This window comes from Oncorhynchus masou, chromosome 31 (genome assembly GCF_036934945.1).
Source record: "Oncorhynchus masou masou isolate Uvic2021 chromosome 31, UVic_Omas_1.1, whole genome shotgun sequence".
NCBI classification, from domain to species: Eukaryota; Metazoa; Chordata; class Actinopteri; order Salmoniformes; family Salmonidae; genus Oncorhynchus; species Oncorhynchus masou.
Genome location: NC_088242.1, coordinates 51,419,502 through 51,491,590, shown reverse-complemented (window position 1 = coordinate 51,491,590; position 72,089 = coordinate 51,419,502). Strand labels below are relative to the sequence as shown.

The 72,089-nt window shown below is 43.6% G+C and overlaps 2 protein-coding genes and 1 long non-coding RNA gene across 3 annotated transcripts in view; 2 read left to right on the top strand and 1 right to left on the bottom strand.

Annotated features, from left to right (window-relative positions):
- Positions 1-301, top strand: part of LOC135525228 (fibroblast growth factor 4B-like) — a 3,578-nt gene extending 3,277 nt beyond the window's left edge. The window contains exon 3 of the mRNA XM_064952953.1: positions 1-301. This exon is cut by the window's left edge and continues 1,263 nt beyond it. The gene's annotated coding sequence lies outside the window, so the exon portion shown is untranslated.
- A 12,834-nt stretch (positions 302-13,135) lies between these two features.
- Positions 13,136-33,040, top strand: LOC135524095 (uncharacterized). The gene is made up of 3 exons (XR_010452905.1): positions 13,136-13,332; positions 20,138-20,280; positions 32,908-33,040. It is a non-coding gene; the product is annotated as an uncharacterized LOC135524095 (long non-coding RNA).
- Positions 26,881-38,974, bottom strand: LOC135524094 (G1/S-specific cyclin-D1-like). The gene is made up of 5 exons (XM_064951297.1): positions 38,478-38,974; positions 37,210-37,425; positions 36,667-36,826; positions 34,012-34,160; positions 26,881-29,796 (listed from the first exon to the last, which is right to left on the bottom strand). The coding sequence occupies exons 1-5, from the start codon at positions 38,673-38,675 to the stop codon at positions 29,641-29,643; spliced, it is 879 nt and encodes a 292-aa protein (XP_064807369.1). The 5' UTR covers positions 38,676-38,974; the 3' UTR covers positions 26,881-29,640.
- Between the last annotated feature and the right edge of the window lie 33,115 nt (positions 38,975-72,089).

Genomic DNA, 72,089 nt, shown 5'->3' with positions numbered 1-72,089 from the left:
AATCCTTGTGAATGGACTTCCCTTGCAGTTGTCAATAGTAAGAACCCATATTAGCCTTGGGAGTATGTTGCTATTTCAGTTTTTTTTATTCATGCAAACTAAACCAAGAAGAATGTCCTTTCTTGCTGGCACAGAGGATGCAGAAAATGAACAAAAACTGAAACTAGATGTGTTTCTTACTGTGTTCATTCATACGATCCCTTGTGATCTCCTGCAATCAGTTCAACATTATATTATGTTCTCTGTTATGCATTTCATGTGTATAAAAACTATGTCTGTAGTTTTATACAGGTCCTGTTCAACTTTGTGGTGTATGTGCTGTGCACATTATCAAAAAACTTAAAGAAAGTCAATAAATTATGTTCTGCAGCATAGACTATGTAGTGTGGATTGCTTTCTTCCGGAAAGGAGTTCATTGATAAGTGGAAACGTCTTGATCAACATCAATCTACAACAGCTGTGTCTGTGAATAATGCCCCAATTTCTTATTAGCGCCTTTATAAAATATAAACATATAACAGATCATTTGTCCACACTCATGACCCACAGCACTTGTAGGAATGTAGAAAGCCTTTTCAAGTACTGATTGGTGCAATACATAGCCTGGGGGACATAGGCCTATCACACGGTCCCATAACAAGGAAGTGTTACGCAGTGTGCTCTTCTGAATGGTGACTCACACGTATACAGTTCAGATTTCAAACTATGACGCTTCAGTCAGTTTCACTAAATAATGGGCTTCCCCAACTGTGACCATCATGCAATGCATTTTCAAAGCAGACCAAAACAATTGAGACGTGAAAGATGAATAATGATGCTTTTAAACTATCCTACCTCGCATGTGATTTCCATACATTTTCAGACTTGCAAAATAACATTCATTTAACCTAGAACTTCAGATTGAATTCAGCTCTGTTTCACGCTTGTTTCACTCATTGAAACCACGGTGAAACATAGCAGGATTGATTTCCAAGCTAACTTTCAGTGACACTTGAACTCAAAATCAACGGCAAATCCACACTGGAGGTCACCATGCAGGGTGCGGAGGTCGTCATGCAGATCACTGAGACAATGGGGTAATTTGTATGCTTGGATTTAACATGTTAAAAGCCTGTTGCATTCACACCTCTCTAAAGTGGTAATGCTGCTGAAATCTCATCGGTAAATTGGCTATGCTAATAGGGATAAACACGACTAGATTGTTTTCCTTGTGGCAGGCTGAGACAGTGTGAATGGAAGACAAAGCATTCGTCAATATGAGAGTGTGATTTCAATGAATGAATGCATGTACAGTAGGACAGTAGAGCACCAGTCCCACCTCCCTCTTTGGGCCCACTCAGCTCCTATACATACTCTACTTGATTAATCCGCCACTCACTATGTAGTCATAGCTACATTCATAAGGTTACATAGTGACCAGCTCATGTAAATTAGCCTTCTGACAGTTTACCATGCAACATCTACAATGGCCCTAAGCCTTTAGTACATTCAGAAGATCACAGAGAGAAGTGTCCAATCCCGACATAAGCATTTTGGGCCTCTTCTCTTTTCCACCATAAAGATGACAGTACACTGGTACCTTCCCAGCCCAGATGAGAGACCACTAAAAATGGTGTCATTTCTGCACCAATCGTACTGCCATCATCAACACCAACATTTGCACATCACTAGGGTGCTACTTCTACATTGAACAATTTACTTCGAGGGTCTGTTTTATTCCCTATAATCCTTTCATGTCCTTTAGATGCACAGAGGTCTCAGCAAACTCCAGACAATCCAGGAAACTAGCAACAATGTGTGTGTTAACAGAAAGTGTATTGATTGTAATTGAATGGTGGTTAAATTGATGGCCTTGGTAAACAAGATGCAGCATGGCTTGGGCAACGGCTGGTAGTTGCTAGTAGCTATTTTCACATGATTTTTTTCCCTCTCTCTTTTTCAGTGCTAATGCACACACACTGGCCGGGAGGCTAGCAGCAGGGAACAGACAGCCAGGCCTACACATTGACAGCAGGCAGTTGTGAAAGGGCATGTATAATGCAACCGTCCTTTCGCCTCTGTGTCTGAGAGCTCAGGTGTAAAAGGGGGAGGTCCTAAATGCTTACTCCTTTGACTCGAGTCTAATGTGCTGCCGTCGAAGGGAACACGGAATGGTAATTCCTGAATGCAGTAGTGAACTAATTGCTACAAACTAATATCATCACTGTAATCCCTAAATAAAGGGCCAACAATAACACTCCCAGGCCAGGAAACAAGTTAACGATAGTGGATGAAAAATGAAGGATATATTAAACAAAGCATTTGTCTTAAACTCTTAGACCCACTTAATCTTCCTCTACCTCTACTGCTGTGAGTGACTGGAAGGGGAACCTTTGACTATTCATTGTCCCATTAGAGTCTCAAAATCCACAATTGTTGAAATCATTAAATTACCATTTTTATTAAATCCCCCTATTTATCCTCCTTTAACAGACAAACAGACACACAGACTCTGCTTTTGGAATAGGGTTATAGGCTCAGCGCTTGGGAAGAACTCTCCAGGACAGGGCTTATGTCTAATTCTCTGTTATGGCCTGTAGGCCTGAGCAAATAGAAGAAGAGCTGTGGGAGGAGGACTGCAAGTACACCACAGAGAGGGAGGTTGTGGGTTTGGTAGTTTGGTGAGAGGTCAGGTTTACTGCTGAAGACTCAGAGCATCTCATAGTTCCTCTCTGGACGTGACCCCACTCTCTAAAAGGGTCCCAGGGGGAGTTGGGACATGCAAAAAAACAAAACATTTTCAAATTCACATATGCATATAATACTCACTTGTACATGTGTGAAACAGAACAAATATAAGCATTATTATTATAGTGCAGTGATGATAATATGGACACTGGAGTGTAAAACCATGCAGCAATTTGGTGAATCCAGTCAGACTTCAGTTGCTGGTTATACCGGCCACGTTGCCCGATAATTTACCTTTCAACAGGTGTTTTGGGGACAGGAAGATACAAATGCAATTTATGCTTCAACACAAATTCACTTGCCTTAAGATTATATCAAATGGAAGATTCACATATACATTTTAAATGTGTGATAGCCCGGCCTCAGTTTATTGTTTGGCTTTGCTACTGTTTTGTCTGTCTCTGTCCCTTTATCTAGTCACTTCCCCTTGAGTTAAAACAAAACACTGAGCAGATGGAAGTCTTTCTTTCCCTAAGGTCAGACCACATTGCACACAACAAGCTATAATATTGTAGCAAACGGCGACAGAGCAGCACTTGTTGGTCTCTCACCCGAGTCTCCAAGCCCGTAGCCAAACACTCTAACCACTGCTACAATATTTTTTCTTGTCATGTAAAAATGAACGTTACAAATATTTTTTTAAATATTATTGTTTGCGTGATTTCTTCTTGTATGCACTGAATCTTAAGCGAGTTTGCTGTCCATGTTTGAAATAGGCAATTCTCAATGCAAACAGCACATTAAACATCAAAGGGGAATTACTCATGGCCAGACATGAAAGAAGCGCTCATTTAAGAGTGAAATCGCATGATATACAGTCAGGGCTGCTGTGAGATGCCACATGCTCTGGTCTGTTTGTCTGTAATCATTTCTAAGCACGTAATGGCCAGCCTTTTCTTTGGTTGGAATTCACGATCTGGGAAGTCATAGCCTTGCTGTTTACCTGCCTCTCTTTCTTCTCCTCCCAAACTAAATGGCCACTCATGTGAAAGTGTGCATTTCCTGTCTGAGCGTGCTCTCTATATGTGTGCGTATGTCTGCTCCTGTCCCGTGCAGCAACGCCGGCCCAGGTTTGGCCTGGATCCATGGTGCGGCAGGCCCGAACCTGCAGCTGGGAGAACGAGGCCTGGCCTAGCGGATGGAGGGAGGGATGTATTTAGCTGGCGCGTTTGTGCCCCTGGTCTCCTTTGTAGAGCCAGCTGTGAAGTATGTGTTTGGGACAGTGGTGCAGTGCGGGCCTGCAGATGTTTGGCCATAAAGAGCAGCACTTCAAAAGAGAAGAGACACCCCCCCCCCTTTCCTCCAGCCCCTCTCTTCTAGGACACAGCTCCACTCTGGAGGACTTTCAGCGAGGGGAAACAATGCAGACTTGGGCCCTGTAATCAGCGGCAACTGACAGGTGTTGTGAAGAATAAAGGGCTAGTTCTGAACTGGAGAAACAAGTTTAGACCCAAGTCACTTTCTATGCTGTTGTCTCACATTATGGAGCAGCAGACTGGTCTGTCCTGGCCAGTCAAGGCTTTATGTCTGTAAACTTGGGACATCTTGAACTTGACTGCTGCTTGCACTCCGTCTGTCCAGGAACACAAGCTGGTAAAGCAGTCTTCAATGTGAATCAAACCAGGAAATGACAACTGAGTTACTGTGTGTGAAATGGGAAAGCTTATGCTAGTATTAACAATGTGTGTTGTTACAACAGCTGGGAACTGGAGCACTCCAGATTAACCTAAAGTGTTTGGGTTATCTCATTAAGGATCCTTTTCATGCTCTGACAATTATGTGTACATGTGTTTTTTTTTAACCAACGTTTTAGTCCTTTTTATCCCCATCTGTTTGAAGCTCTTTAGAGCTGGATCACACACGACTGCAGGGACCACAGAGGGAAATGTGAAGTAGTAGTACTGGAGGTAGCAGCAGTGTTGTATTTACTGTGTTATCTACTGTTTCTTCTCTAGAATCTAGCCAAGTTCATAATCTAAAAGAATATCATGTGTTAGATTCAATCAGAATGTCCCATCGTCTAACAACTGTACAATAGGGGTTCCTCAGGGAACTAGCTTAAGGCCTATACCCTTTGGCATACAACGTGTCTAATTAATCCTAGTATCCTATTAGTGTCATAGCTACTGGTATAATATAACTGCTCAGCCCTCCAGTTATCTCCATTGAAGCCGCAACTAGTTGACGAGCCCCAGGTGACGAGCAGAATAGGAGGGACACAGGAGGAACTTGTCACACCTCCAGTGTTTATGTGATTAGAATTCTCTCTAAGGGGGAATAGAACTTCTGTTCTTAAAGGTCAGTCTGATTTCCACTGCATTCCTGCTATATGTTTTCACATTTGCATCTGCAGTCAAACATTCCCATGATTCTCATCTGGCACTCCCTCACAGCTGAGATGGTGCAGCCAGGGCATGACAAAACAAAAAAGGCATGACATGTTTTTTTTTAGGCAGGCTGTGAAATGAACAAACAAATAAAAAGACACAACAAAAGCTTGCAATTTCTATCAAAAGTTGAACGGCTGTTCTCCATTTCAAGTAGTCAAACACGTAGATTATAATGGAACATAAAACAATGGTTTATTTTTCTTTCATCAAACTTTCTTTTAATCTCCCTTAAGGTCATACACAATGTGACACTCCTCTAATGACCCATGTATGTTTTTTCTCTGCACCTTCTCTGAGGTCGTTAAGACCACACACCTTCATTTGACTGGCTCCTCCCTCTCAGCAGGGCTCTCCTTGATATCTAGCGCTGTGTTGACATGGACCACGCCTCAGCGAGGATAATACTCCTGTCCTGCCGCTAGACTCCTATCATAGAGAGAGAAGAAGTGATGGCTTGGGGGGGGGGATGTCTCATCTCATTCATCAAAGCTGCTGAGTTCAAGCCCTGCCCTAACTCACCATGGGAAAGACGTATTATATCTGATCTGTCTGTTGAGCATAAGAAGCCGTCTCCTTTCATTTAGCAGCCTTTTGATCAAACGCTTCACTCGCAGGTATCAGATCCAGCAAAGGTTTGGTTGTGACAGGGAACAAGGTACTGTATCAGCACGAGGGATCACTATAAACTGGGATCTTATCGTTTTATACATAATGTGGGACACTTGATTGATCTGCTGCACCACAACCAACATGTTCCTCTGGATTAACGTTGGTAGTTAAAGTTCTTTGAGATTTTAGGTACTCGGTGAACTGTGACTACACCAGACACACCACTTCACTGTGATTATCGTTATTTATAATGCATTGTGCATTAGGTATATGCATGGTATTCCTTTCACATAATATGACAAATATGTGACGCAGTCAACAATTACTCCCATTTTCCAGCTGACTCGTCCTTTGCCACTGCACTGCCTGTGGGGGTTGATGTCAAATCAATCAGAGACTATCAGTCAAAAATGCTGCCGAAGCCCCCCCCCGTGTGAGCTAAAGATCAAACGACCTATTAGGGGAAGACATTAAGCAGTGAGGAGGGTAGGTACACACTTTGTATCTAAATTAAACTTCACTCAATGATTTAAGTCAACAGAAGGGGGCAATCAGTGAAACTTCGGAAGGGTACAAACATGTGCCCTTGGGACACAAGCTTCCGAAATCGTAACATCGCCCTTCTTTTGTTATGACATAACGTTTGATATCGCTCAATCCCTTTGTGTTTGATGGAATAATGAGACAGATACTTTCCCAGTGCAGTAATAACAATAATAAATCAGTAATAACACTAATAACAGTAGTAACACTTGTACAACAACTGTAGAACTTCCATATAGCTGGATGACCCTGGTTATCTGACAGCATTACAAACTCTCAAAGACAATCTGAGGGGGGTGAGCTGCATAATAAACACTTTAAAAGCATTATTAGTGGAAATAAACATCAGCATGTTGAGAGTTGCACTCGGGGGTTTCTAATCATCAAACAAATGAGTCATCAGTGAGTTTCCCAGCAGGTGAGCAGTGAGTTCTCTGGGTGTCTGTCCCGTATGAGTGCGTGTCTGTCTGTGCATACCCGCGTATTTGTGTGTATCTCCCACCCACCGTGGAGTGACACTACATCTATACGGGAATGGCTGAGTGTCACGCCCTGGTCTTAGTATGTAGTGTTTTCTTTATTATTTTGGTCAGGCCAGGGTGTGACATGGGTTATTTATGTGGTGTGTTTTGTCTTGGGGTTTTTGTAGGTAATGGGATTGTGGTGTAGTATAGTTGTCTAGGTAAGTCTATGGTTGCCTAGAGTGGTTCTCAATCAGAGGCAGGTGTTTATCGTTGTCTCTGATTGGGAAACATATTTAGGCAGCCATATTCTTTGAGTGTTTCCTGGGTGATTGTTCCTGTCTCTGTGTTTGTTTGCACCAGATAGGGCTGTTTCGGATTTTCACGTTACGTTTAGTGTTTTTGTATTGTTCGTTATTATCTTTATTAAAGATGTATCAAGATGACCACGCTGCATTTTGGTCCTCCTCTCTTACGATGGAAGAAAACCGTAACAGAATCACCCACCACCACAACAGGACCAAGCGGCGTGGTGACAGGCAGCGGCAGCAGGAGCAGCGAAATCCAGATTTCTGAACATGGGAGGAAATCTTGGATGGTAAAGGACCCTGGGCACAGTCAGGATAATATCGCCGCTCCAAAGAAGAGCTGGAGGCGACGAAGGTGGAGAGGCGCTGGTATGAGGAGGCAGCACGGCGACGCGGATGGAAGCCGAGAGTCAGCCCCAAAAATTTATTGGGGGGGCACACAGGGAGTATGGCGAAGCCAGGTAGGACAACTTTCTGTGTTTACCGGGGGGCTAGAGAGACTGGGCAGGCACCGTGTTATGCTGTGGAGCGCACAGTGTCTCCAGTGTGGGTACATAGCCCTGTGCGGTACATACCAGCTCCTTGTATCGGCCGGGCTAGAGTGGGCATCGAGCCAAGTGTCATGAAGCCGGCTCTACACATCTGGTCTCCAGTGCGTCTCCTTGGGCCGGCTTACATGGCACCAGCCTTGCGCACGGTGTCCCCGGTTCTCCTGCATAGCCTAGTGCGGGCTATTCCACCTCGCCGCACTGGCAGGGCGACCAGGAGCATTCAACAAGTTTTAGGTTGGGCAGGCTCGGTGCTCAAGAGCTCCAGTGTGCCTGCACGTTCCGGTCTATCCAGTACCACCTCCACGCACCAGCCCTCCGGTGGCAGCTCCCCGCACCAGGCTTCTTGTGCGTGTCCTCTGCCCAGTACCACCAGTGCCAGCACCACGCATCAGGCCTACAGTGCACCTCGCCTGTCCAGCGCTGCCAGAGCTGCCAGTCTGCAAGGAGCCGCCAGAGCTGCCAGTCTGCAAGGAACAGCCAGAGCTGCCAGTCTGCAAGGAGCCGTCAGAGCTGCCAGTCTGCGTAGAGCCGCCAGAGCTGCCAGTCTGCATAGAGCCGCCAGAGCTGCCAGTCTGCATGGAGCAGCCAGAGCTGCCAGTCAGCATAGAGCCGCCAGAGCTGCCAGTCTGCATAGAGCCGCCAGTGCTGTCCGTCTGCATAGAGCCGCCAGAGCTGCCAGTCTGCGTAGAGCCGCCAGAGCTGCCAGTCTGCATAGAGCCGCCAGAGCTGCCAGTCAGCATAGAGCCGCCAGAGCTGCCAGTCTGCATAGAGCCGCCAGAGCTGCCAGTCTGCATGGAGCAGCCAGATCCGCCAGTCAACATAGAGCAGCCAGAGCCGCCAGTCAGCATGGAGCAGCCAGAGCCGCCAGTCAGAATGGAGCAGCCAGAGCCGCCAGTCAGCATGGAGCAGCCAGTGCCGCCAGTCAGCATGGAGCAGCCAGAGCCGCCAGTCAGCCAGGATCGTCTGCCAGGATCTGCCAGTCTGCCAGGATCTGCCAGAGCCGTCAGTCAGCCAGGATCTGCCAGAGCCATCAACCTGCCTGAGCTTCCTCTCAGTCCTGAGCTTTCTCTCAGTCTTGAGCTACCCCTCAGTCCCGAGCTACCCCTCAGTCCCGAGCTACCCCTCAGTCCAGTGGAGTCCATGGTTAGGGTTACTAGGCCAGGGTGGCGGCGAGGGTCGCCAATCTAAGGACGCAAATTAAGCGGACAAAGACTTTGTTGGAGTGGGGTCCACGTCCCCGCGCCGGAGCCACCACCGTGGACAGACGCCCACCCGGACCCTCCCTTATGGGTTTAGGTGTGCGGCCGGGAGTCCGCACCTTGTTTTCTTTATTATTTTGGTCAGGCCAGGGTGTGACATGGGTTATTTATGTGGTGTGTTTTGTCTTGGGGTTTTTGTAGGTAATGGGATTGTGGTGTAGTATAGTTGTCTAGGTAAGTCTATGGTTGCCTAGAGTGGTTCTCAATCAGAGGCAGGTGTTTATCGTTGTCTCTGATTGGGAACCATGTTTAGGCAGCCATATTCTTTGAGTGTTTCGTGGGTGATTGTTCCTGTCTCTGTGTTTGTTTGCACCAGATAGGGCTGTTTCGGTTTCTTCACGTTACGTTTAGTGTTTTTGTATTGTTCGTTATTATCTTTATTAAAGATATATCAAGATGACCACGCTGCATTTTGGTCCTCCTCTCTTACGACGGAAGAAAACCGTAACACTGAGTTATTACTAGGAAGTGTTTCCTAACCCTAATCCTCTGGGATGATGGGCAAGATCTGAAATAAGATACCTTCTACACACTAGAAAACAAACCAATTTAAGTGGGTTGTGTCAGTGGGTTGAGAGACACAAGGAGTTAGTCTGAGCGAGGGCTTTTCCTGATGACCACAACACGCCCTTAGACCATTTTTGAAGATCCTGTGGCTCTAGTGTTCACAGATCCAAAAATAGTGAAGGACTGGATAGGTGAAAGTAGCACTGTGATGGCCCCAAGCTACAATGGCCCTATGAAATGCTAAATGGTACCAAATTGCATTTACCTATCTACCAGTCAGCATATTCAAAAATGGTATGAACTAGAGGTCGACCGATTAATCGTAATGGCCAATTAATTAGGGCCAATTTCAACTTTTCATAATCAGAAATCGGTATTTTTGGACACAGATTTGGACGATTTTATTTTTTATTTTAATTTTATTTTTTACACCTTTATTTAACTAGGCAAGTCAGTTAAGAACACCTTCTTATTTTCAATGACGGCCTACCAGGGAACAGTGGGTTAACTGCCTTGTTCAGGGGCAGAACTACAGATTATTACCTTGTCAGCTGGGGATTCAATCTTGCAACCTTACGGTCAACTAGTCCAATGCTCTAACCACCTGCCTCTCATTGCACTCCACGAGGAGCCTGCCTGTTACGCGACTGCAGTAAGAAGCCAAGGTAAATTGCAAGCTAGCATTAAACTTATCTTATAAAAAACAATCAATCAATCATAATCACAAGTTAACTACACATGGTTGATGATATTACTAGTTTATCTAGCATGTCCTACGTTGCACATAATCGATGCGTTGCAAATTCGCGAAAAAGAGCTGTCGTTGCTCCAAAGTGTACCTAACCATAAACATCAATGCCTTTCTTAAAATCAATACACAGAAGTATATATTTTTAAACCTGCATATTTCGGTTAGCAGGCAATATTAACCAGGTGAAATTGTGTCACTTATCTTGCGTTCATTGCATGCAGAGTCAGGGTATATGCAACAGTTTGGGCCGCCTGGCTCATTGCGAACTAATTTGCCAGAATTTCACGTAATTATGACATAACATTGAAGATTGTGCAATGTAACAGGAATATTTAGACTTACGGATGCCACCCGGTTCCGTATTTCACTGAAAGAATAAATGTTTTGTTTTTGAGATGATAGTTTCCGGATTCGACCAGATTAATGACCTAAGGCTTGTATTTCTGTGTGTTATTATGCTATAATTAAGTCTTTGATTTGATAGAGCAGACTGAGCGATTGTAGGCACCAGCAGGCTCGTAAGCATTCATTCAAACAGCAATTTCGTGCGTCTCGCCAGCAGCTCTTCGCAATGCTTCAAGCATTGCGCTGTTTATGACTTCAAGCCTATCACCTCCCGAGTTTAGGCTGGTGTAATCGATGTGAAATGGCTAATAGCGTTTCAAACGTCACTCGTTCTGAGACTTGGCGTAGTTGTTCCCCTTGCTCTGCATGGGTAACGTTGCTTCGAGGGTGGCTTTTGTTGATGTGTTCCTGGTTCGAGCCCAGGTAGGAGCGAGGAGAGGGACGGAAGCTATACTGTTACACTGGCAATACTAAAGTGCCTATAAGAACATCCAATAGTTGTATATGAAGGTATATGAAATAGAAATCGCATAGAGAGACCTATAATTCCTATAATAACTACAACCTAAAACTTCTTACCTGGGAATATTGAAGACTCATGTTAAAAGGAACCACCAGCTTTCACATGTTCTCATGTTCTGAGCCAGGAACATAAACGTTAGCTTTCTTACATGGCACATATTGCACTTTTACTTTCTTCACCAACACTTTGTATTTGCATTATTTAAACCAAATTGAACATGTTTCATTATTTATTTGGGGCTAAATTGATTTTATTTATGTATTATATTAAGTTAAAATAAATGTTCATTCAGTATTGTTGTAATTGACATTATGAAAAATAAATAATTAATAAATTGACCGATTAATCGGCATCGGATTTTTTTTGGCCCTCGGTATCGGCGTTGAAAAATCATAATCGGTCAACCTCTAGTGTGAACCAAATAGTTGGAGCTATCAAAGGAGTTAGGGGAAAATGGGAAGTGGAGGCCTACACAACTGAGACTCCTCAATGTTTGATCCTCCGTTGGTGAGCATTGCGGTGCAGGAGCGGTAGCTCCCACAAGAGGACGACGTTCTGTGAGAACAGGCTGAATAGGAATTTCAAAGGCTGCGTTTGTAATGCTCATGTTCACCTGTTGCAGTGAACTAGATATAGAGTTAGGTACACTGGCATTCATGCTTATGCCCTGACACGCATGGAGTTGGATTTTTTTTCTGCATATGCCAATAATGTAAAATACATACTAAAGGTGTCGTGTGAAACTCCCATTTACAAGCTCGGCACCCTTACACAAAAAGTCCAGATGCCAATAAGGGTCATTTTTGTGTGACGATAATCACAAACCGACATGGAACACATAGGACAGTACAAATGTATTAACATAAACAAAGGCATTAAACATGTATTTGACACGTATTAGAAAACGGAAGGATCTAACATATTGAGACTAGCGTGTCAATTTGTCACCAGCCTTGATAAAACAGTCTTCGTAAGGAGCTTTCAAGCCACCTTATTTACCAGCTTCTCCTCTGATACAGAGCCCTTCAAAGGCAGAGCTGCTGCAGATAAGACACCAGGACACAACATGTATTCTTGGAGGAGCGCTACACTACAGAGACCAGAGACCAGGGGACACAGATTACCCCGATGCTGGCTGCAGGAATGCCCATATAGAGTAGGGTGTTTTGTAACAGCACGGGCAGAAACACACTGCACTCCAGAAACCCCTATGTACCAAGCTGAACCTCAGAACAATTATTTGTTCTTTTCTGTTTGAGGATTTGAGAGCTTTAAACAGCATGGACCTCAGTATATTTTTCCAACGCTGTCCCAACCCCAGCAATGGTCATTCTGCTAGGTGTGAATAGACTAGATTGGACTGAAATGAAAACATCATGAATGATTCAATAACATCATGATCCCGTAGTAGCTGATAAGAAGGCAAGCTTATAGTTCTATCAATCAAAGCCCTTTTCAAATCAGCAGATGGAGCCTCAACCCGGCCCTAAACCCCAAACAGAAGTCAATGCAGACGTAGAATCACGGTGGCTGGGAACAAACTCCCGAGAAAGGCCAGAGCATTCTAGATCATGCTAGATGTTCAAACGTTCATAGATGACCAGCGGGGTCAAATGATCCTTTTACCTAATGCTCCAAGGATCATTGGGGTTTAAAAAATATCAGACACTTAGGTGTTAAACGCTGGTAAACCACTTGTTATAGTAAAAGCGACACTTAATCTAATACTTTACTTAAGATCATGATTTGACCCAAGTCACAATATGAACTTACTTTTTGTGAGTACCAAATGTTAGCAAGAAGACCGTATTGGGAAAGTGTGGGTGCCATACCTAGTAAGCATAATCCAGTAAAGTGCTGCCATCCTCTGGGTAAAATAGAGAACCACAAGGTAGCAACATAGCATTGTTATTTTCCACTCCGTATCCATTTTGAATGATTTCAGGAAGCATCTATATAGGCCTTATAGAGGGTTTATGACAACGGCATTAAGCATTTTAAAAGTGTTGTTTATTTAGTGGGACACAAAATCCCATCAAGAGGAAGACGTATGACAGCACAATTTATTGCCTTAGTATCAGACATGCGCTCTGTCTGTTCTGGACCCTCCAGTAGAGGGTGATATGACCCTTCCTACTGGACCCCGTAACACTACAGGACTGCAGTTGGTTCAGAATGAATGCGAGCCACAGAGGCTGTCTGCATAATGCTGCTGCCTGCCAAGCTGGTTTTGTCCTAGGCAGCTGCCTTTCTCTGATTTTCCTTTTCCTAGAAGAGGCCTGGATCAGAATTCAGCGGGACAAAGCAGGCAGGGGCCAGCTGCCGGACAGACAGCTGGCCTATAGCACTCTGCAGCAGGTGAGCATTAGACTGGCGGCATGAACTGAGGCCCACTGATAACATTGCCCTGCTCTCTCTCTCTCTTTCTGCTCTTTCTCTCTCTGCTCTCTTTCTCTCTACTACAAGACTCCACTCTGCAAGCAAACAGCACTTCACTTCAAATGCTGCCAGCTGTACCGCCTGGAAACCCTTGTGCCAACAGCCATGACCCTCCTCTACTGTTTCATAAATCTGTGTCCATGGAAAATGCAAGGGCATAGAAGCACTATCTGGAAGAAAGATACTGTGAAAAGAAAGAGAAGGAAAGAGAAAGCAATATTCCCTGGATGGGAGAATGTGATGGAATTTCGGAAGCGACAGGTGGTATCGACGGTAAAAAAAACAATTAGAAGTCACGATGCTGTAACTGACATCCCATTATAATAGCGTACATTACTTTACGTTACTTTGCAGGCTAAGCTACAGGCTACGAGAACAGCAACAAAAGCAGATTTACAAGTTACAATCGTACAAGCTGATGGCGAGGAAACTTCTCCCTCTACTTTTTGATAAAACACAGTCTGCAGTAAGAGGCCGCTTCGGCAGCTGTTCTGTTATGTGACATAGCAGTGGTGGTGCAGTGTGTCCTGAGGCCATGGGCTTAGGCTGACTGTTAGGTTGGGCCGCTGTGTCCTAAATGACACTCTATTCCCTATATAGTGCACTACTTTTGACCATGGCCCAAAGCATTGCATGCATATCATTGTATTTGCAGATCTGAGAAACAATTGCTTTTCCTAAAATAATTTAAATGAAATCTTTGTCATTTTACATGACTGGAGACATTACAATAATGACCAAAATGACACGCTACTCTGACACTGACATAGGGAGATCAATAAAACGAATGACTTTGCCTTAAATGCAACCAATAGTATAAGCCAATGAAAGGAGTGGAGACACAGATTGTACACCATGATTTGTCACATCATGAGCACACACAGTATAGGCCTACATGGGGAGGAAGTTACAGTCCACCTTTCTAGTGGCACTCACTCATCCAAACTTTTTTTTAATGCAATTGTATTTTTTATTTGGATTTCATGTAATGGACATACACAAAATAGTCCAAGTAAAATGAAAAAAATATTTATTTCAGAAAATTTGAGTACAGTATATACATATGAGATGAGTAATGTAGGGTATGTAAACTAAGTGGCATAGTTTAAAGTGGCTAGTGATCCATGTATTACATAAAGATGCAGTAGATGATATAGAGGACAGTATTTACAGTGGGGCAAAAAAAGTATTTAGTCAGCCACCAATTGTGCAAGTTCTCCCACTTAAAAATGAGAGAGGCCTGTAATTTTCATCATAGGTAAACTTCAACTATGACAGACAAAATGAGAAAAAAATCAAGAAAATCACATTGTATGATTTTTAATGAATTTATTTGCAAATTATCTTTTATAATGATAACAAGTTCAAACATGTGCCATTAATACAGGTAACAAGTGGAGGACAGAGGAGCCTCTTAAAGAAGAAGTTACAGGTCTGTGAGAGCCAGAAATCTTGCTTGTTTTTAGGTGACCAAATACTTATTTTCCACCATAATATGCAAATAAATTACAAATGAAAATTACAGGCCTCTCTCATCTTTTTAAGTGGGAGGACTTGCACAATTGGTGGCTGACTAAATACTTTTTTGCCCCACTGTACATATACATATGAGATGAGTAATGTAGGGTATGTAAACATTATATTAAATAGCATTGTTTAAAGTGGCTAGTGATATATTTTACATCAATTTCCATCAATTCCCATTATTAAAGTGGCTGGAGTTGAGTCAGTGTGTTGGCAGCAGCCACTCGATGTTAGTGGTGGCTGTTTAACAGTCTGATGGCCTTGAGATAGAAGCTGTTTTTCAGTCACTCGGTCCCTGCTTTGATGCACCTGTACTGACCTCGCATTCTGAATGATAGCGGGGTGAACAGGCAGTGGCTCGGGTGGTTGTTGTCCTTGATGATCTTTATGTCCTTCCTGTGACATTGGGTGGTGTAGGTGTCCTGGAGGGAAGGTAGTTTGCCCCCAGTGATGCGTTGCGCAGACCTCACCACCCTCTGGAGAGCCTTACGGTTGTGGGTGGAGCAGTTGCCGTACCAGGCCGTGATACAGCCCGACAGGATGCTCTCGATTGTGCATCTGTAGAAGTTTGTGAGTGCTTTTGGTGACAAGCCGAATTTCTTCAGCCTCCTGAGGTTGAAGAGACGCTGCTGCGCCTTCTTCACGACGCTGTCTGTGTGGGTGGACCAATTCAGTTTGTCCGTGATGTGTACGCCGAGGAACTTAAAACTTACTCCCCTCTCCACTACTGTCCCATCGATGTGGATAGGGGGGTGCTCTCTCTGCTGTTTCCTGAAGTCCACAATCGTCTCCTTTGTTTTGTTGACGTTGAGTGTGAGGTTATTTTCCTGACACCACACTCCGAGGGCCCTGACCTCCTCACTGTAGGCCGTCTCGCTGTTGTTGGTAATCAATCCTACCACTGTAGTGTCATCCGCAAACTTGATGATTGAGTTGGAGGCGTGCATGGCCATGCAGTCGTGGGTGAACAGAGAGTACAGGAGTGGGCTCAGAACGCACCCTTGTGGGGCCCCAGTGTTGAGGATCAGCGGGGTGGAGATGTTGTTACCTACCCTCACCACCTGGGGGCGAGACCAGGAAGTGGGACATCTGAGGTTTGTAGTTTTTCAAAGCTTGGCCTACCGAATACACATTGAGATATGGATGAGGTTGCACTTCCTACGGCTTCCACAAGATGTCAACCGTCTTTTAAAACTTGAATAAGGATTCTACTATAAAGGAGGGGCTCATGAGACCTCTTTGAGTCAGTGGTCTGGCAGAGAGCCTTGGTCTCATAACGTGCGCTCCCAACAGAGTTACCAGTCATTCCAGTGCTTTTTCTGAAGATAAAGGAATTCTCCTGTTGGAACATTATTGATGTTTTATGTTAACAACATCCTAACGATTGATCCCATACATCGTTTGACATGTTTTTAAAGGACTGTAACAGAACTTTTCGAGTTTTTGTCTGGATGATGTGCCTGTGCCTCATGAAGATGTATTACTGGGCTGAACACGCTAACAACAAGTTGCTATTTTGACATAAATGATGTAACTTTATGGAACAAATCAGTCATTTATTGTCGAACTGAGATTCCTGGGAGTGCCTTCTGATGAAGATCATCAAAAATTTATGGTGTTGTTTCGAACTTTGTTGATTCCAAAATGGCGGACATTCCTCTGGCTGTTTTGGGATCTGAGCGCCACTCTCAGATTATGCTTTTTCAGTAAAGTTTTTTTGAAATCAGACACAGCGGTTGCATTAACGAGAAGGATCTTTAACTCTGTGAATAACACTAGTATATTTTATCAATGTTTATTATGAGTATTTCTGCAAAACCACCGGATGTTATGGAATCAAAACATTGCTGCACGTAACGCGCCAATGTAAACTGAGATTTTTGGATATAAATATGCACAAAACATACATGTATTGTGTAACATGATATCCTACGAGTGTCATCTGATGAACATCATCATAGGTTAGTGATTAATTGGCCTGCACCCTATTTCATTGTGGAGCTAGAGGAGTTAGAGCCCTTTCTATGTTGGTAGATAAGATGAGAGCACCCCTCCAGCTAGGATGGAGTCCGTCACTCCTCAGCCGGCCAGGCTTGGTCCTGTTGGTGGGTGAGTCCTAGAAAGAGGGCCAATTATCTACAAATTCTATCTTTTGGGAGGGGCAGAAAACAGTTTTAAACTAGCGATTGAGTTGTGAGACTCTGCTGTAGAGCTCATCACTCCCCCTAACTGGGAGGGGGCCAGGGACAATTTCTCGTTGCCGACACATCTTTCTAGCTGATTTACACGCTGAAGCTATGTTGCGCTTGCTGACCTCTGACTGTTTCATCTTAACATCGTTTGTCATGATCGCTTAAATGGAAGGACCAAGGCGCAGCATGATTTGAGTTCCACATCTTTTATTCACAGTGAAACTTACACAAAAAACAATGAACATACACAACCGTGAACAACGTGGTGCAACAGGCACAAACACAAAACAATATCCCACAAAGCAGGTGGGAACAGGGACACCATAAGTATGATCCCCAATTAGAGACAACGAACATCAGCTGCCTCTATTTGGGAACCATACTAAGAGCCCCTGTGGGCTCTCTATGGTCAGGGAGTGACAGTATGCCCTCCCCCCCCCCCAGACTGGACACCGTGCCTGAACTGGGCACCGGTGTCGAGGAAGGCTCCTGCCCTGGAGCGGGACTGGACACTGTGCCTGGACTGGGCATCGGCGCAGGTTTCACCGGACTGATGACACGCTCCTCAGGTCGAGTGCGTGGAGCCGGCACAGGACGCTCCTGGCTGGGGAGGCGCACTGGAGGCCTAGTGTGTGGAGCTGGCACAGGTTTCACCGGACTGATGACACACACTTCAGGGCGAGTGCGGGGAGCCGGCACAGGACGTACCGGGCTGGGGAGGCGCACTGGAGGCCTGGTGGGGAGGCGTACTGGAGGCCTGGTGCGTGGAGCCGGCACAGGTGGCACCGGACTGTTGACACGCATTTCAGGGCAAGTGCGGGGAGCCGACACAGGTTTCACTAGACTGCTGACACGCGCTTCAGGTCGAATGTTGTGCAGAACACACCTGACCAACATCTCTCTCCTCTCTCTCTCTCTCTCCCAACTTCTCCATCGCCTCCCAGATGGTCTCCTGGACTTCAGGGTGAGTGCGGGGAACCGGTACAGGATGTACCGGGCTGAGAAGGCACACTGGAGGCCTGTGGCGTGGAGCCGGCGCAGATGGCACTGGACTGGTGACACGCTCTTCAGCATGCCTGCGCTGTAGCATACTCCTCGCTACCACCTCTCTCCTGTGTCTTTCATTGATTTCCTCCAACGACTCCCACACAGGCTCTGGCACTCCCCGCTGCTCAGCCGACCACTCCTTGTGCCCCCTCCCCCAAAAAACATATTGGGGTTTCTGTGGCTGCGGCCCCCGGTGTCTTTGCTGTCCTTCCTGAGTCCTCTGCAACTTCCGCCAAGGAAGGGTCTCGCATCCACTCATGATCTCTTCCCATGTCCAACTCACTTGACCCTCCACAGCACGCTGCTTGGCCATTGTGTGGTGGGATATTCTGTCACGATCGTTAAAATGGAAGGACCAAGGCACAGCATGATTTGAGTTCCACATCTTTTATTCACCGTGAAACTTACACAAAAAACAATAAACATACACGACCGTGAACTACGTGGTGCAACATGCACAAACACAAAACAATATCCCACAAAGCAGGTGGGACTTAAGTATGATCCCCATCATTGGTGCCGACATGGATAACAATATCCCTATACTCTCTACACCCACCAGTTTCAGCCTTAGCCAGCACCTTTTTCAGATTAGCCTTAACGTCGGTAGCCCTGCCCGCTGGTAAACAGCGTATGATAGCTGGATGATTTGTTTTAAGTCTAATACCAGGGGTAATGGAGTCGCCGATGACTAGGGTTTTCAAATAGTCAGTGCTAATGGTGGGAGGCTTCGGTATCTCAGATCCCGTAACGGGAGGAGGAGAGACCAGAGAAGGCTTGGCCTCTGACTCCGACCCGTTGCTTAATGGGGAGAACCGGTTGAAAGTTTCTGTTTGCTGAATGAGCAAAACCGTTTGAGCATTCCTACCAGAAGCCATGATAAAATTGTCTGGCTGCGGGGACTGTGCGAGGGGATTTATACTACCACTTCTCATCACCCAGAGAATACCATCCCCACATTGAAGCATGGTGGTGGCAGCATCATGCTGTGGGATGTTTTTCATCGGCAGGGACTGGGAAACTGGTCAGAATTGAAAGAATGATGGATGGCGCTAAATACAGGGAAATTCTTGAGGGAAACCTGTTTCAGTCTTCCAGAGATTTGAGACTGGGACAGAGGTTCACCTTCCAGCAGGACAATGACCCTAAGCATACTGCAAAATAAATACTTGATTGGTTTAAGGGGAAACATTTAAATGGTTTGGAATGGCCTAGTCAAAGCCCAAACCTCAATCCAATTCAATTGAGAATCTGTGGTATGACTTAAAGATGGCTGTACACCAGCGGAACCCATCCAACATAAAGGAGCTGGAGCAGTTTTACCTTGAAGAATGGCCAAAAGTCCCGGTGGCTAGATGTGCCAAGCTTATAGAGACATACCCCAAGAGACTTGCAGCTGTAATTGCTGCATAAGGTGGCTCCACAAAGTATTGACTTTGGGGTGGTGGGGCTGAATAGTTATTTGTCTGTTCTGTTTTATTTGTCTTATTTGTTGTTTGTGTCACAATAAAAAATATTTTGCATCTTCAAATTGGTATGCATGTTGTGTAAATTAAATGATACGACCTCCCCCAAAATACATTTGAATTCCAGGTTTTAAGGCAACAAAATAGGAAAAATGCCTAGGGGGGTGAATACTTTCACAAGCCACTGTATGAGGTTATTGCGTAGGAAGGATCAGTGGTGATATTTCAGCTAAAACATGGGTAAAGCAAAGTGCAAGGTATTTTCATAAAGTTCATGCTCATTTTGGCCTACTGCATTTCTACACCATTTAAAAAATACAATTTCATTTGGAGAACAGCAAGAACAAGCCAAATTTACTCTAGACATTATCACCTTGGCTGTTGAAGTATAAATCATTTCAAATGGTTATATTCTAATATTTTTTTTGTTCTTTCACACCTTTTTCGTGATATCCAATTGGTAGTTCTTGTCCCATCACTGCATCTCCCCTACAGACTCGGGAGAGGTGAAGGAGGAGAGCCATGCGTCTGAAACACGACCCTGCTAAGTCGCACTGCTTCTTGACTGATGGGAGTGCAGATGCTGTTGTCATGGACTCGCCAAGCACTGAAAGACCTGCAAAGGAGATATTTCAAAGGTATGTAGTCTTTCATTCTCTGTTCACCGCAAATAATATGGTTGGCTGTAAAATGACACACTGCTCGCTTAACCCGGACACCGTCCTGCTGGCGACCAAGGTCAGCTTGTAGGTACTCGGCCTGCCACAAGGAGCCGCTAGGACAAGGAGATCCCGGTCGGCCAAAGCCTCTCCAATTGTGCACCACCTCATGGGTCTCCTGGTCACAGCCAGCTGTGACACACCCTGGGATCAAACCCGGGTCTGCAGTGATGCCTCAAGCACTATTATGCAGTGCCTTAGACCGCTGCACCACTCGGGAGGCCCCAAATGGCTGATATTAACCTCTTGAAACTCCCCATCCCGGATCCGGGATTGTGACTAAGCCTCAGGCTCATTAGCATAACGCAACGTTAACGATTTCTGAAAATCGCAAATAAAATTAAAATAATGCGTTTGCTCTCAAGCTTAGCCTTTTCTTAACAACACTGTTATCTCAGATTTTCAAAATATGCTTTTGAACTATAGAAATTGACTAATTTGTGTAAGAGTATGCAAAGCTAGCATAGCATTTTGTGTAGCATGTAGCACGCAACATTTTCACAAAAGCCAGATAACCAAATAAATAAAATCATTTACCTTTGAAGAGCTTCTGATGTTTTCAATGAGGAGACTCCCAGCCACATACCAAATGCGCAGTGTTTCCTGAAAGCGTCTGTGTGTAGGAGAAATCGTTCCGTTTTCTACATTGCGCCTGGCTACCGAAACGAACCGAAAATGCAGTCACCTACAACGTGAAACTTTTTCCGGATTAACTACATAATATCGACCGAAACATGGCAAACGTTGTTTGGAATCAATCCTCAAGGTGTTTTTTCACATATCTCTTCATTGACATGCAGTTCGTGGAAGCTTGCTTCTCTCTCTGTGCCCCATGGAAAAATACTGGCAGGTGACTTTTGCGCACCAATTTCGGCGCAGGACACCGGGCGGACACGTGGTAAATGTGGTCTCTTATGGTCAATCTTCCAACGATCTGCCTACAAATACGTCACAATGCTGCAGACACCTTGGGGAAACGACAGAAAGGGCAGACTCATTCCTCTTGCGTTCACAGCCATATAAGGAGATCATGAAAGACAGAGCCTCAAAAATCCTTGTCATTTCCTGGATGCCAAGTCATCTTGGTTTTGCCTGAAGCTCACGTTAAAGGGCACGCACAGAGAAGATATTTGTATTTCTGGACACGTCAGAGTGTTTTCTTTCGAACAGTAGCAATTATATGCATAGTCGAGCATCTTTTTGTGACAAAATATCTTGTTTAAAACGGGAACGTTTTTCTTCCAAAAATGAAATAGCGCCACCATAAGTGTAAGAGGTTAAGCAAACCAAAGATCAGAGGCAGTAGGCCAGAGATGTTCTCTTGTGCGTGATTGGACAATTTTTCTGTCCTGCTAAGCATTCAAAATGGAATTAGTACTTTTGGGTGTCTGGATAAATATATGGAGTAAAAAGTACATTATTTATTTAGGAATGTAAGTGAAGTAAAAATAAAAGTTTTCACAAATATAAATATAAAGTACAGATACCCCGAAAAACTTTTACCACCATGGAAAAGTGTAAAAACATGTATATCCATCAGTAGGCTAAATGACTCAAATGCATCGGAAAAGTATTGGAAAGTTCAGCAAAATACCAGGGAAGCTCATCAGGTAAGCTGCAGGCATGTGTTAGAAGATCTGTATTGATTTCAATTGCTAGACTAATTATTATGAGCACGCATCTCAATTTAGCTAACATTTCCCAGGCTAATTGTAAACAAATATCCAAATATACACTACTGTTCAAATGTTTGGGATCACTTAGAAATGTTCTTGTTTTTGAAAGAAAAGCACATTTTTTGTCGATTTAAAAACATCAAATTGATCAGAAATACAGGGTAGACATTGTTAATGTTGTAAATTACTATTGTGTGTACTACTCCCTTCACAGAACAGCGCAAACTGGCTTTGACCAAAATATAAAGAGGAGTGGGAGGCCCCGGTGCACAACTGAGCAAGAGGACAAGTACATTAGTGTCTAGTTTGAGAAACAGACGCATCACAAGTCCTCAACTGGCAGCTTCATTAAATAGTACCCGCAAAACACCAGTCTCAACATCAACAGTGACGAGGCAACTCCGGGATGCTGGCCTTCTAGGCAGAGTTCCTCTTACCAGCATCTGTGTTCTTTTGCCCATGTTAATCTTTTCTTTTTATTGGCCAGTCATTTTTCTTTGAAACTCTGCCTAGAAGGCCAGCATCTTCACTGTTGATGTTGAGACTGGTGTTTTGCGGGTACTATTTAATGAAGATGCCAGTTGAGGACTTGTGAGGTGTCTGTTTCTTTCTATTGTGGCTAGAGCCAGTTTGCGCTGTTCTGTTCTGTGAGTAGTAAACAGCGTTATACAAGATCTCCATTTTCTTGGCATTGAATAGCTTTCATTTCTCAGAACAAGAATAGACTGACGAGTTTTAGAAGAAAGGTCTTTGTTTCTGTCCATTTCGAGCATGTAATCGAACCCACAAATGCTGATGCTCCAGATACTCAACTAGCCTAAAGAAGGACAGTTTTATTGCTTCTTTAATCAGGACACAGTTTTCAGCTGTGCTAACATAATTTCAGAAGGGTTTTCTAATGATCAATTAGCCTTTTAAAATTATAAACTGGGATTAGCTAACACAACGTGCCATTGGAACACAGGAGTGATGGTTGCTGATAATGGTCCTCTGTGTGCCTATGTAGATATTCAATTAAAATCAGCCGTATCCAGCTACAATAGTCATTTACATCGTAAAAAAAGGTCTTCACTGTATTTCTGATCAATTTGATGTTATTTTAATGGACAAAAAAATGTGCTTTTCTTTTTTTTTCAAAGAAAATTTCCAAGTGACCCCAAACTTTTGAACGGTAGTGTATATATACACTGCTCAAAAAAATAAAGGGAACACTTATACAACACAATGTAACTCCAAGTCAATCACACTTCTGTGAAATCAAACTGTCCACTTAGGAAGCAACACTGATTGACAATACATTTCACATGCTGTTGTGCAAATGGAATAGACAACAGGTGGAATTATAGGCAATTACAAGACACCTCCAATAAAGGAGTGGTTCTGCAGGTGGTGACAACAGACCACTTCTCAGTTCCTATGCTTCCTGGCTGATGTTTTTATCACTTTTGAATGCTGGCAGTGCTTTCACTCTAGTGGTAGCATGAGACGGAGTCTACAACCCACACAAGTGGCTCAGGTCGTGCAGCTCATCCAGGATGGCACATCAATGCGAGCTGTGGCAAGAAGGTTTGCTGTGTCTGTCAGCGTAGTGTCCAGAGCATGGAGGCGCTACCAGGAGACAGGCCAGTACATCAGGAGACGTGGAGGAGGCCGTAGGAGGGCAACAACCCAGCAGCAGGACCGCTACCGCCGCCTTTGTGCAAGAAGGAGCAGGAGGAGCACTGCCAGAGCCCTGCAAAATGACCTCCAGCAGGCTACAAATGTGCATGTGTCTGCTCAAACGGTCAGAAACAGACTCCATGAGGGTGGTATGAGGGCCCGACGTCCACAGGTGGGGGTTGTGCATACAGCCCAACACCGTGCAGGACGTTTGTCATTTGCCAGAGAACACCAAGATTGGCAAATTCGCTACTGGCGCCCTGTGCTCTTCACAGATGAAAGCAGGTTCACACTGAGCACATGTGACAGACGTGACAGAGTCTAGAGACGCCGTGGAGAACGTTCTGCTGCCTGCAACATCCTCCAGCATGACCGGTTTGGCGGTGGGTCAGTCATGGTGTGGGATGGCATTTCTTTGTGGGGCCGCACAGCCCTCCATGTGCTCGCCAGAGGTAGCCTGACTGCCATTAGGTACCGAGATGAGATCCTCAGACCCCTTGTGAGACCATATGCTGGTGCGGTTGGCCCTGGGTTCCTCCAAATGCAAGACAATGCTAGACCTCATGTGGCTGGAGTGTGTCAGCAGTTCCTGCAAGAGGAAGGCATTGATGCTATGGACTGGCCTGCCCGTTCCCCAGACCTGAATCCAATTGAGCACATCTGGGACATCATGTCTCGCTCCATCCACCAACGCCACGCTGCACCAAAGACTGCACCACAGATTGTCCAGGAGCGGATGCTTTAGTCCAGGTCTGGGAGGAGATCCCTCAGGAGACCATCCGCCACCTCATCAGGAGCATGCTCAGGCATTGTAGGGAGGTCATGCAGGCACGTGGAGGCCACACACTACTGAGCCTCATTTTGACTTGTTTTAAGGACATTACATCAAAGTTGGATAAGCCTGTAGTGTGGTTTTCCACTTTAATTTTGATTGTGACTACAAATCCAGACCTCCATGGGTTGATAAATTTGATTTCCATTGATAATTTTTGTGTGATTTTGTTGTCAGCACATTCAACTATGTAAAGAAAAGAGTATTAAATAAGAATATTTAATTCATTCAGATCTAGGCTGTGTTATTTTAGTGTTCCCTTTATTTTTTTGAGCAGTGTATATATTTTTTTTAAATCGGACAATTTGATTGATTATACAAAGAAATGTCAACATTTTTATTTATTTAATGTTTTTGCGTATTGCCTTAACATTTTGCCTGGGGTACGCTGTGCAAATGTAGGCATGTTTACATAATTTTGCGCTCACATCTTATGCTCACATCCATTGAACTGTACAAAGCTAGCTAGCTAGCAAAAACAACGTGAGTGACAAATGGACTCTATTGCACCTCCAACAATTTTCCAAGTCGACTGACAGAATTGATACTTGCTCTATCACTGATGGGAGTGCAGATGCTGTTGCCATGGACTCGCCAAGCACTGAAAGACCTGCACAGGAGATATTTCATTCTTGATACTTAAAAAATATATATATATTTAACACTTTTTTTACCAGGTAAGTTGACTGAGAACACAGCATCAACCTGGGGAATAGTTACAGGGGAGATGATTGAGCCCGTTGGAAGCTGGGGATGATCAGGTGGCCATGGTGGTATGAAGGCCAGATTGGGAATTTAGCCAGGACACCGGCCTTAACACCCCATATAATAAGTCAAGACAACCATTTAATGTCCCATCTGAAAGAGGACATCCTACACAGGGAAATGTCCCCTATCACTGCCCTAGTTGCCTCCTATTGGTCCTCTAACACCTCTTCCAGCATCATCTTGTCTCCCATCAAGGGGCCAACCAGGACCAACTCTGCTTTTAGCTTCAGAGGCAAGCCAGTAGTGGAGGGTGGTTTGCAGCTGAGTGTGAAAACCCCAGCAGAGTTGCAGTTCTTGAAAAAAAAACGGCACACCTAGCTCCTAATATCATAACCCTTACTACCATACCCCATTAAAAGGCTCTTACATTTTCTGTCTTGCCCATGCACCCTCTAAATGGCACACTTACACAATCCATCTCTCAATTGTCTCAAGGCTTAAAAATCCTCCTTTAACCTGTATCCTCCCCTTCATCTACACTGATTCTAGTGGATTTAACAATTGACATCAATAAGGGATCATAGCTTTCACCTGGATTCACCTGGTCAGTCTATGTCATGGAAATTTTTGTATACTTAGTGTATATCAATCTGTCTAACAATGAATATCAATGTCCTGTGTATTTGCATGTCATTGTGGATGCTACATCAGTCAACATGTCTGAGCTGAGCAGTGTGTAATTTTGTCAGATGATATTAAATATGCAAACATTAAAGGTTTGTGTATCTTGGCTACAATGATATTTTCATTTGGTAAAAAGATTTGGTAAAAAGAAGAAGTCAATTTCGGTTATTAATAGCCTATTTCACTCTGGTTGTTGGCGCTATCTGTTGTATGGTGAACATGGGCCTCATCAAGCTTTATTTGTCAGTAAATCTGGCTTTAAGAATAACCAGTGCTTACCCAGCCACCAACCTCACTTCATGTCACTGGCGCAATGGCGCTGTCCCAATGAAAACGGTGCTGAAATGATAATGTAGTTGAGAACACACAGCAATTGCTTTGCATGTATTATAACGGTTGGATGACTTTGTGAGTTTCACGTAACCACGCCTCTATGAACTAAGCGGTGCATTCAGCTGACTAAATTATTTTTACACCATCGCAGCAGCGCAAAAGATTCAGGGCTGACCACAAATCATTCGGGGCTAAAGCCCCAAAATCCAGATCCTGGTGAGGTCTTTGCCTGTGGGAAAGGATTAGGGTTTCAGCCTTTCTATTCCTCTATACAGATTTCTCCCTTCAAAAGCATTCCATGCATAACAAAACAGAATGTACTATGTCCCTCTCCTCTCGCGCTCCTTTCTCTCAATTCTCCCTCTGTCTCTTACCCCCCACCCCCTTTACATACACACACACACGCATACGCAACCTGATGTCTCTTCAACAGATTTCCCCCACTAGGTAGGAATCAAAGTGATTAGGACCTGGATAGCAGCTTCATATCCAAGCAGATGTATTTACTTTACTTTGGTCACAAAGACCAGAAAAGTATTTTCTTATGTTGAGGCAAAACCAACAATATTGCCTGCATATGGAACACTCTAACATACCAGGAAGAGAAAAGAGGCAGTAGTCTTTAGGGTTATTTATTTTTTATTGTGCTGCAGCAAAAACACATGATTGATAACATCATGTCTCTGGTCGTTTCGAGCTGATGACATGAGGTACATTTTTTTTTTATCAAAACGGTGTTAAATCGCTATCAGAAAACAACCTATGGCTTAATAGGTAAACATGCCATTTACAAAAATCTGTTTTCAATTTGTACAAAAGCTTTATAAATATATATATATATATAAGGGCCATCAATGGCCTAATGGGGGATAGTCTCTTTTAATGAAACAGCTTAAAAAGGAGTTATAAAGGTGTTTTAAACTAGTTATAACTACTTTCTAACATCAGGTTGGTTGTTATGTCACCAGGTTCAATCAATGCTTTCTACTAGCTCCCTGAAGGACCCATTTGGATAATAGTATTCAAATTTTCAAAATGGACAGACAAAAAAAAGAATTAAAGTAAAACTCAAACGAAATAATCAGATATTTTTGTCTGTAGCATGAGGTATAGTGAAGGAAACAGGAGCTCTATTTTTTACGTTTTCTTTTTTTCTTTTTTGGAATAGAGCAGAAATCATAAAACATAGTAAGAAAAATCTGATCACATACCAATACACTACAAATGACAATGTCAATAATATCATCATTTTCTATGAGAAATTCTATTACATGGCAGTATATTGACATTTAACTAATACAAATATCCACAAAATAGCAGCAAACACTTTGAGAAAAAAAAGGATTGTTTTTCTTTTCATTTTCATTTCATTTAAAGTCATGCAACTTTGCTGGGAATATTCCTCCATAGCAGCTTGTTGTTAGGAGTGTTAACATTTTTTTTTCAGTCACTGTACAATCAAACCGTTTGCCCACATACCTTATGCCCCCCATCACTCCCCTCGCAACCCCATAGCAACTTCAGTTATTTCTTCCAGCTTCAACAATACACAAAAGACATCTTTGAATATGTGCAAAATGATTTCAAAGCTTTTTCAATTTTCATTTGATGACAAGGGAACATTTGAGACATTCCTCTTTTGAATTCTAGTTTTTCCTTAATAACATTCAGTACACTAAGCCAATGCAATGATTTCAAAGCAATAATTTGAGTGTACTTTTACTTCATATGCCTTTCAAAGTAGGGCCAAAATGTTGTATTTTGATTGGATGAAATTACACATATTTGTAAAAAATGTAATTGCAACTCTGAATTTAATGTTTTGAAATATTTACATATATGAAATAGCTTCTGTCATCATGATCCACACTGGCCTTGAAAAGAGAATACTCTGCAATAAATAGTTCTTAGTGTAACTACAAATTACAAGCCTCAGCCTTAGAAAAGTCTGTTATCAACTGTCATGAGGGGAATAGGTAGATAGGTGCCTTCTTGCGTGGATGGGACCACCATTTTTCACTGTCTTTACTACTAAGATGTCGGAAAGATGGGGTCCAGGTATTTTAGCTAGACAAATAGATTAGATTTGCCCAAAACATTCTAATATGTCCTGCCATTCCCACATAACACCATGTTTAGAAACGCTCTTCATCCCAGAAGCTGACGTTGTTCCCAAACCATTCCATTATGTTACGTCATGTCCCACATGGTTCTTCTCAAAATAGGCAGTAAGGAGTTATTGACCCAAAGTGCTTTTTTTGATGGAATGGTTTTTAGATAGTAAGACAGAATTACAATTCGACAAAGACTGTGGACTACGTTAGCTTACATAGAGAGAACATACAGGACAGCTAGCTAATTATTCTGTCGCAGAATGCAATGTTGCCAGCATTCAGTATAATATGATCTAGACGTCCTGCAGATATTTTGAAGTAGCTGTACTTCACTGGTTAGCTTGCTGTCTCCGGAAAGCAGTGTGTTAGCAGTTAGGACAGAGGCCTAGGTAATCCACAGACCTCTGATGACAATTGAATAAAGGCTCTATTCAATTAGTATCGCTGAAGCATTACAGATTGCGCGATCGAAGATGTAAAGGTCATTTCCGATTAAGCCGACATACGCAGAGTTTACAGTTAATGTAGTCTCTTGCTAACGCGGGAACATTGCCTTTCAATTTCAATCCTGTCGTAACGCTGAACTTCCGCGATATGGATTGAATAGAGCCCTTAAGTACGCTAAACAAATTAACATTGTACGGTTACATTCTCCATTAAAAAAAAGAGGAGATTAGAAGACTGATTTTCAAAACAAAATCTCAAAGTTGGTTAAATGTTGAGGCAAGCATGGCCACACCAAACTAACCAGGGACAACAAAAACGCCCCTCCATTAGAAACGGGGTTTACCATACCATAAAACGCCTATGTCATCAAACAACTCAGGACTAGCTTTTTTTACGTGAGAAATTGCAGGTGTATCATGCTCAATCTGTCCAAACAACAATAAAAATACCTAGTTCATTATTCTCTAGTTGTCTATTCTGTTGTACATACAGCACTACATTTCTTTTTTTTCTTATTCAAGTTTGTTTCGTCTAAAATACATAATGGGAACCATGCCCAATTGATGCTGCCTCAAACCAGTGAGGGGACAGAGAGCAAGTGTACGCATGAAGCCCGGGCTGATCCCTTACAACACCTGTTAGGAGCCAGACAGGATGTTCAGGCCAGACGCTATGCTACGAGCACAGGTGTGTGAGTAGGTGAGAGCGCAGTCAGTGGGAGCGGTGCTGCTGAGACAGTGTCAATCAGCGCGTTCTCTTCTATCCCCGAAGCCCTATCCTCCATCCATGGCTTCTGCTTAGTGGGCACTAGAAAAGGCTGTCCAACTCAGATGTTCACATCTCTAACGTCTGTTGGCGTGCACGACAGGTCGACCTCCTCATCCATGCTCTTGGTGTCAATGGAAACAGTGTGTTGTTGTGCCTGACGGAGACTGGTCTCCAGTAAGGACTCGATCTGTTCTTGACATGCCCGTAGACAATCCTGCAGAGGGGGGGGGGGGGGAAGAGAGGCATTGTTAGAGATGACATAAGGACTCGTGTTGGTTCGTCTCTCAGCAACAAGCACCACTTACAGTCATGGACATTTGTCTAACAGGTGGCTTTTTTGCCTGCCTTCTAAAATAAATCTTCAAACAATCGGAACAATCTGAAAACATATGCAGTATTAGAATGGTATGACCATGGTACCAATGGTATACTGTGTAGGCTTTAAGGAGTGGTGACAACACACAGAGCCAAAGAGGCAGAGTTGCACTCTAGTGGGAAGGGCTGTGACTGTGTGAGGATTAGGAGGAAGAGAATACATCCAGAAAGACTGGAAACCCAATCTGCTAGCACCAATTCCTGGACACAAAACAATAGGAGCAAAAGCAATTCATTGGCCGAAGGATAAGAGGGGCAGACCCTCAGTCAGGTGGTGGAAGGAGAGCCCCAGGGACCTCATTCTATTGATTACGGTTCTTATTACCTGGATCAAAGAGACCTGTAGAAACGAGAGCCAGACCAGTGGGTGAGGAAGGTTTCAGAAGTTATTCTATTACTATACAACACTTAGATATTACCCTTTGATTAAAATAATAACAATACACTGAACACAAATATAAACGCAAGATGTAAAGTGTTGGTCCCATCTTTCTTGAGCTGAAATCAAAGACCCCTGAAATTTTCCCGTACGCACAAAAAGCTTATTTCTCTCAAATGTTGTGCACAAATTTGTTTACGTCCCTGTTAGTGAGTATTTTTCCTTTGCCAAGAAAATCCATCCACCTGACAGGTGTGGCATATCAAGAAGCTGATTAAACAGCATAATCATTACACAGGTGCACCTTGTGCTGGGGACAATAAAAGGTCACTCTAAACTGTGAAACTTGGTCACAAAACACAATGCCACAGATGTCAAAAGTTTTGAGGGAGTGTGCAATTGGCATGCTGACTGTAGGAATATCCACCAGAGCTGTTGCCAGAGAATTGAATGTTAATTTTTCTACCATAAGCCGCCTCCAATGTTGTTTTAGAGAATTTGGCAGTACATCCACCCAGCCTCACAACCGCAGACCATGTGTATGGTGTTGTGTGGGTGAGCGGCTTACTGATGTCAACGTTGTGAACAAAGTGCCCCATGGTGGTGGGTGGGGTTATGGTATGGGCAGATATGAGCTATGGACAATGAACACAATTGCATTTTATCGATGGCAATTTGAATGCACAGAAGTACTTTGACAAGATCCTGAGGCCCATTTTGTTAAGGTATCTGTAACTAACAGATGCATATCTGTATTCCCATTAATGTGAAATCCATAGATTAGGGCCAAATGAATTTATTTAAATTGACTGATTTCCTCATATGAACTGTAACTCAATAAAACCTTTGAAATTGCTGCATGTTGCATTTATATTTTAGTTCAGTATAATAATAACAATAATAATTTGTGACATTCCTTTGAAATAATGAGAGATTACAGTGCCTTGCAAAATAATTCATCCCCCTTTGCTATGAAGCCCCTAAATAAGATCTGGTGCAACCAATTACCCTCAGAAGTCACATTATTAGTTATATTGCACACAGGTGGACTTTATTTAAGTGTCACTTGATCTGTCACATGATCTCAGCTATGCACCTATTCTGAAAGGTCCGAGAGTCTGCAACAACACTAAGCAAGGGGTACCACCAAGAAAGCAGCACCATGAATGAGCTCTCCAAACAGGTCAGGGAAAAAATTGTGGAGAAGTACAGATCAGGGTAGGGTTATAAAAAAATATCAGAAACTTTGAACATCCCATGGAACACCATTAAATCCATTATTAATAAATGTAAAGAATATGGCACCACAACAAACCTGCCAAGAGAGGGCCGCCCACCAAAACTCACAGACCGAGCAAGGAGGGCATTAATCAGAGAGGCAACAAAGAGACCAAAGATAACCCTGAATGAGCTGCAAGCTCCACAGCAGAGATTGGAGTATATGTCCATAGGACCACTTTAAGCCATACACTCCACAGAGCTGGGCTTTATGGAATAGTGGCCAGAAAAAAGCCATTGCTGAAAGAAAAAAATTAGCAAACACGTTTGGTGTTCGCCAAAAGGCATGTGGGAGACTCCCAAAACATATGGAAGAAGGTTCTCTGGTTAGATGAGACTAAAATTGAGCTTTTTGGCCATCAAGGAAAACGCTATGTCTGGCGCAAACGCAGCACCTCTCATCACCCCGAGAACACCATCCCCACGGTGGGGAACACGGTGGTGGCAGCATCATGCTGTGGGGATGTTTTTCATTGTCAGGGACAGGGAAACTGGTCAGAATTGAAGGAATGATGGATGGCACTAAATACAGCGAAATTCTTGAGGTAAACCTGCTTCAGTCTTCAAGAGAGTTGAGACTGGGACGGAGGTTCATCTTCCAGCAGGACAATGACCCTAAGCATGACGGAGGTTCATCTTCCAGCAGGACAATGACCCTAAGCATACTACTAAAGCAAGACTTAAGTGGTTTAAGGGGAAACATTTAAATGGTTTGGAATGGCCTAGTCAAAGCCCAGACCTCAATCCAATTGAGAATCTGTAGTATGACTTAAAGATTGCTGTACACCAGTGGAACCCATCCAACATAAAGGAGCTGGAGCAGTTTTACCTTGAAGAATGGTCAAAAATCCCGGTGGCTAGATGTGCCAAGCTTATAGAGACATACCCCAAGAGACTTGCAGCTGTAATTGCTGCATAAGGTGGCTCCACAAAGTATTGACTTTGGGGTGGTGGGGGTGAATAGTTATGCACGCTCAAGTGTTCTGTTTTATTTGTGTCTTATTTGTTGTTTGTTTTACAATAAAAAATATTTTGCATCTTCAAAGTGGTAGGCATGCTGTGTAAATCAAATGACACAATTCTAGGTTGTAAGGCAACAAAATAGGAAAAATGCCAAGGGGTGTGAATACTTTCGCAAGCCACTGTATGTACTAAAATATGACATTAGGACTGAGTTGTGTCCTGTGTTTGCGATGCAAATATACACAACTGACTTTGTAGTTGCAAGGAAAGTGCATTTATTCATGGTGCCTCTTTCTTTTTTCTTCTCCCTTTCCTTTTGGACTCCACAAGAGCCTGGCCTCCTGCATCAATGACAAAGGGGACAACGAGCGAGAACTTTTGCACGTTGTCGTCGACTGCACTGGAGTAAGGGACTGTTCGCTCGCCTCTCATTTCCTGACCTCATTCAGAGACAGGGTTTATGGCCTGGCTACCTGCTGCTCTACATCCCCTGTCTCTCAGATCTCTCTCTTTCCTCTAGTGCCGAGTGATTAGTACTTTTTGAGGTCGGTTCGGGTTTGTTTTGATTAAATATATATTTTTAAATGACTCCGGTTTCGCGTATTTATGTTTTTTAAACATTAAATGCAACATGCATTATGGGAGTTGAATGCTGTAACAACACAGAATATTTTTTTTAATTAAAAAATCCCATGATGGTAGTGATTGCCCATTACATCACTTATTAACCATCATTTATTCACATTACTTTAACTAAATATTTCAGTTGTTGTGTATATTACACTTGTTTTATTTGATGACTTTACTACTTCATTCCAAGTCATCATCTCATCTCTATAGAGCTGCTGCCCCATGCTGTCTAACAAACTCACTATAATAGTCCTTCTTCAAAGTAAATAAGGCACACTTTTATGACTGCTGAATACCATCTAACAATCACTGAGATCATGTACTTTCAGGTAGAGATACCATGCGAAGTAACTGCTCTCTATCCTTCTCAATAACGCATTCTTCGGTCTCTTTTACATATAGCAGGTATCGCAGACATGAGTCAGTCATGGTCACATGATGAGGTAACCCTGCCTACGAACTTCAAAACCAGTGTCTGCCCTCGGCCCAAGAGGGAGTTTCCTCTTGCTCTAATGGTCTAAGATGTTGGTTGCTCCCGTGGGAGACCCGGGCAACTGATACTTTGGGTTAATGCTCAGGACTACTCCTCTCTTGTTCTACTGTCACCCTCTCTCCCCCACGAGTTACCACACAGTGGAAGCAATCCGATCAATCAAAGATTGGAAGATAAAAGACGGCCATTCATTCCATTGCAAAGCTATGCAGAATGGTTGCACGTTTACTATATTAGGCTCTCTTGTCACATTTCTAAGCTATATGTTCACTTTCAACATTTTTGCATGAGACTTGGTTGTCCTTGCATACCGGGTCACTTCTGATGACTTGAGACAGGAAGTCAGTGAGTTGCTGGGATGACAGTGCATCGTCCATGCTCTTCAGATTCAGCCCCTGGACAGCAGCCGCCACACTGCCCGCTGCGATCATTGACGGAGGGTTGGCAATGAATTTGACATCTGGTGGAGAGAAAAGGAAAAGAGAGAGAGAGAGAGAGAGAGCGGGTCAGAGGCAACAGGTCAAATTCCCGAAGCAAGGCATTTGATCCGCAAATAATTCACACAACAACCTTGCTAATGGGGCAGCTCACTGGCTGAGAGGAAGGAGGTGGGACGAGGGGGACGGGGCAGCGTAATGTGGCACAACCAGATAATGGCAAGGCAGAGAGGAGAGAGACACTGTGCATCCAACAGAATCAGAACAGAGCCACCATGCTGACATGTGGCAGTGTGCCCTGACTGCAACTGAGGAGCTATGCTGTAGGTCCCAGTCACACTGCCCCCTCCCCCATTACACTCCTATAGCGTCACCCCCTCCTACTCTCTCTATCCTCGTCTCTGTACCCTCAAATTTGCATACATACAACACTCTGTTAAGAGCAAGGAGGAGCAGATACCACAAATGACAATCAAATAAGAGGTAAGACATATTGCTGGAATCTGATGTTGGTGATAAATGATCTATTCAGCCCAAGAACTGCATGACAATCACACAGAGAGAAAGAGACAAGCTCATGAAATGCAGATGTATTCTCCCCAGACCCTCTTCTCCCCCTCAAGCCCAAACCCCCTTTCCCCTTCTCGACAGCCTCAGTATGCAATAAATCACTCTTCAACTCGCTTGGCTTGGACCCCTCTCTGGAAAGATCATGTCTCACTTCCTCTTTTCAAGTGCTTAGAGAGACAATAAATCTACTCCAGGCAGGGGCGGCTCACACACGCACCACATGTGCGCACAACGCGCGCACACACACACACTCACTCACACACTCACTCACTCACTCACACACACACACACACACACACACACACACACACACACACACACACACACACACACACACACACACACACACACACACACACACACACACACACACACACACACACACACACACACACACACACAGAGGGGCTCCTCAGACGATGCACATTGTGTGAAACAACAGGTCTAATCACCAGGCTCAGACCATTAATTTTACCATATTAATTAGGGGGCCTCTCAGTCTAGGAGACGAGCCCCCTTTACACCCCCCCCCCCCCAGCCCAATGGGTGTGGGGCTGGGGCATCATTGTGAGTGAGCTCCCATTGCAAGGGCTTGCACCACAGAGAGCTTAGAGAGGAGGGTTGAGGAAGAGCGCTGCGAGATTAATTGAACTCGCATAAAGGCAAGCCAGAGAGCCATTATCCAGGCCCATATCCCCACTAGATCTGCCCAATCCTAGCCTCCCTATAAAAGAGAAAGGAAATAAATGCTTGCAACCCTCAAGATGAATGCAAGGAATACCAGCCAGCAGCTGCTCTTAAGGACAAATATCAGGCAAGAGACTCCACACACAGTTTCTGAAGAAAAGGAAGATATAAAAAGGGGATACATTTCTTCTATTGCCGGCAAGATGAAGGAAGTAAATGAATGTCACAGAGGTGCATCAAAGAATATTGAAACACACCCCTGATACCGACACTGTTGTAGCAGGTCCGAACTCGTGAAGTGCCTTCCTTTACGCAACGCAAATAGCACATACCGGATCTTCAACATGCTTTCACACACTCCCCCTGTCATTCCCTCCCTCCCTTATTCTGTTTGTCTAGATTCTTTCATACAATTGGAGTAAACTGTTGTAAGTGATTCTTTGCGGGAAAAGTGTTTCTTATTGCGTCACTCTTAATTCCCTTCCCTTCCACTACCAAAAGAGAGGCCAGGACCTTTTTTTAAATGTTTTAAAATCTCCATGCCACCATGGGTGCACAACAGAACAGGGCAGGGCCTAGACCAATAGGCCCATTCAATCTATTACATTAAGCACTAACTTCAAACAGTGCGTTGAGTTAAGTCCTCCCCCTGACCTACCACAAGGCAGAGGGGCTTACTCTAACACAAATCAAATGCTGTTGAGGGAAAGCAATGCAGGTTGGAAACCTATAAAGCAGGACTTCTCTTCAATATAACCTGAAATAAAACCGCCTGCTGTTGGGGTCCAGGCCTTCTATTGTGCAGGCTTATGCTAGAGCTTAGTCCAAAGGGTCGACATTGGACAGGGTAACAGCAGCTACGTCGAAGTATATTGCTGCAATAAGACAGCTTTGCGGGGCCTGCTCACGAACTAACGTTTCTGGAATGTGTCCAGCGTCTGCTGTATTTACCAGAACCGTCTTACGCCAAACCAAACCGCTTCCCTTTACCAAAACGCCAAGTCAAGTGGTTCGAATCAAGTTTAGCAAAAGATAACGGCACAACTGTTACACGAGTATGGGAGTTGTCATGCCATTGACAAACATCAACTCAACCGCTTGCCTTTTGGAACCCCCCCCCCCCCCTCGTCTTCACAGTAGTAACCTCATCAGTACATCTAAAACCCACGGGGACATGTAGGATTACAACCTCCTCCTAAGTTAACAGCACTAAACAGCAGAGCAGTCAGCAGTATAACAACAGGCAGGTGGTGGTGGGACTCCTATGCATACCTGTAGCACAGAGAGCCACAAAGGTCTGGGCATGCTTGCACAGGATTTGCTTGGTGTCCTGATGGATGGGTAGCTTGGAGAGGAAGTGTTCTATGAAATCGTGCGGAGTAACCGAGGCTAGATCCCATTTCAGCTTGTTCAATACCAGTAGTTCCATTTGCTGTAGAGGAGATAGGAAGAGAGAGAGAATATATGTAGTAGGACACCTGCAAGGGTTCAAGAAACCAACACACCACTAGAGGGAGGACATGCTCCACAACAGGCCTATGCTCTGCCATGGTGCCAGTGCCATGACAATCATTGATGATACGGGAAGTAGGTTTAATACATTTGTTGTTACAGAATTTCTGTTATTTTCTCGTTTAAAATTATGTATCTCCCAAAGTTAACTTTGGCTAAACTGAAAAGAATCCACTTATAATAAATTATAGTCATAGTTCAAATATGTCAAAAACACTATACTACATTTGTACAATACCTCCTAAACATAATCTACATGTGTTGGTTATATCTAATGCGAACATGATGCGGAAGTCAAATTACCAGCAACTCGCCCGTCCGGATGGAATTGTCTGTGTATATGCACAACTTCACAGCTGTTAGAGGAATGGTCTCCTTCATTTTAGACGCCAGAAACATGCATGTAGCGCCCAATAACTGTAGTCGAGTCTTCTTTGTGGGTTCAACAGACAAATATCTGTCTAAAAAATTCATAGCTAGGGGAAAAACCTCCTCTTCGCATTTCTGTTCCTCACAGACCTGGAATCAAAAGCAAAACGAGTTAGGCTGAGGTTTAACACATCCAGTCTAAGGTTGATCTCTCTGCAAGGCAAGCGCATGGCTTGCAGAGCCATATTGTCGTTCGCCATATTTTCAAAAAATATTTTTTAAATATTTCTAAATTGTTTTAGAATGTAACATGGGCGTGTAAACGTTATTATGCTTTTGTTTTATCGGACAGAAGTGTCATATTCCGAATATCTAAAATAATAATGTTCAAAATGAACTATATTTGTAAACCACTAGAAATTGGGACAAGCAGCATGCGCACACATCTCATAACAGCATGCAACTTTTAAAAAAATAATTTGAAATATAATCTTCCACATCACGAAAACATTTTTACCCGGTTAATGTTAATCAATGTGCCGTCTTACATAATATGTCACCTTTACTACAGTCTCTCGAAAGAGATCGAAGCTATTAACCAATTTTAGAGGCGACCCTTTCAAGCTCCCAAATCGACTTGTTCAGTTGCTTCAACTCTTAAGAAAAATTATGTAGGCTACGTTTGCTCTATCAAGTGGCAACTTAACAATAGAAACAACGTTTCAAATGCATCCGAGGTCGGTGACGATATGGAAAACAGCTGTGACATGGTTATTACACTTTTTAAACCACAAAGTAGTGCTATAAACCACAAGCAAAACAAAGAGGGCGAATACTGGCACTAAGTGACGGCATACAGTACGTGTACATTGACATTAATTAAGAAGATAATAATACTAAGGTGTAACATTTTGTTCACTTGAATATAATCCAAGGGGAAATGTTGGCGTCCTTTGCAGCATGCGTCAAGTAAAAAATAAGGCTCAATGAGTCACACAGACAACCTCTAATTAAGTCCAAAATTTAAGCTATCGCTGGGTGAATAATGTAATAAACACATGACATGAACAACACAGGACAAGCAATCGTTATAGTTGCATGGTAGTCATGTATTTTGCCAATATTCCAAAGGGCATAGGCCAGTGAATTGATTCAGATAATTGAATGATATGGATCTGTTAGAAACGGTTTCTTGCACAAACCTCCAGCATCCACGTAGCAACAATTCTCCTCATGCAGGGTACAATCTCTTTCTGTACACATTTGAAGTAGTTCGTTGCGGGGAGATAATTGTCTTCCGCTTTTAGCATGGTCTGCAGAACTCTGTCGTTGAGCAGGTTCGAGTCTTGGTAAGCTCTCCGGATGGTCTCCACTTCACAACACAGCAACAGGTGTTCCATTCCGGCAGTCGCTCGAGCAATGAGAGAGACTGAAAGAGAGTCTGAACTATTGCTTCCCCCAAAAAAGTTCCGTGGACGTTGCTTTGCCTCTGTCTGCTGCGACTGCTGTGTCGAAGCTCTCAGGAGGCCACCAAACTTTGATCAGCTTCCCTCAATAAACTCCCCTCCCCTCCGCGCACTGGGAAATGACGTGACTGTTGTTATGTAGGTTGGTTATGGAGCAGATCAAAGGCGAGAGAGAGAGAGAGAGAGGGAGAGAGAGGCCCAAAAAGAGAGGTCCGCCTCAAAGAAGAGGGCACGTTTTAGAACGCTATTCCACATAAGTTTATAGTCCCTTCCCATCGCCGCCAACGTATGGCCTATTGGAAGTGGGAGGTCTCAGGTCCGTTTCTGGAGGCAGTAGACTAGGCGAGGGTCTGATTGTAGCTACTGCGAGGTACCAGTGGGGGAAGCAGAGATGCTCGGTGGCTGGATTGGAGAACTCATGTAACCTTTATTGTTCGTGTGGCCTCTTTTTTGTGTGTTTTGTTTACCCCTGCACAACAAGTACGTTGCCTAATATTAACTAGGCCTACAAGTACAAGCATAGTAGCGCCCCCCCCCCACATCCCAAAAAAAGTAGAGGAAGGAGGAACATAATAATAGCGTTATTAGTTGTACAATTGGGTTATTCTATTTTTATTTGTTATGTGGGTGTATTGTTTTGTATCGTCAGGTATTACTGAACAGTTGGGAGCACCCACGATAACATCAACTAAATATGTGTATGAGACCAATACTGTTTGTTTTGAGTAGGATGATGAGGACGATGATGAATATGATGATGATGATTATTATTATCTCTGCACACGTGTTCATTGTCATGACAGCAAGGCAAATATTTGTTTTCATTTGTGAATCTGAAAAAAAGAAGAAATTTAACAAATATTATTGGTATATATAAGCCAGCCGTAAAACTCCAATGAAAAGCGCCAACATAATATCTTGTAACTAGACTATTTGGCTAAATGGCAATAATCAGGACTAGTCAAACTATTAAACTAAATGAAAACCATAGTCAATGAAAACTAAAGTAAGAAATAGTGTGGAAATCAAAATCAACATAATATCTTGTAACTAGACTATTTGGCTAAATGGCAATAATGAGGACTAGTCAAACTATTAAACTAAATGAAAACCATAGTCAATGAAAACTAAAGTAAGAAATAGTGTGGAAATCAAAATCAACATAATATCTTGTAACTAGACTATTTGGCTAAATGGCAATAATCAGGACTAGACAAACTATTAAACTAAACGAAAACCATAGTCAATGAAAACTAAGTAAGAAATAGTGTGGAAATCAAAATTGAAAACTTCACACAGCCAAATAGTGTTTTACCTTTTACACTGAGAATTACAGTGAAAATAGTCCACATCATGTTTACATGTTGGTCATTCAACAGCAGGTAGTGAGGGCATTCATTTTTATACATGTTCCTCATGTGAATCGAAGCCACGACCCTGGTTGTTGTAAGCTTCATGCTCTACCAACTAAGTCACACAAGACACCTGTTGATACTATTGTGAATACATAACTACCTTTTGATTATTCATATTAATACACTGAACAAAAATGTAAATGCAACATGCAGCAATTAAAACTATTTGACTGAGTTACAGTTCATGTAAGTGAATCAGTCATTGGGCCCTCATCTATGGATTTCACATCACTGGCAATACAAACATACATCTGTTGGTCATAGATACCTTAAAAAAGGGTCTTGGATCAGAAAACCAGTCAGTAACTGGTGTGACGACCATTTATCTCATGCGTGACACATCTCCTTCACATAGAGTTGATCAGGCTGTTAATTGTGGCCTGTGGAATGTTGTCCCACTCCTCTTCAATGGCTACGCGAAGTTGTTGGATAGTGGCGGGAACTGAAACATGCTGTCGTACATGTTGATGGGGCCGGATGAATGGCACGACAATGGGCCTCAGGATCTCGTCACGGTAGCTCTATGCATTTAAATAGCCTTTGATAAAATGCAATTGTGTCTGTTGTCCGTACCTTATGCCCACCGCCACAATGGGGCACTCGGTTCACAACGCTGACGTCAGCCCTCACCAATGCCATACACGCTGTCTACCATCTGCCCGGATACAGTTTAAACCGGGATTCATCCATGAAGAGCACACCTCTCCAGCGTGCTAGTGGCGATCAAAGGTGAGCTTTTGCTCACTGAAGTCGGTTAAGATGAGTCAGGCCAAGATCCTGGCGAGGACAACAAGCATGCAGATGAGCTTCCATGAGATGGTTTCTGATAGTTTGTGCAGAGATTATTTGGTTGTGCAAACTCCAAGTTTCATCAGCTGACCAACGGGCTGGTCTCAGACTATCCCACATGTGAAGAAAATGGATGTGGAGGTCCTGGGCTGGCGTGGTTACACATGGTCTGCGGTTGTGAGGCCGGTTGGAAGTACTGTCAAATTCTCTAAAACGATGTTGGAAGTGGCTTATGGTAGAGAAAATCATCTGGCAACGTTCAATTCTCTGGCAACAGCTCTGGTGGACATTCCTGAAGTCAGCATGCCAATTGCACGCTCCCTCAAAACATGACACGTGTTGTGTGACAAAACTGCACATTTTAGAGTGGCCTTTTATTGCATCCAACACAAGGTGCACCAGTGTAATGGTAATGATGTTATTCAGCTTCGTGATATGCCACACCTGTCAGGTGGATGGATTATTTTGACAAAGGAGAAATGCTTACTAACAGGGATGTCAATAATTTTGTCCACAACATTTGAGAGAAATACGCTTTCTGTGCGAATGGAAAATCTCTGGGATCTATTATTTCAGCTCATGAAACATGGGACCAGTGTTGTGTTTATAGAGGCTGAATGGGCAAAAGAAAAGATGTAAGTGTCTTTGAACAGGGTTTGGTAGTGAGTGCCAGGCACACCGGTTTGAGTGTGTGAAGAACTGCAATGCTGCTGGGTTTTTTTTCACGCACAACCATTTCCCGTGTGTATCAAGAATGGATCCAACAGCCAAAGGACATCCAGCCAACTTGACACGTCTGTGGGAAGCACTGGAGTTAATATGGGCCAGCATCCCTGTGGAACATGTTTGGGACCTTGTAGAATCCATTCCCAGATGAATTGAGGCTGTTTTGAAGGCAAAAGGAGGTGCAAATCAATATTAGGAAGGTGTTCCTAATGTTTTGTGCACTCAGTGTACGTTCAGAAAGGCAAAATATTCCCTTACTGAACACTGTTTTAACCCATTTTAACACAGTTACAGCCATCAGTATTTTTCAGTGACAATACTTTTTGCGGCGTCCATTACACACAGGTGTTCGGAGAGGCAGATAGCTAATTAGCACAGGGGTGGCAGGTAGCCTAGTGGTTGGACTATTGGGCCAGTAACCAAAAGGTTGCTCGATCGAATCCCCGAGCTGACATGGTACAAATCTGTCGTTCTGCTCCTGAACAAGGCAGTAAACCCACTGATCCCCTGAAGGCTGCCATTATAAATAAGAATTTGTTCTTAACTGAATTGCCTTGTTTAATAACAAAATAATAATTGTTCACTCTGTCTTCGGTCTGTTCTGCGTAAACAAGCGTTATAACATGGAAATAAGCCTGTGTGGCAACCCTAACCCTATAAAGGTGTGTCGTAATTTAACCTTTTGTTTTTTTGAAAATGATTTCTTGCTGACATGAAACATGATATCTTTCCAAAACCATACCGCAAGCGATGCGTGTTCATGTTTAGAGCAAGCTTTGGCGCTTTCAACTAAACTCCCCCATTTCAGAAGATACTATCGTCAATTGGCCCTAAAGCAGATAGCGTCTATGAATGGGGATAGGTTAGGCTACACAGAGTGATTCTTCCTGTTGGAATGTTCAGGGGGAATAGTCTAAATGGGGGTAAGACAGTACAATTGAGAGACTACTGTGTACTTCTCTTATTTCACCGTGACTTCCTGGTCTATTGCCACATATGAGCAGCAGAGGAGGTGTGGGTCTCTGTGACAAAGCTGGCCCTGTGTAGGACAGCTTGACTTCAGTTCCAGGAGTGCAGCGTGGGTGGGGTGGAGGTGGCAGGGTAAGGGCGGTTTAGTTTTCCCCAAGTTCCTGCTGCATCCCAGTCAGTGGATGGCTTGTTAGAAGCCAGAGACCATTGACGACTACATGGTGTGTGGAAGGAGGACCCGTGGAGAAAGAGAACATTCAGGATGCACAATCAGCAATGTGTAATTCTGTGATCTATGGTCTTTATTCTGCCACTGCCCTGGCGTCTTCCTCTGCACTCTCTGTGCCATACACATGTAGGTGTGCTTGAGGAATCGCTACTCATTAGCTGCCAGCGGGGCTGGCTTTTATTAGTTGCCATGGATAAAAAAATAAACTCAAATGGAATTGTCACGTTCTGACCTTTATTTCCTTTGTTTTGTATTTATTTAGTATGTTCAGGGCGTGAGTTTGGTGGGCAGTCTATGTTTGTACATAGACACAACCCTGACAGGAATGTGAAATTATCGTCATTGCCAGTGTTGACGCCCAAACCCTGACAGAATCACCCACCACAACAGGACCAAGCGGCGTGGTAAACAGCAGCTGCAGCAAGAGCAGCAGCAGGAGAAGGAACAGAGGCAGCAGCAGCAGGAACAGCAACAGCGAGGTCAGGATTTCGGGACATGGGAGCAGAGTCTGGACTACACAACTTGGGAGGAGATAGACAGGTGGGCGGTCGACCCAGGGAGAGTGCCGGAGCCCGCATGGGATTCGATGGAGCAGTGCAAGGAAGGTTACAGGAGAAGGAGGTTGGCGAAGCCAGCACGGCAGTGCAACAGGTACGAGAGGCAGGTAGCAGGTAGCAGGTAGCAGGTAGCAGGTAGCAGACCAGGTAGCAGACCTGAGCTACCTAAGCCAGGTAACAGACCTGAGCTCACTCCTCGTGCTTATTATAAGCAGCGCGTTACTGGTCAGGCACCGTGTTATGCGGTTAAGCGCACGGTGTCGCCAGGCCTCCCACCTGCCCGGTGCTGCTGCCGGAGCCTCCTGCCTTCCCGGCGCTGCTGCCGGAGCCTCCCGAATGCCCGGCACTGCTGCCGGAGTCTCCCGCCTGCCCGGCGCTGCTGCCGGAGCCTCCCGCCTGCCTGGCGCTGCTGCCGGAGTCTCCCGCCTGCCCGGTGCTGCTGCCAGAGCCTCCCGCCTTCCCGGCGCTGCTGCCGGAGTCTCCCGCCTGCCCGGTGCTGCTGCCAGAGCCTCCCGCCTTCCCGGCGCTGCTGCCGGAGTCTCCCACCTGCCCGGTGCTGCTGCTGGAGCCTCCTGCCTTCCCGGCGCTGCTGCCGGAGTCTCCCGCCTGCCCGGCGCTGCTGCCGGAGCCTCCCGCCTGCCCGGCGCTGCTGCCAGAGCCCCTCAGCCCAGAGGCGCCAGAGCCCCTCAGCCCAGAGGTGCCAGAGCCCCTCAGCACAGGGGCGCCAGAGCCCCTCAGCCCAGGGGCGCCAGAGCCCCTCAGCCCAGGGGCGCCAGAGCCCCTCAGCCCAGGGGCGCCAGAGCCCCTCAGCCCAGGGGCGCCAGAGCCCCTGCCCCTCTGTCCCGAGCCCCTGCCCCTCTGTCCCGAGCTGCCCCTCTGTCCATTGAGAAGAGTTGCCATGGTTAGGAAGCCACGGAGGCGGACTATAAGGTGGACTAAGACAATGGTGAGGTGGGGTCCGCGTCCTGCGCCAGAGCCGCCACCGCGGACAGACACCCACCCAGACCCTCCCCTATAGGTCAAGGTTTTGTGGCCGGAGTCCGCACCTTTGGGGGGGGGGGGTACTGTCACGTTCTGACCTTTATTTCCTTTGTTTTGTATTTATTTAGTATGGTCAGGGTGTGAGTTGGGTGGGCAGTCTATGTTTGTTTTTCTGTGTTTTGGGGTATTTCTATGTTTCGGCCTAGTATGGTTCTCAATCAGAGGCAGGTGTCATTAGTTGTCTCTGATTGAGAATCATACTTAGGTAGCTTGGGTTTCACTGTGTGTTTGTGGGTGATTGTTCCTGTCTCTGTGTTTTGCACCAGATAGGGCTGTTTTTGGTTTTCCACGTTTATTGTTTTGTAGTGTTCATGTTTATCTGTTTTTATTAAACATGAATCAATATAACCACGCTGCGTTTTGGTCCTCCTCTACTTCACCACAGGAAAACCCTGACAGGAATGTGAAATTATCGTCATTGCCAGTGTTGATGTGAAACAACATCAGAACAACTTCTTTATCAAAGAGCACCCGTTGGGCTAAATCTTTAGCCATACCTCAGATCTCCATGTGAATATAAATGACAGTTCCTTGAAGATGTCTGAACCTTTGACAACCCCATAAATCACACAGCATAATGGAAAGTCAATTACATAGGGAGTGGTAACAGTACCATGTAACGGCAATACGAGATTAATGTCCACTACTCTCAGTCTTCTAACCACGACACTGTGACCCCATTAGCTGTGAATCAACTCTGCTTCAAGTGATTCCAAACCCAAAGAATCTCGAACTCATAGGAGGGAGTTTGAATTTCTCTCATTACCTGTGTCAAAGATTCCAAGTGAAGTAAGCATTTAAAGAGAAAGGGAGTGACATTGGCCCGTGAAAGCAACTAAGGCAGTTATATTTTGATGCCCGGATATCTTTGTGCAGTATGGCCTGGATCATCTTGGTTCGGGTTATTTTGGTCCTGTCCTAAGCGTGCTCTTGGTTTACTGGACCCATATAGATCTTGATCTGAATCTTTGTCTTAGCAATCTTTGTCTTAGCAATCTTTGTCTAAGCAATCTTTGTCTAAGCAATCTTTGTCTTAGCAATCTTTGTCTTAGCAATCTTTGTCTAAGCAATCTTTGTCTTAGCAATCTTTGTCTTCATTTTATCAGTGTTTACCATGTTATTCATAAGTTGTTATGTTTCTGTTAATAATATCATTATTCAAATGGGTAAGAAGTCACTAGCAATAATGATTAGCAGTCATTGGCAATAGTTAGGACAAGAGCCTCTGTCAATGCTTACAGGAGGGACTATCGTCACACTTTCCCCAGTGCAGTGTTGCTTGTTGAAATTAACTTTGTTTTTGTATTCAAGCTTAATGACTTGATTGTGTTGTGAGGTTATGCCGTGGCCTGTGGGTGAGAGGTTTAGTATATACCTTCATTTCTGCTGTAAGTTTCAACCGACCTCTACGTTCTCTCTCCCGTCTCTCTGTTCATGTGTCCCAAATGCACCCTTTTCCTTTTATAGTGCACTATTTTGACAAGGGGCAGAGGTGGAAAAAGTACTAAATTGTCATACTTGAGTAAAAGTAAAGATACCTTAATAGAAAATGACTCAAGAAAAAAAGTGAAAGTCACCCAGTAAAATACTACTTCTGTTAAAGTCTACAAGTATTTGGTTTTAAATAAGCTTACGTATCAAAAGTAAAATGGAATTGCTCAAATATACTGAAGTATCAAAAGTAAAAGTATAAAGCATTTCAAATTCATTATTTTAAGCAAAACAGATAGAAATACAAAAGGGAAGGTATATTACTGTAATCGTTAGAAGTTTGCCAGTAAACTACCAGAATGGTGGTAGCTTTGGGTGGGAATTTTACAAGATGACATGTGGTGGCCTTTTGGGATACTTGAGATAATCACAGGTATCTGTAATTATCTCTGGCACTCTGTGTGGCCTTATAACAAGTAAAATATATACAATTATCAAATAATACCAAAAATATGATCAAAATCACACAATTATCTGTTTTCCCTTTTATTTACGCATAGCTAGGGGCACAATAAAACACTCAGACATCATTTACAAATTAAGCATTGGTGTAATGTGAGTCCACCAGATCAGAGGCAGTAGGGATGACCAGGGATGTTCTATTGATAAGTGTGTGATTTGGACATTTTTTCTTTCATAATGTAACAAGTACTTTTGGGTGTCAGGGAAAATGTATGGAGTAAAAAGTACATTATTTTCATTAGGAACATAGTGAAGTAAAAGTGAAAGCTGGCAAAAATATAAATAGTAAAATAAAGTACAGATACCAAAAAAACTACTTAAGTAGTAATGTATTTTTTAAAATTAATTTTTACTTAAATACTTCACACCTCTGACCAGGGGCCCATTGGGCTCTTGTCAAAAGTAGCGCGCTATATAGGGAATAGGGTGCCATTTTGGATACATCTATGTGATTCATTCCCAAGCCGCCTGTGCCTTTTTGAAGCCCCTGTGCTGGAAATGTATAATGTTGTGCCTTTCTAAGAACTAATTTCTATGTTCTATTCATGTGCTTTTCTAATAACCGTTTTCTGTGTTCATGCAAGTGATGCAAATGATTTACTGAGACTGAACGAATCCTCACTATCAGTAGCTGCAATTTGGCAGTACGCCCAGACTTGTTTTCAGAACGAATGATATCTCAGTTTCAAGGTCTCAGTTTCGAGAGAAGAAGGCTCGTGAGGTATTGGTCTGTCACACGTTATGAACCAGTATTGGTCGGTCACATGAATGAAACAAAACGGTAATGATGAATTAATTATGCTAAATCATGCAAATATAACTTGTCTTGTGTATAGCTGTATATAAGACAACTGCTGGGACTGCCCCAGCAGAGCTCCTGATTGACATGTGTACTATGGTGCATAGAGTTGGTTGGAACCTCTCCAGTGTGGTGATAATAAAGGATGATTCATTTAAGATTGACTTTGAGTGTCCCTGGTGGTCATTTCCACAACATGGTGGTGAATTTCCACGACCCATCTCTCCTTTCTCCCTGACCAGTGTTTTATGCAATAATGATGAAGATACATTCAGTGCCAGGCAGAAGAAATTGCCCTTTGAGAAAGATCTGGCATTTCCGTCTTTCTGTGAAGATAAAGATGAAGTGAGCCGACCTGAAAGCTTTAGTTTTGTGGCAAAGTCTGTTATCCTGTGAGGGAGGAGGGCTTGTGTGTCTTTATCCCTCACTCACTGGATCCCTAATCTCAAACCCAGAAGCAAATCTTGCGTGCTTGCTGGGCAGCTACTCGATTTTAACATTAACATTAGCAACCTGTTATGACTGGATCCCTAATGTGTTTAATCTTGTCAATCAAAATGAATATAATACATTCATAATGCATGTGTGATTGTGTATGCATTGCTGAATCACAGAGATTCAGAATTTTCAGCAAATTGAGATATGAGCAAATAAATATTCCCCAATCATTACTAATGGAAAAAACACTATTTTGTGCTCTTGAAGAAAACCTACTCAGCCAAGTCAAGGCTGTTCCCCGCTCAAATAAAATGTTTTCATACACATTCCCTGTCTCCACAAATTTCCCGAAGAAAGTAATGGCGCCGGGGGGATAGATGCTGTTTTACAGGCTCCTCATCAACTGTGCTATTTCTTTTCCACATTGTTTGTAACTCATTATGTACATAATGTTGCTGCTACTGTCTCTTATGACCGAAAATAGTTTCTGGACATCAGAACAACGATTACTCTCCTCGAACTGGATGAAGATTTTTCTTTAATAAGTCCGACGTGAAGGATATAATGCTTTGTCGAGACGAGGCCCAAATCCCCGTCATCAGCGTGGAGAAAAGATGGAGAAAATGGGGGAGAAGGCCGGGGTGACTTGTAAGAATTTGTCGACGGGCAGGTAAACCACCACTACCCTCTGTATTTTTGGACAACTTGCAAACATTGGAAAACAAACTGGGTGATCTACGATTAAGACTATCCTACCAATGTGACATTAAAAACGTTAATATCTTATGTTTCACCGAGACTTGGATAATATAGAGCTGGCTGGCTTCACCGTGTTTCGTCAGGACGGAGCAGCTACGTCTGGTAAGACGAGGGACGGGGGTGTGTCTATTTGTCAATAACTGCTGGTGCGCGATGTACAATATTAAAGTCTCGAATATCTACCAAAAGAGTTCTCATCTATATTATTCGTAGCCATCTATTTACCACCACAAACTGATGTTGGCACTAAGACCACACTCAATGAGCTGTGTAAGGCCATAAGCAAACAAGAAGACGCTCATCCAGAAGCAGCGATCCTAGTGGCCCGGGGACTTTAATGTCGCCAAACTTAAATTCAATTTCTACCAGCATGTTACACGTACAACCAGAGGGCGAAAAACTCTAGACCACCTTCACTCCACATGCATACAAAGCTCTCCCTCGCCCTCCATTTGGTAAATCTGACCATAGTTCTATCCTCCTGATTCCTGCTTACAAAGCAAAAACTAAAGCAGGAAGTACCAGTGACTCACTAAATACGGAAGTGGTCAGATGACGCTTATGCTACGCCACAGGACTGCTTTGCTAGCACAAACTGGAATATGTTCAGCGATTCATCCAATGGCACTCGTCAGATGTGGCAGGGCTTGAAAAGTATTTCAGAGTATAAAGGGAAACCCATCCGCGAGCTGCGCAATGACGCGAGCCTGCCAGACAAGCTAAAGGCCTTTTATGCTCGCTTTGAGGCAAGAAACACTGAAGCATGCATGAGAGCACTAGCTGTTTCGGACTACTGTGTGCTCACGCTCTCCATAGCCGATGTGAGCAAGACCTTTAAACAGGTCAACATTCACAAAGCCGCGGGGCCAGGACATGTACTCAAAGCATGTGCGGACCAACTGGCAAGTGTCTTCACTGACATTTCCAACCTCTCCTTGTCTAAGTCTATAATACCTACAGTACATGTTTCAAACAGACCACCATAGTGCCTGTGCCCAAGAAAGTGAAGGTAACCTGTCTAAATTATTACTGTCCCATAGCTCTCACGTATGTAGCCATGAAGTGCTTTGAAATTCTGGTCATGGCTCACATCAACACCATCATGCCAGAAACACTAGACCCACTCCTAATCGCATAACGCCTCAACAGATCCACATATGACACAATATCAGTTGCACTCCACACTGCCCTTTCCCACCTGGTCAAAGGGAGTGCCTATGTGAGAATGTTGTTCATTGACTATAGCTCAGCGTTCAACACCATAGTGCCCACAAAGCTCATCACTAAGCTAAGGACCCTGGAACTAAACACCTCCCTCTGCAACTGGATCCTGGACTTCCTGATGGGCCGCCCCCAGTCGGTAAGGGTAGGCAACAACACATCTGCCACGCTGATTCTCAACACTGAGGCCCCTCACGTGGGTGCGTGCTTAGTCCCCTCCGGTACTCCCTGTTCACCCACGACTGTGTGGCCAAGCACGACTCCAACAGCATCAGTAAGTTTGCTGATGATACAACAGTGGTAGGCCTGATCATTAACAATGATGAAACAGCCTATAGGGAGGAGGGCAGAGTCCTGGCAGTGTGGTGCCAGGACAACAACCTCTCTCTCTCAATGTGAGCAAGACAAAGGAGCTGATCATGGACTATAGGAAGAGGAGGGCCAAACAGGCCAGGACGACGGGACTGAAGTGGAGTGGGTCGAGAGTTTCAAGATCCTCGGTGTCCACATCAACAACAAACTATCATGGTCCAAACACACCAAGACAGCACGACAACACCTTTTCCCCCTCAGGAAACTAAAAAGATTTGACATGGGTCCCCAGATCCTCAAAAGGTTCTACAGCTGCACCATCGACAGCATCCTAACCAGTTGCATCACCGCCTGGTATGGAAACTGCTCGACATCTGACCGTAAGGCACTACAGAGGGTAGTGCGTACGGCCCAGCACATCACTGGGGCCAAGCTTCCTGAAATCCAGGACCTATATACTAAGCAGTGGCAGAGAAAGACACTCCAGGCACCAGTCATAGACTGTTCTCTCTGCTATCGCATGGCAAGCGGTACCGTAGCACCAAGTTTACTTTAGTTTATTGAGTAAATATTTTATTAACTCTAATTCTTGCATTGTTGGTTAAGTGCTTGTAAGTAAGCATTTCACGGAATTCGGCGCATGTGGCAAATAACATTTTATTTCATTTGATTTGATTTGAAGTCCCGTGTGATTTCAGAGGAATTACCATCTGACAGTCAAGCACCTAATAACCCAAACACAGAGCACTGCCTGCAGCAAAACCCCATTGAGGAAAGTCACCATTGAAAAAGCCAGGCAGCACACCTCTACTGGGATTCCTCCCCTGAAGCACATCAGTGAGAAAAACAAGTCCTTTCAAGCAGGGGAGCCTAGATTATGAGCTGTTTACACAGGGTAATCCCTCACCAGAGACGGATGTGCTGCAGTCCAATCTGGGTTCAAGTAGTGTTTGAAATCATTTCAGATACTTTAACTGGTCTTGATTGAGCTTGCCTGTTGAACCAGTAGAAGTGGTCAAAAAGGTGCAAATCTGGCGCCTGGCACCATCTAGCATTCCACGAAGGCTTAATGCAAACACTCAAAATATTTGAAAGATTTCTAATCGTTTTCGAACCCAGGGCTGACTGCAGTAGTGCTTCAGGACCTCTGACTGAGGGGTGGAGGGGCAGCAGGGGGAGTATAGGGGGACCAGGGGCAGGGTAGGGGGCAGGGGGCAGGGGTGGGGGTGGTGGTGGTGACTTGTAGGATCATTCACGCCTCTCCTCAGGATTTGTGAGATGCACCAGTGACAGACACTTATGGTGTCAGCATGCGTCAGCCCGGCTGGTGCTTTGCCGACCTCAGCTAGCCGATCCAAACAAGTGTACTCGCATACGCCCTTAATAAATCTTCACTTGAAAAATGAGAAAAAAGTGGCAATAGCACTGTTTGTCCATTTTTAGACACGGTAGCCAGTATTTCCTCAAAATAGTCAGAATTAATCTAAGATAACAAGAAATCTGTCATTAATTTTGACAATTTAGTTGCTCAATTTGACATCTTAACTAAATGTTTTGTGCAGTATTTTTACGAAGACTTCCCTACAGTTAACCAATCACTGATGAAGGGGCGTAGACTTCACCTCTGATACTTCAGCTTGCTTCCATAAAAAATGTGTGTTTCCCCAAAAAAACATGACCAAAGTCCAAAACAAACAAAAACGTCACAAAATGTCATCATAATATATGCACAAACTCTACCGAACTGTTTCGGCTCGGAAGCATGTGGACACCTTTAGTTGCCCATTTAATTCCGCCCTCTGGGCATGCCATCATCTCTCCAACTAAATGTAAATCATGGTTATGATTAGTACATCCCACTCAATTTAGACAGGATTACGATATCACTTTTATGATATTTTATTAAACCAGGCTCATAAAACAGTGGGTGTGAAGTACCTGGATGAGAAAAGGAGCTCTGAGAAAAAAATGTTTTAGTCTGTCACAACAGGTTGCTGACAGACAGAAAGGAAGTTTTGGGATCTTTTGTGAAGAAGGTGCCAGAGCCGGAGCTTATAGGGAACGAGAGAAGGGCGCATTTTTGTGTATCTAGTCTTGCCATTATTGATTGGCAGGATTCAGTGTAGTTGTACATGAAGAAAATGCATTGCAAGTACTGTATGAGCACACATTCAGAGCATATGATCACTTCATTGTGAAAAAGTACAATATTTTTCTCAACAGGTTTTGCTGCAGGCAGTGCTCTGTGCTATTGGGTGGATCGCTGTTTGAGTGAGTAGTCTACATTGAGTACTTGACTGCTGGTGCTAATGATGGTAGATGTCTTCTCAATGACATCAGGATATCTCAAATTCAAATCTGCATATGATACTGCATCATCACATGATGGGTATACAAAAGTCATATGACTCGAGTTTTAAGGAAAGTTACTTACTTTCATTTACCCACAGCAGTGTGAGAGCAGAGCATCACAACAAAAGAGTAATTCAGAGAACTAGGGGAAGCATGCAGACTTATCGTTTTCTTTAAAGTCTCTGACTTACCCAGGGATATCTGATACAACACTTTCCTGCTGCATCCCAGTCAGTGGATGGCTTGTTAGATATTAGAGACCATTGAAGTCTCTACATGGTGTGTGGAAGGAAGACTCATGGAGAAAGAGAACATTCCAGATGCACAACCAACTATGTGTAATTATGTGATCTATGGTCTTTGTTAATCATTAGACCTAGACAACTCAGAAACTTTTGAAACGGGACTTGGCGTAGTTGGCATATTTTGTGTAATTCAGCTATATAAACGAAATGTCACAGACTACGAATGGCTCAAATCTGTAACAACGTAACAATGATTTGTAACACTTATTTTTTAAGAGTATCAATGTTGGACTTCATAGCACATTAATAAGCTGTACTTAACAAATTCATAAGCAGAACATAACCTTTAATGAAAGCTGTTATATTAGTCTGTTAATGAGGTAGAATTTCCCCAAATCCACCTATTCTGTCCATCCAAGGGAACGCTGCTCTTTCTGGCTGCCAGCCTATCAGCTGCTTTGATGTCCTACGGAATACAATTCAAATCAAATCAAATTGTATTTGTCACATTTGCCAAATACAACAGGACCGTGAAATGCGTACTTACAAGCCCTTAACCCACAATGCAGTTTAAGTTGAGCTAAATAAACGAAATAAAAAAATTCAATAAAAGTTGCTTCATTTTCTTCTTCGTCCCTAACCTCCCCCTGCAGGAAAAAGGAGGAGAAGAAAGAGGAGAAAGAGGTTTCCCACTGAAAGAAACCCTTTCTCTACCCCGGGTGTCTCCACAATGGCCCACAATGAAAAGATGGATATAGCAATTGTCCTGTTTAGTGATCCGCAAAAGGGAGAGGAGGGGGGTCCTCTGTGTGGCAAAGGCCTGCACCGGACCCGACCTGACACAGAGGTGGCAAGACAATGAGAGGCCAAGGGTGCTAAAGAGAGGAAAATCTGGAGACAATAGGGGCCTCCGCCAGAGCAGCGCTGTGGCCACGCCAGCCACCGAGCAGCAACATTAAGTACTTTAGACACCAGAAGGCCAAGTGGAGCGTAAGGAACGCAAAGTTTCCTCCACCGAGAAGCGGAGAGAACAGAAGCAACCAGTGTGGGCTACCATGTGGCCTCCATGGTTTTGGGTTTGGAAATATACTTAGGGACTGGACTCCACAGGTCTGCTCAGTGACAGTTGAGTTAGACACTATCCACTCGGATCTAAAATGACAAGGATTTGATTTGACTAGAAAAGGAGGGTTGGCGTTTAAACGTGGTAATGAATAGGGTCTGTGTTCTCCTAGCCTGAACGGTCAGCAGCTAGGGTCATTCCTCTTCTCCATTCCTCTCCTCCATTAAGGCCCTGCCACTGTTCTCTCAGTTCTCTCTCTCTCCTCTTTCTGCAATGTTGTTTTATGTTGTCAGCCAAGAAAAGGAGCAGATGGGAAATGAGTCAATTAGAATAGAATTATGCCGTCATCAATCTTCTTTTCTAGGCACGTAGGATACCCCACAACAAAATAGGGTCACAACAGATCTAACAGTCTAAACAGGAGGTCCTGTTCAGAATGACTAATCAAAATATTGTTTTGTTTTTGAATGACTGACTGGCCCTTCATGCCTCATTGAACTGACTGCACCAAAGCTGTGTGTCTGATTTATTTTTTCTTATCTGAAGAGGCAGAGAGCCAAAGGAGATATGAGAAAATGTTTATGTCGCTTATCACAGCACTTGGAATACAAGTCAAATAGAATGTTTCATTATGGTGAACAAAATTAAAATAGTTAACTAAATTATTCTGATCCCAGAGCAGCCGATAAGAGTGTTTGTTTGCCAACAAACGCAGATTCAGACTATTCAAGCGAATCAGAGTGTTTGAATCGTGGTTCAATCTGACCTTACTGCTGACTTACACTCGTCCACACTCATTCATTTCCAACCACAATTACATCGACAAAAGCCTCCACACACATGAATGTTTCCTTTTTAGCTGATTTCTAAACGGTTACATTTTCCAACTAAATTAGGACATTAACCTTGCAGAAGCACTCTGTTACTCCATATATTTATTTGTAGTCAAGATTCAGTCATGAGTCATGCTTGCTAAAGTGCTTGATACACAGAACTTTATGACTCATGAATAAGCATGTTCTGACCAAATGATCCGCGATGCAAATATGGCTTTTGAGAAATTATATACTTTACAATATAATTTACTTGACATTCATAATGTTTTTGATTTATTGGTCACAAAATGACCTAGGGGATTTAAGGGCCACCCATTCTATCTAGATAGTATATATCTACAACATTGTCCATGTTTTGATGTCAAACCTTTTGGTGGAAAATAAATCATTCTGGACTTTCTCTGCCCAATCACTTTGAACTCATTGTATGTGGTTTGAAGAAGGCTTGTTCATACTTCAACAAAGGGTCCCAGTCCTCTATTGTCCTGTGCAGGCGTTATCTATATTCATAAAGATCTGATCACAGAGAGACTTAGGCCTACTACCCCACCCATTGCTTTGGAAATAAGTTGTCTAATGTTTATATGTGGCATCGAGTGACAAGACATTTAACACCATCTACCAGTGTAAAAACTATTCCGTAACAATTAGCAGCAGAAAAAAAGAGGACATGTATTTTTGAGGATGTGTCTCAACTCTGAAGAGGTTATGTGAAGTGAAAAGAATCATAACACCCCATTACTGATAAACTAATAGTGCATTTCCACTGGTGATTTACACCGGTGTTTTACCAAAAAGCTTCAGACCTTTGTATTTCCACATCCACACGGCCTGACTCCTGGGAATCACTGGGCCGTGGCCTCAGTGGACCATCTCTGACTTGCAGACCCATATACAAGGCTCTGGGGCTATTCGGGTGGCATTTTAATAACAATGGCTAACTGTGAACATGGGTTTACACCTTCGATGGTTAGCACCTTCTCACAGCGCAATTGTTTTGATTACGCAGAGGATGTCGATTCTGCTCTTCACAAGCCCTCACTGTCAGTCCTAGCTTTGGAAACACAATTTCTCTAGTAAGACATCAGGGTGTATATACTAGTGTAACACTGGTCTTACAGTTGAAAAGAAAATTAATTTACCCTAAGTGGTGCTTTCTGGTCCCCCCCCCAGTCCTGACCCCGTAGTCATGTAATAGTGTTACCTAACATATTCTAGCTACATGTTATTCATCCTCTGGGAGTTTTCTCCTCACACATGTCATCATGTGCTGGACAGGACCAAATGGCAGGAGGAGAGGAAAACAGAACAGACGTCTCTCTCTCTCTCGTTCAATCTCTCCCAGGCGGACTTCAGGCGGGTGAACCAAACACTGACCTCTTGTCTATATTTACTTTCTGACATCCATTAATTTAGGATCTGTGACTGCTCTCCACTGATGTTAGGGGCCAAAGATCCTGAGAACAGAGGGTGTCCATGAAATCACCTGGGATCTCCCAAGTAGCACAGCCTCCAATCAGTCATTATGAGCCAAACAGCCTGGATCCCCTTACAATGCCTTCATCCCAAATGCCACTGTATCCCCTACATAGTGTACTAACTCATAGGGTTGTGGTTAAAAGTAGTGCTTTACATAGGGAATAGGCTGACATTTGGATGGAACACCTTGTTTTATGGGACATCGGTCCAACCCCTCCCTAGGTGATATTTACAGCTCTGTTCAGGCTGCTCCAGAATTTTACACACAGCAGCTAAAGTCATCATGGATGTGAGGTGGTCCACTTTGAATGGGGGTCAGGGATGAATTATGACATTATTAGCAGGCCCTTGCAGAGGAATGTAGATGGACACAGTTGGTCACTGATTGCAATTTATCTTTAAAAATAAAAATGTTTACAGCAACACGTGGTAGCTAGACCAGACACAATAATGGGGTGTTAGATTAACATTACACAAGTCCTCAAGTGGTCTCATACTAGCATATGCAAGATGCCTATTCAATAAAAACACTAACAGTTAGGTGGTTTTGCAGAACGCCAACTCCATCATCAAGTTTGCTGATGACGCCACAATTGTAGGCCTGGTAACCAACAACAATGAGTCAGCCTATCGGCAAGAGCTAAATGAACTGGAATTGTGGTGCCAGGACTAGGGCTGTTGCCGTGACCATGTTAGCGCCACACCGGCGGGTCATGAAGGCGGTCAAATTCCACATGACCATTTAGTCACGGTAATTATGCTTCTCCAAGCTCTGATGCTGCTGATGGTCATAAGTAGCCTACCAAACCTGCTAACTGCCTGGTACTCAGCACTCTATTGTCCCTCTAATCACTCTGACATCAATGAGAGCCCATGAGCTCATGTTGCGCAACATTTCTATAGGCTAAGCAATTGCGTGAGAAAATAGAGTGATGACCTCTATTAAAAAGAGGAGGATCACATCAGCTTTCTTTAGGCTAGGCCTACTATGTTTATTTCTCAACTTTCCTATTAAGTAAATTGCTTCTCTTTACAACAGGAGTATAGCCTACCTGGTTGGCATGAAAATTAACCATGGAAAAGCGTCCTCCATTTGCTATTTAAGTGCAGAGATGACATGCATATCCCCCCACTCCCGCTAATAGCCTACTGCCGTGTGCGCATTGCTGTGCTTATAATGTGAAGAAATAGCCTAATAGTTTATCAACATTATAAGCTAAGCGTTCTGATCTGTCGCGTCAGCCTAATTGCGTCAAAACGTTTTTATTTTTTTTATGCTGGTGGTTGTATTAATTTGGGATCTATCACATCCCACAACTGTCACAGACTATGTTTGGAATATTTATTTTGTACTATGGGGGATTACAGATTGACATGAGAGACTGATGAAATGTGTACAGCCTGCACAGAAACAAAGCAGAGCTCATGCCTTTCAAGCAACTTTTTAAAAAATCATCGAGTCGCATCATGCAGCCTTAACAAGCCCAACGTTTGTAGAACAACCAAAGTTACATTAATAACTCAAAATTAAGCATATAGGAGTACCTATTTCTTTGTTTTAACCGCTCAACACAGAATAGCCGCATGTGCGCACTCCCTCAAATAATTTGGAGAAAATATCATTTTTTTTATTCAGTTTTGTTCAATTGCATTCTTCATTCTATAATATAATATAAAATAATGTCACGGATTTCTAAGCAAATCTTGTCTGCTAAATGAACTAGTGTAGCCCACAGCCATATGAATTAGCCAGATCAAGAACTAAGATCAGGACAACTCAGAGTATGCTATTCTGTTCTTCTGAAATATACTACATTTTCTTCCTATCATGTTTCTTTAGACCTGTCTAAAATAAATAATGGATTTATTGTGAAGGAGTAGGCTATATTACATGGATTTATATTGTAGATGTTCCAAAGGTCTGCATCAGTGGCTTGTATGTGTGGAATCCAGGAGATGCTAAATGTGTTCATGTTAATTAGTGGCCAATTACCATGAGACTGGCAGTTATTTGACCGGCTGACAAAATTTTGTGACTGCCACAACCCTAGCCAGGACAACAATCTCTCCCTCAACATCAGCAAAACAAAGGAGTTGATTGTTGACTTTAGGAGGGAACAGGATGGAACATGCCCCGAACCACATCAACATGACTGCAGTAGAGAGAGCAGTGACTCTCACACACACACACACACACACACACACACACACACACACACACACACACACACACACACACACACACACACACACACACACACACACACACACACACACACACACACACACACACACACACACACACACACACACACACACACACACACACACACACACACACATTACAACGGCTGCTACCAGACCCTTGTTATGATTGTTAAATACTGCACAATTTAATCACGTGAACCCGATGAACCGGCAGAGGCATGGGAGCCCGACGGGCCAGCTGAGGCGTAGGAGCCCGATGAGCCGGCTTAGGCATGACATGGGATGGGAGCCTGCCGACCCAACCGAGGCAAGGAAACCTCTCGAGCCAGCTAAAGCGTGGAAGCCCGACAAGCCAGCTGAGGTACCCCCGGTTCAATGGGCGGCGGCACCCAGGCCTGACGTCGCCACCAAAAACAAAAAACAAGAACTCGCTGATGCTTCAAATATTGGTGTCAGCATTCTGTGAGGACCGATGCTGGAGACGAGAAGCAGGTACAGAGAGTGAACATTTAATGGTATACGGACACATAACACAAACAAGGATAGCGTCTGGATGGGGAACTGAAACGGGGAACACATCTGAGGAATAGACAGATATAGAGGGCGCAATCAACAACGTGAAGGAGTCCAGGTGAGTCCAATGAGCATAGATGCGCGTAATGATGGTGACAGGTGTGTGCAATGAGGGGAAGCGGGAGCAGTCGTGACAAATACATTTGGCAGGGGAAGTACAGCTCGGTCTCCACATCATTTTATGTGCAGCGTGCACATATGTGTCAAGTAATTATCTTCTTGTTGTTCTGTTATTTGGTTGGGTCTAATTGTGTTGCTGTCCTGGAACATTGTGGGGTCTGTTTATGTTTGTGAACAGAGCCCCAGGACATTACTCGCCCTATCTGTGGTTTCGTTCAGAGCACACACTGGATGCTCTGGCCAATAAGTAGGTTTGTTCCGAAAGCTCTGACCTCACAAATACAGTCAAGAACCCAAGCTAACTGGCTAACATTGGCTAGCTACTTACAGACACATAATGAGAGAACACCCCGTTTTGACCATTTTGCTCGGCCTAGCAGAGCTGATTTTTTAATATTATCCAGAGTGTTGGTGACTGTAACTGTGCTGCTGGCAACAATTGAAATACGCTTTGTTTCCAACGTTTACTGACACCGGATATATTCACCGGGTGTTGAGGGTTCAAAAAATGCATCAGTTATTCTGCACTTTGGCACACTAAGACGAGAGTCTTTTTTTAGGAATTGTAGCTAGATATCTACCTAGGTAAACACTGCATTCCAACGCATGACGTAACGTTAGTTAGTGAGCCAGCTAGCTAACATTAGCTAGCTAGCTAACAGTACACGTTAACTTGAAATGAAAATACTTTGCAAAATAAGAATGTAGCTCGCTAGCTAAACAATGGACCATAATCACAACTCATGACGTTACTACCCTGCATGAATCTGCAGGTAGCTAACCAACCAAGTTCTATGGCTGTAATTAGTCAAGCAAATGTGTCTGAGATACGATGAATAAGATCATACACACAACTTTAGCTAGCGACCCAGCCAGCTAACGTTAGCTAGCTAACAGTACACTTGAAATGAAACCACTTTCTGTCAAAATTAGAAACATGCAACATCTGAAAATCTTACCAGTATAGATCATGGTTAGACGTGTCTCCTGTCTGATACCATGCATGGTTGCCTTAATTTGATAATGTAACCCAGATGGGTGGTGTTTTCTCCATCTCCTTAGGAATCATACTGAAATTTCACTGACTTCAAAACTCGGTCCTCCAGGAAGTGGAGAGCATACACATAATGTTAGCGAGCTAACAGTACACTTTAACTTCACATTAGGTTTATGCAGTTTTAAAGCCACGTTCAACCTAAATATACTGACCAGCTACAATAGACAGACAGGGGTTATATGGTAGACCAATCCAAATTCATCTCTCTGCATGTCCAGCCAACTCATTATCTCAGCCAATCATGGCTAGCGGGAAGGTTGCTCACTTTTTCTGTGGCTAAACCAACTAAGCTTGTAATTTAACCATTTTATTCATATTTACAGATGGCATACAAGTTTGATATTAAGGCACATGAAAGTTCACATGTTCAAGAAGGCATTTCTGCCCAAAAATGCATTTTTCAAAAAATATATTTTTTACATTCAAACATCTTTTACGTTCAAAGTCGTGACTTGTGACAAATGCCTAGTTTCCTGAATCGTGTCACATATATGTTAAAGAGAGCAGGGCTTACGCTGCATTCCTGTCTCACCCCACGGCCCTGTGGAAAGAAATGTGTGTTTTTTGCCAATTTTAGCTGCACAATTGTTTGTGTACATCGATTATATAAATTCGTATGCTTTACCCGCAACACCACTTTCCATCAATTTGTATAGCAGACCTTCATGTCAAATTGAGTCAAAAGCTTTTTTGAAATCAACAAAGCAAGTGAAGATTTTGCCTCTGCTTTGGTTTGTTTGTTTGTAATTTAGGGTGTGCAGGGTGAATCTTTGACCTGTCATACAGTAATTTGGTAAAAAGACCGATGAGTATATTGTTTTTACTGAGGAAATGTTAATGATAATTCAGAGGATTTTTCCCAAGGTTGCTGTTGATACATATCCCACAGTAGTTATTTGGGTAAAATTTGTTTCCCCTTTTGTGCATTGGGGTGATCAGTTCTTGGTTCCACATTTTCAGGAAGATGCCAGAGCTAAGGATGATGTTAAAGAGTTAAAGTATAGCCAATTGGAATTTGTGGTCTGTATATTTTGTCATTTCATTGAGGATACCATCAACACCACAGGCCTTTTTGGGTTGGAAGATTTGCATTTGTCCTGTAGGTCATTTAATGTAATTGGAGAATCCAGTGGGTTCTGGCAGTCTTCAGTAGTTCATTCTAAGATTTGTATTTGATCATGTATATGTTTTTGCTGTTTGTTCTTTGATATAGGGCCAAAAAGATTGGAGAAGTGGTTTATACATACAGTACATCTCCATTTTGGATAGATAACTCTTCGTGTTGTTTTTTTTTTAGTGTTTTCCAATTTTCCCAGAAGTGGTTAGAGTCTATGGACTATTTTTCTGACTTGCTGTTCCTTCTTTTTCATAGTGTATTTTTGTATTGTTTTAGTGATTCACCATAGTGAAAGCGTAGGCTCAGGTTTTCTGGGTCTCTATATTTTTGGTTGGATAAGTTTCTCAATTTCTTTCTCAGGTTTTTGCGTTCTTCATCAAAACATTTTTCATTGTTGTTCATTTTCTTAGGTTTCTGCTTGAAATGTTTAGATTTGATGGGGAAGCTGAGGTCAAATATACTGTTTAGGTTTTCTACTGCCAAGTTTACACCTTCACTATTACAGTGAAATGTTTTGTCCAGGTAGTTGTCTAAGAGAGATTGAATTAGTTGTTGCCTAATAGTTTTTTGTAGGCTTCCACACTACTTTCCTTCCATATATTGGATATCTTAATATTATTGAGTTCATTTCGTTCAATGCCTCATAATTGAGTTCAAGTAGACTGTGATCTGATAGGGGTGTCAGCGGGCTGACTGTGATCTCTCTCTAACTCTCTCTCTCTCTCTCTCTCTCTCTCTCTCTCTCTCTCTCTCTCTCTCTCTCTCTCTCTCTCTCTCTCTCTCTCTCTCTCTCTCTCTCTCTCTCTCTCTCTCTCTCTCTCTCTCTCTCTCTCTCTCTCTCTCTCTCTCTCTCTCACTTTATTGGCATGATGTAACAATGTACATATTGCCAAAGCTTATTTTGGATATTTGCAATATAAAAATAAATAAAAATGAGAATCAAAATTGTCAACGGGACAACAGTAACAGCAATAACCAAGGGTCAAAATAACCATACATTCAACAATAACAATGAGCATACAGTAGAGTACATGTGCAGGTTGATTGGTCTGTCAGACACTGTCCCTCAACTTATGGCAGTCAGCAATGTAGTGTGCTGCCAACCCACAGCTCTCTGCGTCCTCACCCAACAGGACGGGTAGCTTACTCTCATCAGAGAGGTCTTTGAAACCTTGAATAAGGGTTTCAAATTTGGGAAAATGACACTCTCATTGTTTTCAATTTTTTTACATTTTGTTTTTACATGCAGCTGCGTCTCAGGTTCTGCTGTTGTGCAGTGGTTGCATAGCCTTTCCTCTACAGGGAGCCAGGTTTTTCTGTGTCTACCCTTCTCATTGGCAAGGCTGTCAAGGTTTTGATAAGTAACCATGGTCAAATTTAGTCACGTTGTACTGTCGATTTAGGACCAGACAGCACTGCATTTTGCTTTGTGCTTGTGTTTCCCAATAAGCAATATAGTTTTGTTTTGACTGTGTTGTAATTTGGTTTATCCTGATTGATTGGATGTTCTGGTCCTGAGGTTTCTGTGTAATTCTAATTCTGCCCTGCATGCATTGTTTGTAGTCTTCCTCTGGACATGTAAGAGAATCTTACAGAACTCGGCTTGCAGGGTTTCAATGCGGTGTTTGTCCCATTTGATGAAATCTTGTTTTGCAAGTGGACCCCACATCTCTCTCTCTCTCTCTCTCTGGCATTGATTTTGCCAAATGGATGTTTTGTGGATGCAAGGTATTCCAAATAAACTAACTAAGCTTTCTTTATGAAAGGGATCCTTTTAACTTAATGGAAACGGTCATATTGTCTATTGACCACTTGACATCTTTTTAAAAGCAGGCATTCATTCAGTGACTATGATTGACTGGGCTGCTTTTTTTCTCCATCTGTTTTCCTTTGACCCTCAAATATAAACATTTTTTTATTTGAAATAATTGCTAGAAATTATACATGCTTTCCTGCAGTAGACATGTGTCCTAGACTGGTGGACTTTAGAGTGTGGATTGGAGAGTGATTCGGGCTTGGGGATCAGACGGATGGGATTCCCCAGCCCCATTCACAAGGATACAGCCCTAAGTGATAGCTGAGACAGGGGGCCAGGGCCGGTAGTGTCTGGATGCCACACACAATGCTGCCTCTTTGGCCTTTCCCTGTCACAGAGGCACCAAGAAGGTTAGGGTGGGCTAGGGGGTTGGGAGACAAGGCCCTCCTGCATTTTAGGGTCAGGTTCTGTAGGCCTAGTATTCTGCTGAGGGGTAGGAGGACAGCATTGAAGGATACATTCATTTTAGACCTCACAATTCTATGGTTCCTTACCCTGACACTAGTATATGAACCAGGGGAGACTTCGGATTTTCTTTAATGAATAAACAGCCACTACTTACCCAGTAACACTGAATGTCATTACATTTGTAATTAAGTCTCCCACCCCTTCTCTAGACTTGACCACTGTGGAACATAAGCCATTGTTACCTTACATCCACGCAGCTTCAGCCTGGCATCATGTCAAACAACTTGCCAAAGCTCAATTTGCAAATGTAAACAGTTCCACTCTTAGTTCCTCTCGACACTCATTAACTCACCCTAATTAGCATTTAAATGGAAAAACAACATCAGCAAACAAAAAGGCATGGAAGTGCCTGTTGATTTATATTGTATTGATATCTGAATAATAATTGTGTACACTTTAATTAATACTACTGATAATGATACTTTCACAGTTTTTTGTGTGTTTTTTGTTGTTGAATTCTACCCCCTTTTCTTCCCAATTTCGTGGTATCCAATTGTTAGTAGTTACTATCTTGTCTCATCGCTACAACTCCCGTACGGCCCCGGAGAGACGAAGGTCAAAAGCCATGCGTCCTCCGAAACACAACCCAACCAAGCCGCACTGCTTCTTAACACAGCGCGCCTCCAACCTAGAAGCCAGCCGCACCAATGTGTCGAAGGAAACACCGTGCACCTGGCTACCTTTGTTAGCATGCACTGCGCCCGGCCGGGCACAGGAGTTGCTGGTGCGCGATGAGACAAGGATTTCCCTACCGGGCAAACCCTCCCTAACACAGACGATGCTAGGCCAATTGTGCGTCACCCCACGGACCTCCCGGTCGCGGCCGGCTGCGACAGAGCCTGGGCGCAAACCCAGAGTCTCTGGTGGCACAGCTAGCGCTGCGATGCAGTGCCCTAGACCACTGCGCCACCCGGAAGGCCGTAACAAAACAACAACAAAAAAACAGACAATGAAATGAGGGTCTGTCGAAGTTCCAAAGTTTAGCATTTCATTTGAGTTCCACCAGATTTAGGTCTGGTGTCTGAGCTGTGTTACATGCCCAGTAGGGCCTGAAACAAATCATATTCTGTAGGAGTTCTCTTAGGGTTGTTATGGCCAAAGGCTGAAGAATACAGGACAAACAAGCAAGCCTTCCTAAAGAACATAATTCGAAAAGCTACACAGGCTAAAAGAAACGATGAAGCTGACTCTTACAGTGCAGCTGTGTCATCTCTCTCCATAAGGCCACCACCCAAGGACATCTGCATACCATTTTCCTCATTAAGGTTTTGTTCCACAGTAATACAATAATGCAGCCTGCCTCTGTAGGATCCTTGTTTTAGAGGGTTGTAATAGTTGTGAAATTGTGAATACAAATAACGTCTCCCAACATTACTTGGAGACAATAACACAAACATGATACAGCAGCTGTACAATAACACAGCATAGAACTATACATACTGGACAATAGGTTTGTAAAGTTTTCATGCAGCGCTTGTGGTCTTCATCGTCCATTTTCTATTTTCTATTTGAATGGTCACAACGGGAACACCTCTTTAGGACTACCACTGTAAGATACACTCTCCCATCTTCTCCGATCAGATTACAGCAGGCTCCTGGGGAAAGTAGGTTGCACAAACGCTAATACAGCCAATACTTCGTTAATCCCATTGGTTAGGCCTAATCCCTTGTCATTGATTTTTATTGTTTCTCTTTGACTTTCAGGGGAACAGGTGGATTTAGGGGGAGTCCCCCCCCCTTTTCCCCCACTTTTCCCCCACGTGGGCCAGCCCCCTAACAATTTGAGTTCTAGCCAATGAGCTTCCGCCCCTCACCATTTGAGTGACAGCTAGCAAGATGCACACACAGTAGAGCGAGGGAGAGAGCAATGACATGGTGCGAATATCTGCATATACAGCATGTGACATAGTACGTCATTTTTGGGGACCACTTTGGCACATTTGGCTACTTTCAGAACTACTGGCTAAAAACGATACAGAGTACTGACAGATTTTTTTAACCAAAAAGGTCAATCCAATAACCCTGTTGTCACCATTGGAGCAACATTACAAGGTGCAGTATCTGATCTATGTACTGTATGGAGTTTACTTAGAGTACAAAAATTAAGGATACCTTCTTAATATTGAGTTGCATCCCTCCCTCACCCCCCTGCTTTTGCCCTCAGAACAGCCTCAATTTGTTGGGGCATGGACTCAACAAGGTGTCGAACATGTTCCACAGGGATCCTGGCCCATGTTGACTCCAATACTTCCTACAGTTGTGTCAAGTTAGCTGAATGTCCTTTGGGTGATGGACCATTCTTGATACACGCGGAAAACTGTTTAGCGTGAAAAACTCAGCAGCGTTGCAGTTCTTGACATAAACCGGTGCACCTGGCACCTACTACCATACCCCGTTCAAAGGCACTTACATCTTTTGTCTTGCCCATTCACCCCCTGAATGGCACACATGCACACTCCATGTCTCAATTGTCCCAAGGCTTAAAAATCCTTCTTTAACCGGTCTCCTCCCCTTTATCTACACGGATTGATGTGGATTTAACAGCTGACATCAATAAGGGATCATAGCATTTTTTTTTACCTGATAACATCCCCAACACATTATTTAAAATTAAATATTACGAATGAAATGTTCTCCAAACATGCACTAAAATGCCGTGCACAACATTTGTAACAACCACCACAGAACATTCCCCAAACGTTCTAATGCAACAACACAAATTACCAGTAACGTTTTCCCAGCAAACCAAAATGTGTTCTGTAAAAGTTCCCAGAACATTTATTAGGTTGCAACAAATGTTCTCATAACACAAAAACTGTTCAGTCGTGTTGATGATTATAACATGTTTGTTTAAAACTGTTGCCTGATGTTGCAAGAACCTTCCCAGAACACATTTAGTCTGTTCATTAAAAGGTTCCCATAATGCTTCATTAGGTTGTGGGAACAGTCTGGTGGGGAAATTGTGGGGACGTCACGAAATATATGTTCCCAAAACATAAAAACTGTCCAGCTGTGTGCAAGATTATACTATGTTTATTTTAGGGTGGAAAGAACATTTACCTGATGTTACAAGAACGTTCACATAACATTGTCTATTCTTTAAAGGTTCCCAGAATGTTTCATTATGTTGTAGGAACAGTCTGTTGGGAACATTGTGGGGACATCACAAAAGATATGCTCCCAAAACACAGAAACTGTCCAGTTGTGTGGGTGATTCTACAATATATCTTTTAGGGTGCAAAAAACATTCACCTGATGTTAAAAGAACGTTCCCAGAACACATTTTTTATGTTCTTTAAAAGTTCATGACACATTTCTTTAGGTTGTGGTAACAAGATACAGGTATATGTTCTCAAAACATAAAACACTCAGGTTGTGCTGATTATTACAATGTTTCTATTAGGTTGCAAAAATATTCACCTGGTGTCGCAAGAACATTACCAAAACAAAGTTTTATGTTCTCAAACATTTCTTCAAAGATTTCTTTAGAGATAGGTGCCCAAAACATGAAAACTGCCCAGTTGTGCAGACATTCAGATAATATTTGTATCAGGGTGCACAAACATTCCGCTGATGTTGCACGAATGTTGACAGAACAGACTTTCTGAGTTTTTTAAAAAGGTTCCCAGAATTTGTATTAGGTTGTAGGAAGAGTGTAGGTACATTACAAGAGATAGGTATGCTCAGATGTGATGACATTACTACAATGATTAAGTTAGGTTGCACAGGATATTCCCTTAATGCTGTAAGAAAGTTGACAAAATGTTCACAGAACACCTTTGAATACTTATTGACACAAAACATTTCAGCTTTTTGTTTTTATTTTATTTGTAAACAGTGGCAAAGAAATCTCAATTGAATCCATTTTAAATTCAGGCTGTAACACAACAAATGTGTGGAAAAAGTCAAGAGGTTTGAAAACTTTCTGAAGGCACTGTATTTGTTATGTATCATAGGTTTTCAGAATGATTATTGCATGCATTTGAAAGTGTTTCAATCTATATTGAGAAAAAGATACAATTGTTTTATTATTTCGTTTGAAGTTTGAGAGCCAGTATTTAAAAAGCATATGAATACACAAGAATAGAAGTTATTTGAAGGAAGCTCTATCCAACTAAAATCCCATTTCATAAGACTTTCATCACACGCAACGAAGAAAGAAAATCATAAAATACACAGCATATGAAGAGTAGGGGAACATTGTAACCCTTGTGGGGTGTTCATGTTTTTGTTATTGACCCAATGTTCGCACGACTGATGGACCCACAAAATTATTAGGTTTTTAAAGCAATAGAGCCATAACAATATACGTAATAATACTTAAAATTAATTAGATGTTGACTTACATCAATTACAAGCAATATAGACAGCAAACATGGTTAATATTTGCCATTTACCTCTGGCAACTCCGGGATGCTTGGCTTCTAGGCAAAATTGCAAAGAAAAAGCCATATCTCAGACTGGCTAATAAAAATTAAAGATTAACATGGGCAAAAGAAAACAGACACTGGACAGAGGAACTCTACCTAGAAGCCAAGCATCCCGGAGTCGCCTCTTCACTGTTGACATTGAGACTGGTGTTTTGCTGGTGCCATTTAATGAAGCTGCCAGTTGAGGACTTGTGAGGAGTCTGTTTCTCAAACTAGACAATCTAATGTACTTGTCCTCTGGCTCAGTTGTAAAAGAGGACTCCTCTTTCTATTCTGGTTGGAACCAGTTTGCGCTGTTCTGTGAATGGAGTAGTACACAGCATTGTACGAAATCTTCAGTTTTTAAAAGTTTCTCGCATTGAATAGCCTTCATGTCTTAGAACAAGAATAGACGGATGAGTTTCAGAAGAAAGGTATTTGTTTCTGGCCATTTTGAGCCTGTAATCGAACCCACAAATGCTGATGCTTCACATACTCAGCTCGTCTAAAGAAGTTTTATTGCTTCTTTAACCAGAACAACAGTTTTCAGCTGTGCTAACATACTTGCAAAAGGGTTTTCTAATGATCAATACGCCTTTTAAAATGATACACTTGGATTAGCAAACACAACGTACCATTGTAACACAGGAATGATGGTTGCTGATAACTGGCCTCTGTACACCTATGTAGATATTCCATTAAAAATCAGCTGTTTCCAGCTACAATAGTCATTTACAACATAAAAAATGTCTACACTGTATTTCTGATCAATGTTATGTTATTTGAACGGACAAAAAATAGCTTTTCTTTAAAAAACAAGGACATTTCTACGTGACCCCAAACATTTGAACGGTAGTGTATAGTTACAGCAGTAGGAGATTCAGACACACACATGTTACAACATCACTCACACTTACTTCTGTTATTGGAGTTTCAGGTTCTGTAGGTCGGGCGAATGGGGCACCAGCATCCTCCTCCTGAATCCTCCTCACGATGGATGCAGAAGCTGGGGTCCTTGGGATATGTGGCCTCCAATTTGTAAGTCGCTCTGGATAAGAGCGTCTGCTAAATGACTTAAATGTAAATGTAAATGTCCTCTGGATTTGAGGTCTTACCAATGCCTTGCCCAGTTCCACAAGAAAAAGCTGTCTCCTCTGGAGCTTCCCTCTGTTCCAATCTGGGCTCAACACCATCCAAATGACAAATGCGTTGTACGCCGAGATGTCCAAGATGTTGAAGAATATCACAAGTGGCCTGCGTAGGTTTCTTCTTTTTCAGTTGTAGCCATTCACCAGCTTGTCTAAATTGTCCACCTGTAACGGCGTTCTTCTGTTGAAGGAGGAGCGGACCAAAATGCAGCGTGGTGGTTACTCATGTTTATTGATGAAAAATGACTAGACATGAAATAACAGAAATGTACAAAAAAACAACAGATGGAAACGTGAAAAAACTATACAGCCTATCTGGTGAATATAAACACAGAGACAGGAACAATCACCCACGAAACACTCAAAGAATATGGCTGCCTAAATATGGTTCCCAATCAGAGACAACGATAATCACCTGACTCTGATTGAGAACCGCCTCAGGCAGCCATAGACTACGCTATACACCCCACAAAACCCCAAGACGAAACACACCACAATAAACCCATGTTACACCCTGGCCTGACCCAATAAATGAAGATAAACATAATATATTTTTCAAAACAATAGGGAGGGTCCGGGTGGGCGTCCGTCCATGGTGTCAGCTCCGGCGCGGGACGTGGACCCCACTCTATAAATGTCTTAGTCCCCCCTCCTCGCATCCTAGGATAGTCCACCCTCGCCGCCGACCATGGCCTAGTAGTCCTCACCCAGAACCCCACTGGACTGAGGGGCAGCTCGGAACTGAGGGTCAGCTCGGGACTGAGGGGCAGCTCGGGACTGAGGGGCAGCTCGGGACTGAGGGGCAGCTCGGGACTGAGGGGCAGCTCGGAACTGAGGGTCAGCTCGGGACTGAGGGTCAGCTGGGGACTGAGGGTCAGCTCGGGACTGAGGGGCAGCTCGGGACAGAGGGGCAGCTCGGGACTGAGGGGCAGCTCGGGACAGAGGGGCAGCTCGGCACTGAGGGGAAGCCCAGCACTGAGAGGAAGCCCAGCACTGAGAGGAAGCCCAGCACTGAGAGAAAGCTCAGCACTGAGAAACTCAGGCAGGTAGTTGGATCCGGCAGATCCTGGCTGGCTGGCGGTTCTGGAAGAGTCTGGTTGACTGGCGGATCTGGAAGAGTCTGGCTGACTGGCAGATCTGGAAGAGTCTGGCTGACTGGTAGATCTGGAAGAGTCTGGCTGACTGGCAGATCTGGAAGAGTCTGGCTGACTGGCAGATCTGGAAGAGTCTGGCTGACTGGCACATCTGGAAGAGTCTGGCTGACTGGCACATCTGGAAGAGTCTGGCTGACTGACGGATCTGGCTGCTCCATGCTGACTGGCGTCTCTGGCTGCTCCATGTAGACTGACAGCTCTGGCGGCTTCTTGCAGAGTGGCAGCTCTGGCTGCTCCATGCAGACTGGCAGCTCCATGCAGACTGGCAGCTCCATGCAGACTGACAGCTCCTTGCAGACTGACAGCTCCTTGCAGACTGACAGCTCCTTGCAGACTGACATTTCTGGCTGCTCCATGCAGACTGGCAGCTCTGGCTGCTCCATGCAGGCTGACAGCTCTGGCTGCTCCATGCAGGCTGACAGCTCTGGCTGCTCCATGCAGGCTGGCAGCTCTGGCTGAGCTGAACAGGCAGGAGACTCCAGCAGCGCTGTAGAGGAGAGAGGCTCCGACAGTGCAGGAGAGGAGGAAGGCTCGGGCAGCGCTGAACAGGCGGGAGACTCCGGCAGCGCAGGAGAGGAGAAAGGCTCCGGCAGCGCTGGAGAGGCGAGGCGCACTGTAGGCCTGATGCGTGGTGCTGGCACTGGTGGTACTGGGCCGAGGACACGCACAGGAAGCCTGGTGCGGGGAGCTGCCATCGGAGGACTGGTGTGTGAAGGTGGCACAGGATGAGCTAGACCGTGAAGGCGTACTTGAGATCTTGAGAGCAGTGCTGGCACAGGACGTGTAAGGCTAGGAAGGTGCACAGGAGGCCTGGTGCGTGAGGCTGGCACCATCTTCACCAGCCGACTAACACGCACCTCAGGACGAGTATGGAGCGCTGACCCAGGTGCCATCAAATCCCCAACACGCTCCGTCGGGCGAATATCATGCTTAACCTCTTACACTTATGGTGGCGCTATTTCATTTTTGGAAGAAAAACGTTCCCGTTTTAAACAAGATATTTTGTCACAAAAAGATGCTCGACTATGCATATAATTGCTACTGTTCGAAAGAAAACACTCTGACGTGTCCAGAAATACAAATATCTTCTCTGTGCGTGCCCTAGAACGTGAGCTTCAGGCAAAACCAAGATGACTTGGCATCCAGGAAATGACAAGGATTTTTGAGGCTCTGTCTTTCATGATCTCCTTATATGGCTGTGAACGCAAGAGGAATGAGTCTGCCCTTTCTGTCGTTTCCCCAAGGTGTCTGCAGCATTGTGACGTATTTGTAGGCAGATCGTTGGAAGATTGACCATAAGAGACCACATTTACCACGTGTCCGCCCGGTGTCCTGCGCCGAAATTGGTGCGCAAAAGTCACCTGCCAGTATTTTTCCATGGAGCAGAGAGAGAAGCAAGCTTCCAAGAACTGCATGTCAATGAAGAGATATGTGAAAAAACACCTTGAGGATTGATTCCAAACAACGTTTGCCATGTTTCGGTTGATATTATGTAGTTAATCCGGAAAAAGTTTCACGTTGTAGGTGACTGCATTTTCGGTTCGTTTCGGTAGCCAGGCGCAATGTAGAAAACGGAACGATTTCTCCTACACACAGACGCTTTCAGGAAACACTGCGCATTTGGTATGTGGCTGGGAGTCTCCTCATTGAAAACATCAGAAGCTCTTCAAAGGTAAATGATTTTATTTATTTGGTTATCTGGCTTTTGTGAAAATGTTGCGTGCTACATGCTACACAAAATGCTATGCTAGCTTTGCATACTCTTACACAAATTAGTCAATTTCTATGGTTCAAAAGCATATTTTGAAAATCTGAGATGACAGTGTTGTTAAGAAAAGGCTAAGCTTGAGAGCAAACGCATTATTTTAATTTTATTTGCGATTTTCAGAAATCGTTAACGTTGCGTTATGCTAATGAGCCTGAGGCTTAGTCACAATCCCGGATCCGGGATGGGGAGTTTCAAGAGGTTAATGCACCAACATAGCAACTCCCTCATTACTCTCTCCTCCAATTTCCCCATTAACTCCTTCACAGTCTGTTTCGCTCACCTCCAACACCGGCTCTGGTTCTGGTCTCCTCCTTGGCTCCTCACGAT

Bases quoted from the DNA above. Each gene is read 5' to 3' on its own strand.
- LOC135524094 (XM_064951297.1), bottom strand. From the start codon at position 38,675: ATGGAACACCTGTTGCTGTGTTGTGAAGTGGAGACCATCCGGAGAGCT. The intron at 37,426-38,477 runs GTTTGTGCAAGA...TTTTGATTCCAG, and splicing joins TTGCTACGTGGATGCTGGAG to GTCTGTGAGGAACAGAAATG. The intron at 29,797-34,011 runs GTATGCAAGGAC...CCCCCTCTGCAG, and splicing joins AAGTCATCAGAAGTGACCCG to GATTGTCTACGGGCATGTCA.